The sequence below is a fragment of the Bos indicus genome, chromosome 23 (genome assembly GCF_029378745.1).
Source record: "Bos indicus isolate NIAB-ARS_2022 breed Sahiwal x Tharparkar chromosome 23, NIAB-ARS_B.indTharparkar_mat_pri_1.0, whole genome shotgun sequence".
NCBI classification, from domain to species: domain Eukaryota; kingdom Metazoa; phylum Chordata; class Mammalia; order Artiodactyla; family Bovidae; genus Bos; species Bos indicus.
In genome coordinates, this window is record NC_091782.1 from 16,572,027 (window position 1) to 16,642,328 (window position 70,302).

A 70,302-nucleotide genomic window follows, 5' to 3' on the forward strand; every position below is an offset into this window, starting at 1 on the left:
AATTATTGCTTTATGAAGTTATCTCTTAAATAGGGGTAAGGGGAAGCCATTTTTCTTGAGTAAACACTCCTTGGATTGATGCAAGTCATTGGTTAATTTCCAGAGTTCCAAAAAAGTTGACAGTATTTTTGCCAGTTTTCTTGTTTCTTTTTGAAGGCAAGAATTTTCAGAGTTCTTTAACCATTTTCTTTTAAAATTACTCTCAATGTACTTTTAACTTGTATTTTCCTTAGATGAAGTTAAACATCTTTATTATGTCTATATTTCTTTTTGTATGAGCTGTAGGTATATATCCTGTGACCATATTCTATTAAGTATTTGTTTTCTAATTGATATGTAGGAGTCAGGGAAATGAGCCCTCTGCCTTTTTAGGGAATTGAGCCCTCTGCCTTTATATGGGTTGCAAAATTTTTCCTTATTTTGTCTTTTGACTTTCATTTATGATGTTTTGTCATAGAGGGAAAAGTATCTTAATTTATCTTAATGTGTCAGTTGTAATGTATCTATGAATACTTTTATGGCTTCTGAGTTTTGTATAATACTTTAAAGAGCTTTTCTCTCTAAGATTGTTCCAACTATTCCCCAATGACCTTTCAAATACTTTATAAAATAAATTTTATCAAAATATAATTTATATGCAGTAAGGTACGCCTATTGGATAGGTTTGGACAAATGTATATACTGTGTAACTACCACAATCATGATGGAGAACATTTAATTACACCCAAAAGTTCTTTCAGGCCCCTTTACAGTCATTCCCACTCCTCCACCACTAGCACAAAATATTCTTATTTTTTTGTTATTGTCTTTTTATCTGCGGTTATTTCCCCCTTGTTGTTTATTTCATCCATCTTCTTGAGTAAGTTAGCTAACACTTTATTTCAGTTTACTTCAAAGAATAAACTCTTTTATTTATGTGTTAGTTATGTCATTTTTCTCCTTTAAAATTAATTAGCTGTTTGAGTAAGATGCTTAATTCTTGTTAAAGGTGTTTATTTTTCTCTGAGAGCTTCTTTAACTGAGTTCCAAAGGTTCTAATGTGAAGCAGTCATCTCACCGTGTCATTTGCATTTACTTTGTTTTTATAAAATAAATGAAATTTATTTTAGTATTTTCATTTTAGAAGTTACTTTTATAACTGTGACTCTGTGACTATAATTCATAGACTTGCTATCATAGGCATTGATGGAATTAATATCTTTCCCTTTCCTCCTTCAGTCTTCTCTACCAGTCAACTGATTATCTTAGTATTTTCCTTTGCATTGTTAAATATACTTCTACTTCTGTCACATTCTGAAAAGTTACATTCAGACCAATTATAGTCATTTCTCCCAGAGGGGTGCTTTTTAGACTTTATTCTGCCCTCCCCTCATCTTGCCTTCCCACCAGGAAAGTCCCCAGTCATCTTAGCCAGGGTAAATGAGGGCTTAGTTGATTGGTGGGGAGCTGCTGCCTCCACAAGGGACAGAGTAAATTTAGGTTCTGTCACAGGCTGAGACTCTATCAAAGGAAGCCCAGAACATCCTGCCAGAGCTCCCTGAAAATAGCATTACTAGGCTTACACAGCCCCTGCCTGTCTCTTCACCTCATGTACCTAGACTAAGCTTAGGGCCCTTCCAGATGGTTCAGACCATGAAAATCTCTTTTTGCCCAGTTCTTCATGATTGTAAAAGACTGGATTCCTGAGCACCTCCTCTTCTCCATCTAAGTCTCTCATCTCAATATGGACAAATATTTTCAAACAGTTTGAGAAGAAGTCATGGCAGAAACCTTAAAGGCCTTCCTATACCCAGCCTGGATTAGCTTTCATTTACACTTAACTGTGGCCACACATTTACCATTTATTCCTTATTCCCCCACCTGCATGCCTTTTCTTCACTGGGCTCTTCCCAGGCTCAGAGTTAAGGGAACAGAGCTACCAGAAGACCACACAGTTGAGAAAGAGCCAACTCTGATAAAACTGATGAAGATCTTTTATCTCCTGGTGCTTGAAAACCCTTTGTTCTACCAAGGAATAGGCTTGGTATCTATTTCAGTTTTTGGCCTTACTCCTGTTTCCTTTTAACCCCATCTCTCCTACCCTATCTGTCCTGAGCTCCCTTTGTGCTCTGCTAAGTCACTTCAGTCTTGTCCAACTCTGTGCGACCCCACCAGCCTTCTCTGTCCATGGGATTCTCCAGGCAAGAAGACTAGAGTGGGTTGCCATTTCCTGCTCCTGGGGATCTTCCTGACCCAGGGGTTGAACCCATGTCTCTTACATCTTCTGCATTGGCGGGCGAGTTCTTTACCACTAGCAGCACCTGGCACTGATGAATTGTCCTCCTTCTCCCATCATATGTGTCACATCGTAAGATGTCACTTGTTTACAAGGTATAAAGCAGAAAACAGGAGATTTCTATCTCAAGCAAATGAATCTATACTCTCAAGTGTCATGATAAAGGCAGGAAATGCTTTTGAAGAAATCCCCCTTCACGCCCGTTAAATCAGACTGCATTGTAGGAGTCTGACCAGGGAGGGAAATCACTTCCCCGCTGGCAGGAGAGCATTACAGCACAAACTCTGGACCAGTCTTTTCAGTTCACGAGCAGTCAAACCTGGGCCCTTTCATCCCCTCCCAAGCATCAAGAGCTCATATATTATCATTTAGAGTTTATTTAGTTCTTTGGTGTAATGGCAGAGGAACTAACATGGCTAGTTTCCCAGGACATGGCTTGGCTTCCCAGGACACCTCAGTCATTCCAAGTATCACTTACCAGGTCAGAAAAGTCAAGACATTAGATCCTAAAGATCTGATAGCCTAAGGATCTAGAGCATGGGTTGCATGGATGGCTACACAAAACCCTGGGGCTAATCTGCAGGTATACAGGATGGTGAACAGCTCAGCTGGGTGGAGCCTGACTGTTAGGCGGCTCCTGGGCTGGCTCACAGGAGGCTCCTCCAACTCTTGCCCATTCCAGGGAAGATGACTGTAGCGTATGTCACAGGCTTGGAGCTGATCTCAACCTTAGGAGGCAGAGGGGGCACACAGGGTGGGTCTAGGGGTAGGAGTTTCCCTGACAGGGGATCAGGAGGAAGGCTGGTGTAAGTGGTGTCATCAAAGGAAGGTGGTGAGTCAAGCTTGACATATGGTACATCTGATGGCAGATCAACAGCCAGTCCAGAGTCACTGACGTGCTGGACCACTGAGGAGGGAGCCTATAACAAAAGCAGGCCGGTTAGGCAAAGAGAAAATGCCTCCCTCTACCCCGGTTCCTTGAGGTGGGAAGTCCAGGTTCACACTGGACTGTCTCCAGAATCCTGAGTATGTCTGTGGGCAAGATGGCTTCACTGTGAAGATTTTCAGGCCCCAAGTATCTCCCTAAATCTGGGCAAGTGGATGGCAAAGTGGGAAGGTGGAAGACTATAGTTGGCAAGTTTACTGCATTTAAGAAGTGGCTTTGGACCTCATGTGGGTTCCCAGTCTTTTCTCCACCCGATCATCCCAGGACTTGTCAGTGAGTATGGTAGAGGGAGGGTCTAGGGAATTTGGCTGGGGGCCTGCAGAGGTTTCTTACCGTGTTTGAGATTCCACTGCTCTGAAATTGTCCACCAACAGCAAACCTGTTTCCTGGTAGAACAGAAGCACAGACTGCTCTTTGTGCCGACTCAGTGCCTTCCACACATGCACTCTCCAGAACCCTTGGCAACCTCTGTTCTAGCCCATACTCAAACATCCCCACTCCCACCAGCAAAGTCTTCCCCTTCCATCTGCCCAGCCCCCACCCCCAGCCAGCCCTAACTCCCCCACTTACTGCTTCCACAGCTCCCTTCATCCTGTCTCAACACTCAAGCCATCTCCTGAAATCCCCCACCTCTTCCAGCCACCTGTCCCCAGCGCCACTGTCTCACCCTCTACAATTCCTGTCTCTCCCCAGGCCACCTCCCACGGAATCTCCTCGCTCTCCTCCACCTTTCAGCCATGGGAATTGTAGGGCCTGGGGGCACTTGCCAAAGCCCATCTGTAGGGGGAGCAGACCTAGATTCCCAGCCTCAAATGCAGGAGTGGCTGATACAGGGCCGGAAGACCCCTGCTGGGATACACAGGTGGAGAGCTACCCACCTTTCCTTTTGGCCATCACAGCAAGCAGCATCACCGCCACCATCACCAGCAGGCCCAGCAGGAACACAGCACCCCAAATCCAGGCTCTGCTGAGACACACGAAGAAGGAAGTGAGCTTAGCCCTGAACCTGGTAGGGAGCTGCTTGGCAGGAATCCTGGAGAAGTGGCACAGAGGCACCATTCTTGGTGTGCCATGGTCGGGAGAAAGAGCTTTTTTTTTAATGGAATGAGGCAGGCAGACTCAAGCACGGAAGAAGAGAGACACGTTATCAGGGTATCCTGACTGGAGATCTACTGGAATAAAGGGCTCAGTGCTGAACTGGAATAGAGAGGTATGCCTGTCTGTCTACCTACCTGCCTACCTGTTGAGCAGTTCCCCAGGAGTGAAGAGAATTGTAAGGTTTCCTTTCAATTTAGTCTGGGGCTCTAAACAAGCTGTATCTGCACCATCATCCTTTCCTAGCCACCCACATACAATTCTTGTCATACCTCTTCTTGTCCTGGCTGGTATCCAAAGGGCTGTCGCTGTCTACAGAGTCCAAAGAGGAGCTCTCACCCAGAGTCGCATCCTGATGGATCTCCTCCTCTTTCAGGGCAGGAGCTGAGGCAGAAGGAAGTTGTTACTGAGCACATACCCACCGAGAGCAGGGTTCAAGGGCTTGCTGAGAGCTGAGGGACTGGGGGAGGAGAACCGAGGGAGGCTGGGAGTAAGAAACACAAAGGGGTGCTTTGGATATTCCTTAAGGGGCCTCTAATTCGAGAGGTCTAAGTCTTTATCTGATTGTGAATATGCTCACTTCCCCTCTGCCGCCAGCTCCCAACCTCTCCCTCTGAATTTCTTCTCCTTTACCTGCCCACCCTGTGCCTTATCTCAATCAGGCTGCTCAGACTATGCAGAAACCCCACTGTGTTATCTGTGCCCACTTCCCTACCCCACCCCAGAATAGGCCTCTCTACTCTGACCTCCTTGGAGACCTTGCTCCCAGCTCTCATCACTTGGTCTCTAAAGGGGCTTTGGCCCAGCCTACTAGACCTCTCTGCATACCTGCAGCCTTGTGACCAACCCTGCAGGTTGGCTGAGCCCCATCCCAAGCTCTGGAGGTAAGGAACATAGGGTCAATCCTGAAATGACAGTGCCAACTGACACTTGCTGAGAGCTTTGGCTTAGACCCTGAGATTCAGTTTTGTGACAAGTTTTTTGTCATTCCAACAATGTGCTCAGCTTCTGTCTGTGGGACTCAGGGTTTGTTTCTGTCGGCCTGAGGATCTGCCTTGGGAACCCGGCAGTCCTCCTAGATCCTCTGAGATCTTGTCTTGCCTGGTCCTTAGACATTTACCATTCCCACTTCCCACCCCATGCTAAACCAGGAACTGAGACACCATTGACCCCAGTCTTGTGGCATATGTCCTTATCTGGTTTTTAAAACCACTATATCCTCCCTGGATACTGTGCTCTACCCATTTGCCTGAATATCCATCCTCTACAGCTCTTGGGGTCCCCACACCTCAGATGTCCCACTGAGGGTACCCATCTCCCTGCCACCCTTTCCCAGTGCATTGTCTTGTGACCATTTGCCATTTAGGAAGTTCTAACCTTGAGGTACTAGACCTTAGAGTGTCAAGGAAGCGGGAGGACAAAGGATAACCAGAGCGAACAGGAGTATGTTTATAATATGAGTAATAATTGTGGACACAAGAGAGATTTCTAATGACAGCTTAGTCCATCCTCATAACACATGGAGAAAAACAGAAGGAAAAATGTCTTGATTTCATTATTTTGGGCCTTTGGCACAAATTACTTAAGAAAGGAATACTTGAAAAAGATGTCAACATCCGTAAGAGGAAGGCAGAACAGTCTGCTTCCTCAGGTAGCTGACCATGTTCCCAACAGAACAATTATTTTTTACAATATTGTACTTTTCTGAGGAATATTTAATACTTTTAAATGTTCTTTTAGCAAATATTTAGACATGAGAAAGTTATAGACTGTAAAAATGAATCCTGTGAAGAGTCCTTTCTCAACTGAAATAGGGTCGAGAATATCGACTGTATATTGATGAGACTCTTTCTGTTTTTAAAACTGAATAAGTCAAAGGAATCCAGCCATTGAATGTACCCTGCCTGTTACATGAGACACATACTAGATGCTCAGTGAAGACTTATAAAATAAGGTATAAATTCAGTAGTTTTTAAGCCATTAATCTTAAGCCTGGAACATATACCAAAAAATTAATTCCGGTTGATATGTCTGAATCAAAACTTTGTTTAAAACATTTCTAAGGGGAAAAAAACAGCATAGAGTATGTTGAAAATGCTGGATGAGGAGGCCAAGGCCCTGAATGGGGGAAGAAGGATATGACTTCCTGTGGGGAGACCCACCCATGCAGGAGCGGAAAGGGGACTGCTCTTTGGCTGATTTATCTCGGACTTCTCACCCGGTTTGGCTTCCGTTCCCTGCAGAGCTGTCAAAAGAATATTGGGCATTTGGCCCATATTCCTCACCCACAAGAGCTCCCACCCACCAGGGACCCAAGAGCGGCAGGTTGGGGCAGGAGGGCAGGCCAGGGCTGCTGGCCAGGCTGGGATAGCTCACCTGCAGGAAGCACATCCAGAGTGACCCTGTGCACAGTCTGGGTTCCCGAGAGGCCCTCCACCACACAGGCATACTCGCCAGCATCCTCCTCCCGCAGGGCAAGCATCTCCACCTGGAGCAGGCCGCCCCCCAGGTCTGTGAGAAATATGCGGCTGCTAGCTGGGACCCCGCGATTCACGGTTGATGTTACCAAGGGCTGGCATCCCTCTGGCAGGACCTGGCACCACACCTTTCGTGCCTTGACGTCCTGGAGTCGGTAGTGGCACTGCACCAGGATGGAGCTCCCCACAGACGCCTGCAGCAGCTCCGGGAGGCTGCCGGCCGAGCCCTGGCCTAGGGAAGGAAAGTTGAGGGAATGTCAGGCAGGGCACCTCCCGGTCCACCCACTGCCCAGGGGGTCAGGGGTCTAGAGGTCCACTTCTGGGCCTACACATGTAGTTGTTTCCAGGGCAATGCCAATTATCCCTGGGCATGGAGCAGGGTACATGGGGCCCAGAGTGCAGCTCCTTCTAAACCTTACCTATTAGTCCCAGGAGCAGCAGCAGGAGCAGTTTGGGGCCCATGGCTGGGCAGGGAGATGTCAGCTCTGAGGCTCGTCTGGGCACTGACACAGCATTCCCCTGGGGGCAGGAAATTTGGCCTCAGACACTCACGTGGGGCTCTCAGTGACCATGGGGTTGGGAAGCAGGCACTGGTGGGCCTCGCCATGGGTGGGGAGAAGGAGCTTTTCCAAGCTCTGGTTGGCTCAGTGCTCCAGATAGGAGTGGGCGAGGTAGAATGAGAAGGCCCACGGAAATACAGAAGCCTGGGATCCTGGGCGCCCCTAAGGAGTGAAGTCAGGGAGGAGGATTATGGCAACCAGGGAGCATTAGAGAAAGGGGGAAGATGATCTCCAGGGTATTCCAAATATAGAATCTGATGATGCAGAGCTGTGAAGGAGGGAAGTAAAGTGTCCTCCCCAGGGCCTGAGTCCATCTTAATTTTAAATTCTATGTGAGTGCCCTACCCGAGCTCTCTGGAGATCATCCAGGAAGCCCCCTCTCGATGGTGCACCCTGGTCTACCTGTCTTCACGCCCTGTGCTGAGTGCTCCCTAGACACTTCCGGTGTGGGCCACGTTCTCCACGTCCAGGAAGTGCACTATTGCTTTGATAATTAATTGGATATTGAATCACCTGTACTCATCTCATTTTCATAGCTTTTCTGTCTAGGTTTCTTTCATTTTTTTTTTTTTTTTTGTCCATTGTGTTCTGATTCCTGGAAGATATCCTCATATTTTTTCTTCCATCCCTTCTATCCTTGTCCTTCAAATTTTTATCCCTTAGTGCTTTTACTTTACAGTATTTTTAATTCTCCAAGCATTTCTCATATATTATTTTTATTTCATGAATGCACTGTCCTCTCAGTTCTCTGTGAATATGTTCATGTTTCTGCATGATCGGGGCCTTCCCAGGAAAGGGCACTGAGCGAGCTTTGTTCCAGGGAGACTGAAGAACAAACGTGCCTGGGGAGTTAGAGACAGTGTGTCAGCTCCAGAGAGATTTGCTTCCATCCTTCCCTTCCTCCCTGGAAATGATCAGTTTCTATTCCGAAGTTAAGATGTCTCTCTCTCCCACCAGCGAGGAAGATGGGCCAATGCTCAACGTGCCAGATGCTCTATATCAGCTCCAAGTCTCATAATTTGGGGTTCCTCTCCCATGACACAAACCAACTCCCTGCACAGGGTCCATCTGGTCCCCATTTGCATCACCCTGTGCAGAACTGGGGCTGGGGATCCCGCACAGAATGTGAGGGGTAAGCCTGCTGACACCAGGGATGCGCCAGTGCTCAGACTGGAGCAGGCCAGGTGGGAATGCCTGGGAGGACACACCGCTCTGACCTAGATGCTCACGCCTGGTAAGGGCCCTGGAAAAACCACCCTCCCTCCTCCTGTCCTCCCTGCCCTCCTCCTCCCCATCCCTGCCTCCTCCTGCCTCCAGGAGCAAGGGAGTTGAGAATGGAAAACAGGGACCAGGAGCCTGAGAAAGCCGTGTTTAGCTGAGTCTCATGGACACGGTGATAGGGAGACCAGCTGTTCCTGTTCACCTGGCGTGAGGGTTTTCTGGGGACACAGGACTCTTGGTGCTAACACTGGCAGTCTCCAGCCGACTGGACACCTGGGTCTCCCTTGTGAGTGATATGGAAGGATGTATGTCTGTCCTGCCAAGGCGTATCAGGCTTTCTTTGATTTCCTTACAGAAAATTATTTTTGCTCTAATAAGCCAACCTGGGAGATTTGTGTGAGGAGGAGACCTGTCTTCAATATGTATTGAGTGCGTAAAACAGACACAGTCCCCCACTGGGTGCCTGGGACAGAAGTGGCCAGGATCCAGAGAGGTGTCCTCTCACCAGGCGTTTGAGAATAGAATGAAAGCCAGTGCTTATGCAGGACCTACTATGTGCCAGACAGCTGGCCAGGAACTTAATGTTATTTCTTTCAATCTCATAAAAACCCACCAAAGTAGGGTTGTTGGGGTTTGGTTTGGTGTTGGGATTTTTGTTTGTCTTTGTTCAAGGAGCCTGAGGCTTGGAGCAGTTAAGGAACTTAAGGTTTCTTAAGGAGGCAAGAACTTGACATTGGAAAACACTTTCCATTCAGTGTGCACTCCAGAGAGTGAAAGGCGGGGGATCCCAGGGTGGATGTCTCTGACCTGGCCGAGCAGGAAGGAGCAAAGGCTGAGCTCCCAAGAGCAGGAAAGTTCCCGCAGCGCCCCTCCACCAGGCACACCCCCAGAGCCTCCCCTTCCATCCCGTCACCCCCAGTGCCCAGGCAGCGTGGGCGGGAGGGCGCTGGCATGGGCTCAGTTTGGGCTCCGTCTTGGCTCCTAGACCGTGCCTGTGTCTGCAGGAAGAAGACGACTGCGCCAGGACCCGACGGGGAAGTTTCACTGAAGTGCAGTTGAGTCAGGGAGGCCAGGGAAACACAGACTGGACCAGGGGCCTGGAGCTGGGGGCAGAGGCCAGCGGAGCAGCCTCGGGAGTGGGTGGGGCAGGGCTGTGACGAGGGGAGTGACCTGTTAACATGAGGCTGATACACAGGGCTGCACCGGGGGCTCTTTCCCAGTGATTCAAAACCCCAGGGACCCACACCCAGGTTAGGGAGCAATGCAGCCACATGTGGCTGTGGAGAGGGGCTCCTGGCCTTCATCTCTGAGGCCAGGACAGAGAACCTGTGGATATGGGCAACCCCCTTCCTCCTCAAGGACAGCCCAACTTCAGGGTAGCTTCCATCTAGTTTCCCCCTCATTCTTGGTCCAGGAGGAGTATGTGTGTCGAAGAGAGAGATGAGGTTCCCTGAGCTGCCTTGGTTGTTCCCTGTGTCTCGAACACTCTTCCTGTCTTGCTTCCTTGAGGTGCTTCTCGAGTGGTGCCTCCTGACTACCCTTTAGAATTGCATCATTCCCCAGGCCTTCTGCCCTCCCCATACTCCCAACCAGCTGACTGACCGACATTGTATTTGTCTGTCTGCCTTCTTCCCATTAGAATGAGGCTCTGTGTGGGCAGAAATCTTGGCCTGTCTTGTTCACTGTTGTGTCTCCAATGCCTAGACTGGTACCTGGCACAGAATATCAGTTTTTATTGAATAAGTACATGAATAAATAAGTAGGATTGGGACTTCCCTGGCAGTCCTGTGGTTAGGACTCCACACTTCCACTGCTGGGGCCCAGATTCGGTCCCTGGTTGGGGAGCTAAGATGCTGCAAGCTATGCAGCATGGCTAAAAAAAAGTAGGGGGGAGTTATTTTTAATAAATAAGTAGGGTTGAGCTAGAGGGAAGGGCACCTGGAATGTCAAGTGAAAGTAGGATTTCCAGGCTGCACAGGGCACTCTGGGTAAATCTTTTCCCTTTGAGCCTCAGTTTCCCTTCTATATGATGAAAGGCCTGGGGCTTGGACCAGTAGTCCCTAGCTCTGGTACGCTGCGCCGACAACCCAAGCCCTTGCCATTTCTCTGGAGGGAGCATAACATGATAAAAACAAACCTCTAGGGAGATGAATGGATGAGTCAGCTGGGAACTGGATGGACTTGGGGGGGGTGGGGGCGCGGGCTTGAGACAGGCAGAGGGAGGAAGGGGCCCAGCAATAATCACAGGGAACCAGTGGACAGGAGGCAGGAGGATGAGAGAAGATGGTAGAGAAATTCCACGGAGGGAGGCAGGGCTTGGTAATCAGATCTCTGGGAGGGAGAAAGAAGACTTTAAACGTTTGGCCAGTTTGGAGCCTGTGGAAATGGAGGGACATGGTAGGCTAAGACCGTGGACCCTAAGGAGCCAGACCTGTCTTCTCCTCATCGGTATTCACTATCCTAGCCTTGTAGCAAAAGAGAAGACCTTCATGACACCCTAAACCATCAAATAAACAGGAAGTCTTGGGTTTATTTGTGAGAGTGTTTAATGGCCAATGTCCAGAAGTTGGAGGTATCCTTCCCACCTCCCATGCATGCACATGCATGCGTGCACACACATATGCGCACGCGCTTCCACGGGCCAAAGGAAGAAGGGTAGAGGCAGAGCGGCCTTTTGCCAAAGCAGAGCCAGGAGACTTGGCGGCCAAGGGGCGAGTGTGCAGCAGGCTGGGGTGATCCGTGCAGACCTCTCCTGAACCTCTCCTCCACTGAGGGTCCTCCTCTCTCATACGTCTCTCAGCTCTGCAACAGACAGGGTACTCACTCAGCGCCTCTCTGCCCCACCTCTCCGCCCCTGGCCACCACTGTGCTCTCCAAGCTCACCTGTCAGAGTTTGGAGCTGGTAACCTGGGTTGTGGCCACAGTCCGGTCCACTGGCCTGGGGTGGCCGTTGTTTCTGCCCATGCCAGGCTGCAGCCCAGAGGGCGCTGGCTGCTAGAAGCTTGCTGAGAAAGATGCAGGCCAGGAGGAAGAGGATGGAAGTGGGTGGGAAGGGGCTCTCCTCTTCCGAAAGGCTCCTTGGAGAAACAAAGAGGGCATGTGGGAGGCCATGAGGGGACACACACGCTGGAGTCTGTCCTCAGAGAAGGAATAGGGAGACCCTGGGAGGTCGAGGGGCTGGGGACACCTCCCCCACCCACCACAGCCCTGGATGAGGCTTTATGGGGCTTGAGGGAGCCTGTAGTCAGGAGTTCCAGGCACGGATCTGCCTGCTGAGTGCTTTTAAACAACCACCTCCCTCATTGAGCGGTCTTCTGCTTTCGTGATGATATGATGTGTGGTGTGTTTTTGTGTGTGTGTGCACACACATGTGCACTTCATGGTTATACTAACAGTGTTTAAACACCAGTACCTAGTCAAGAACCAGTCAGAACTGATTCTGGTCCCATCAGGGAAGCAGGAATCTGGGGGTACCAATTTTGTGCTGAAATATTAATCCTAAAACTTTCATTGTTGCTGAACTGTGAGGATTCTGTCTGAGGGCTGCCAGGGGAAGGGGTGAGAGGCCAGTCATTCAAGAGTCTTGGAGCATCAGCTATTTATAAACTGTTAGGGAAGTTTTGCAATATTTTAACAACTGGTACAGTCACACCAACACACACTGGCTGGTTGGAGGGGTGTTTAGACAAGATCATATACAGATACCTTCTTGTTCCAGTTGCCTTGGAATCTGTACTTCTGGCACCCGCCACCCCCCAGCTGCCACCCCATGCCTGGGCTCTGCAGGGTGGAGGTCTACCCAGGGATCTTAGCAAAGACTTGTCACTATACCTGGAGATGCTGTGCTCCACCTGGGCATTCTCGAAGCTCTCGGACCCCTCAGGGATCCAGAGATCTCCAGGGTCCTGGTAATCACGGGGGTCTGTGGGAGACAGAGCCTGTGAGCTGCTAGTCCCCTTCTTGAAGCCACAGTGGAGAGAACCCCTCTGGGTGGGGTGAAGCTCTCTGAGACCTCACCCTGTGTGGATCAAGTTGTTAACGACTCTGAGCCTCAGTTTCCTCACCTGTAGAGTGGAGCAATTAGGAATCCCTTCTTAATAATAGTGTTGCAGGATTCAGCGAGAACATCCTGTGTAGTGCCCATCACTTCATAGGAGCTCAGTGACTGCACCCCCCACCCTCCTGTCACACGGGGTCTTTGGGAAGAGCAAATGAGATGGTGGGTGTTTCTGAAAGTCTGGTGTGGACTGTGAAGCTGTCTATACCAGCTACAGATTATTATTGTTGTTGTTATTCTTATTATTTGTTTCCTGCTGTATCTGTGGGAGTCAGCTGAGCCTTAGACTCTGATAGGATAGCAGTGTTTCCTCGCCACCTACTCCCATGGAGGCAGGGTTTGGAGTCTAAGGCAGATGGTCTCACCTACCCTCCCCATCTTAGACAAGTTTTTGACCTTCATTTCCATGATAAGGGGCCATGTTAGGGGGAAGAGTTGGACAAAGAGTCAGAAAAGGGATCTCTAACCTCAGATTTGTTCTTCTTTGGGACACAGGAGACAGACAGAAGGCTTTCCTGGAGGGCACCCCCTGTGCAAGCTCAGGGGTGAGAAGGACCCCACCACTCCCTATCTCACCTAGTTAAACCAGGAATGACGATCCCAAGCAGTTAGCAGCAGGAGACTGGGGCGAGGGCTGTCACTGACCCCAAGCACTGTAAAACTCTGTCGCTTGTTTCTCACAGGAGCCATACGGGGTCAGTGGCACAGACTCCATCACCACCATTTAAAGATGGGGAAATGGAGGCCCAGAGAGAAGCAGTTGCCCCGGGTCACAGCAGTGTTCCTTTCTGGGCCTGTTTATCTGTACCAAGTTGGTGCTTAATCTACATCGGTAGGTGCATTGGGTGGTTGGGTGAGGGAATGAGTGAATGTCCTCCTACTCCTTAAGGACCACCTCAGTGCTCACATCCCAACGGGATGCCAGATGGATAAAGCTGTTTGGAGGGGAGCAGGGCCACAGCTAGCTCCTAAGTGTGTAAAGGAAGGACTGTACCCTTCCTGCAAGCGATGCAGTCCTCCACCAGGGGGCGTAGCCTGCAGCGGGGCACAGGGCTGGATGGTGACCCTCCTCCTGCAGTCAGCAATCTGCACAACCAGCCACAGTGGCCCTCAGTTGAGCAGGGGGACAAAATCCACACCGTGGGATCTTCCAGGACCCCCAAAAGCCCCAAGGGTGGTCGGTCCTATACTCAGAGCCCCAGCCTCAGATGCGGGATGCAGTCAGCCGCCCACTCACCAGCCAGCACCTCCACCAGGACCTTCCTGAGGGTGTCAGCCTCGCTGCCATGGAGGCTCTGGCACTGGTAGAGACCAGCGTCGTGGGTTTGAAGATTCCGCAGCGTGATGGTGAGTGTGCCCCCCAGGGCGTCGTCCGTGATGGCCGTGCTCCCGTTGCGCCTCTTCAGGAAGGACAGCAGCCACGAGGGGTGGGTGCTGACCACTTGCTGGCACAGGCCTTCTTCACCCAGCTGGCGACACCAGGCTTTGCGTCTCCCCCAGTGCTTCAAGGAGTTGTAGGGGCAGGAGACCCGCAGGGACCGGCCCATCATGCCCTGGAACACTGTGGTGTTGTGCGCCCGGGACAGCTCTGGGGACGAGACGTTCCTTCACTGCACCACGTGTTTATTGAATGCCTACTATGTTCACTGAACAGAAGAGACAGAAATCCTGCCCTTAAGGAACTCAGGTCTACATAAGTTGGGAGAAGGTGGCACAGCCCAAGTACGTGTTTATAGGAAATGAGGAAACCTGGGTCCTGGGTCTGGCTTTATCACCACTGGACTTGTTGGACTTCTTTAGAGAAGTAACTGACCCCCTCTGAGCCTATTTCCAGAGACATTTGGTCTTGAAGTTCCCTCTGGTCCTAGTCCACACGTGTTCTTCCTGTTACATGGAATCATGCCCTCCTCTCTCCCCTTCCATCTCAAGAGAGCAAGGCCAGTGGCCTCTCAGGCCTGGGGCTGGTCCCACGGGGGGCTGAACGCTCCCTCCCCAAGCCCGCCATGCTTGCTAACTCTGCAGCTGCCCACGCCAGTCCCAGCCCCACATTCTCCTCTTTGTGACCTTTAGCTTCCAGCTTCCCTATTTCTGTGGCTTTGTTCCCTTTTCAGGAGGGATGCATCTCAGAGCTATTTTGGGGGAGACATGAGGCTGCTATTTTAGGGACCCTCCTTGGGGTGGGGGAGCGCCAGTCTGGTGCCAGGGCAGGGGCTGAAAGAGAATCACCCAGCACCCTCTGCCTCAGCCTCCCTTCTCTTCAATCACTTTGTCAACCACATGGGTGACAGAAACTTGCCAGGAATAGGGAGCTGGTGGCCTGCCTTTTGGAACCAGAGAGACCTGAGAAGCAATATCCCCCATACCACCCTGTCCATCTGCCTCCAGGCAGACCAACATGCCCCCACTTTCCCTGCTCCACCTCCAGCTAAGAAACTCCAGCTTCACTGGAACATTCTCTCCTCTCACCCACATGTGACTTTTCCTCTGGGGGGAGCAAGAGGCATCCCCCAATGAGAAAAGGCTGTCATGTGCAAAATTCTGGGGTGCTCATCCCTGCAGCTCAATCACAGAATCTTCACCCCCAGGGCTGAGGACAGGAGGACCTTCAGAGCCCAGGAGGGGTACCCCAAAGATGCAGATTCCCAGTGCTGGGTTCTTTTCTCCCTCCCACCCTGCTACTCCTCTGGGACTACTTTTATGCCCAAGTGGTTCAAAATTTTAGGGGCTCTTACCAATGCTCCCCAGACTTCCCCCACCTACTAGCTAGTGCTGAGATGCCACCATCAGAAGTCCTTCCCTTTTTAGGTGTCCAAATCCACCAGCCTCTGATGCCTCCACCAGCATGAAAAGCTGATACTGGGGAGGGAGGGAAAGCGTGGAGAATACGGGGTACAGTGGGAAGCGGGGGTGCAGGACATGCGGAGGATTTCAGTCATCTTTAGAGTGTGGCTCAGTGCTCCCCACCCACCCACTTGCCACATACTCAAGGAAGGGGAGGGAGTGTCGACAGCGGAGGGAGGGACTCCTACCTGTGACAGCGAGCAGGATGAGCAGCACGACAGGCTCCATGTCACCCTTCCCTTGTGGAGGACAGACGCAGGGTGCCTTGTGCAAGAACTCGTCTTTTCACGAGGGTCAGGCTCCCCAGACACTGCCCACAGGAACTGGCTCCTGGAGGTTGAGCAATCGTCAGGACTGGGATCTGGCTTCATGATTCAGGGAGGGGAGCAGAGCGGGGGAGGTGAAGACGGGAGAGGAGGAGCCACCGCTGCAGCCCAGCAGGGGGCGCTGTGGATCCCAGACCTCTGAGAGGGCAGCCCACTGTCCAGCCTGTACCAGCCTTCTCATTGGTTGAGAAGATGATCCTTTCTCCACTCAGTTGCCTTAGTATCTTCATTGAAAGTCATTTGACATGTAGTCTCCATCTTGACTGTCCATTCTGTTCCATTGATCTATGTGTTGATCTTTTACCAATTACACCCCATCCTGACTACTCCCTGGGGCTTTACTTTTTTTTATGGGAGTACAATTGCTTTACGATGTTGTGTTTCAGCTGTACTAACAAAGTGAATCAGCTGTTTGTATACATATATCCCCTCCCTCTTGAGTCTCCCTCCAACCCCTGCCTCCAGTGCCAACCCTCTAGGTCATCACAGAGCGCTGAGCTGAACTCCCTGTGCTATGCGGCAGCTTCCCACTAGCTAGCTATTTTACACATGGTAGTGTGCATATGTCAGTGCTACTTTCCCAACTCATTCCACCCTCTCCTTCTTTCTCTTAGTCCACATCTCTACATTTATATCTCTATTCCTGCCCTGCAAATAGCTTCATCAATACCATTTTTCTAGATTCCATACATATGCGTTAATATGCAATATTTGTTTCTCTCTTTCTGACACTTCACTCCGTATGACAGACTCTAGGTCCATCCACATCACTACAAATGACTCAATTTCATTCCTTTTTATGGCTGAGTAATATTCCATTGTGCACATATACCACTTCTTCTTTATCCATTCATCTGTCAATGGACATTTAGGTTGCTTCCATGTCCTGGCTACTGTAAATAGTGCTGCTGTGAACATTGGAGTACTTTTTAAATTATGTGTCTTTTTGAATTATGGTTTTCTCAGGGTATATGCCCTAGTGGGATGGCTGGGTCATATTCATTGTAACTTTATAACAAGTCTTAAAATCAGATGATGTAATCCAACTACACTGTTCCTTCTCAAAATGGTTTTAACGGCTTTAGTAACTTTGCTTTGGAATGTATATTTTAGAATCTGCCTGTCAATTTCTACTCTCTCCAAAGCCGATCAGGCTTTTGATGGGATTTCATTGACTCTATAGATTAATTTGGGAGGACCTAGACATCTTAATGGACCTCCCTGGTGGCTCAGCAGTAAAGAATCCATCCAACTGCAATGCAGGAGATGCAGGTTCGATCCCTGGGTCAGGAAGATACCCTGGAGAAGGAAATGGCTACCCACTCCAGTATTATTGCCCCCAAAATCCCATGGACAGAGGAGCCTGACAGGCTACAATGCATGGGGTTGCAATAGAGTCAGACATGACTTAGCAACTAAATGACAGACATCATAACACTGCTGAGTCTTTCAATCCATGGACACATTTTAGCTCACCATTTATTTACTTCTATGGCTTCTGTCACCAATGTTTTATGGTTTTCAGCATACAAATCTTTCACATATTTTGTTAAATTTCTCTTGGTCCATGATTTTGGTGCTATTTTAAAAGTGTTTCTAGCTTCCTGTATCTTAGGCCGAAACCAAACTCTGAAATCCCATGAATCTTTACCTTACTTCCAGTTCCATTTATGCTGTATTCTGACCTCTTCTGCCCACATCCTTCCTACCTGAGAAAAGGGTGTGATTTTTGTTCCTCTAAGCCTCATAGCAAAGGACAGGCACCAAGAAATCTCTGCCAATTCATGTATTTGAATTCACAGCATGTGCATATCAAACTCTTTCTTCTCTAAGCTTGTGCTGATTCAATCCCCTGATTCTCATATCTGAGCACAGGAACATTCTACGTGACCCCACTTCCAAGCACAGAATCCTTCCTTTCCATTTGCTAAATCTGCATTCAAAGATACCCAGGACCTCATACCTGGTCACAGATCTCTCCCTCTCTAATACATCATTCACTCTGAATGCCATTATTCTCTGATTATTGTGGTTATTCAATTGCTCAGTCATGTCTGACTCTGACCCCATGGACTGCAGCACTCCAGGCTTCTCTGTCCTTCACGATCTCCCGAAGCTTGCTCAAACTCGTGTTCATTGAGTCACTGATGCCATCCACCATCTCATCCTGTCATCCCCTTCTCCTCCTGCCTTCAGTCTTTCCCAGCATCAGAATCTTTTCTAATGATTCAACTCTTCACATCATGTGGCCAAAGTATTGGAGTTTCAGCTTCAGCATCAGTCCTTCCAATGAACATTCAGGGTTGATTTCCTTTAGAACTGACTGGTTTGATCTCCTTGCAGTCCAAGGGACTCTCAAGAGTGTTCTCCAACATCACAGTGCAAAAGCATCAATTCTTCGATGCTCAGCCTTCTTTATGGTCCAACTCTCACATCCATACGACTACTGGAAAAACCATAGCTTTGACTAGAGGGACTTTTGTTGGCAAAGTGATGTCTCTGCTTTTTAATACACAGTCTAGGTTTGTCATAGCTTTTCTTCCAAGGAGCAAGCGTCTTTTAATTTCATGGCTGCAGTCATCATCTGCAGTGATTTTGGAGCCCAAGAAAATAAAGTCTCTTACTGTTTCCACTGTTTCCCCATCTATTTGCCATGAAGTGATGGGACTGGATGCCATGATCTTGGTTTTTTGATTGTTGAATTTTAAGCCAGCCTTTTTACTCTCCACTTTAACTTTCATCAAGAGGCTCTTCAGTTCCTCTTTGTTTTCTGCCATAAGGGTGTTATCATCTGCATATCTGAGGTTATTAATATTTCTCCTGGCAATCTTAATTCCAGCTTGTACTTCATCCAGCCCGACATTTCACATGATGTACTCTGCATAGAAGTTAAATAAGCAGGATGACAATAGACAGCCTTGACATACTCCTTTCCCAATTTGGAACCAGTCCATTGTTCCATGTCCAGTTCTAACTGTTGCTTCTTGACCTGCATACAGGTTTCGCAGGAGGCAGGTAAGGTGGTCTGTTATTCCCAACTCTAAGAATTTTCCACAGTTTGTTGTGATCCACACAGTCAAAGGCTTTAGCATAGTCAATAAAGCAGAAGTAGATGTTTTTCTGGAATTCCTTTTTTTTTTCTATGATCCAATGGATGTTGGCAATTTGATCTCTGATTCTTCTGCCTTTTCTAAATCCAGCTTGTACATCTTCAAGTTCTCGGTTCACATACTGTTGAAGCCTGGCATCGAGAATTTTGAGCATTACTTTACTAGCATGTGAAATGAGTGCAAGTGTGCAGTCAACATTCTTTGGCATTGCCCTTCTTTGGGATTGGAATGAAAACTGACCTTTTCCAGTCCTGTGGCCACTGCTGAGTTTTCCATATTTGCTGGCATATTGAGTGCAGCACTTTAACAGCATCATCGTTTAGGATTTGACATAGCTCAGCTAGAATTCCATCAGTTCCGCTAGCTTTGTTCGTAGTGTTGCTTCCTAAGGCCCACTTGACTTCCCACTCCAAGATGTCTGGCTCTAGGTGAGTGATCACACCATCGTGGTTATCTGGGTCATGAAGATCTTTTTTGTATAGTTCTTCTGTGTATTCTTGCCACCTCTTCTTAATATCTTCTGGTTCTGTTAGGTCCATACCATTTCTGTCCTTTATTGAGCCCATCTTTGCATGAAATGTTCCCTTGGTATCTAATTTTCTTGAAGAGATCTCTGGTCTTTCCCATTCTATTGTTTCCCTCTATTTCTTTGCATTGTTTACTTAGGAAGGCTTTCTTAACTCTCCATGCTATTCTTTGGAACTCTGCATTCAGATGGGTATATCTTTCCTTTTCTCCCTTGCCTCTGGCTTCTCTTCTTCTGTCAGCTATTTGTAAGCCCTCCTCAGACAACCATTTTGCCTTTTTCTTGAGGATGGTTTTGATCACCACCTCCTGTACAATGTCATGAACCTCTATCCATAGTTCTTCAGGCACTCTATCAGATCTAATCCCTTGACTTTATTTGTTACTTCCACTATGTAATCATAAGAGATTTGATTTAGGTCAATACCTGAATGGCCTAGGGGTTTTCCCTACTTTCTTCAATTTAAGTCTGAATTTTGCAATAAGAAGTTCATGATCTGAGCCATAGTCAGCTCCCGGCCTTGTTTTTGCTGACTGTATAGAGCTTCTCCATCTTCTGCTACAAAAAATATAATCAACATGATTTCAGTATTGACCATCTGGTGATGTCCATGTGTAGAGTCATCACTTGGGTTGTTGGAAAAGGGTATTTGCTATGGCCAGTTCATTCTCTTGGCAAAACTCAGCCTTTGCCCTGCTTCATTTTGTACTCCAATGCCAAACTTGCCTGTTACTTCAGGTATCTCTTGACTTCCTACTTTTGCATTCCAGTCCCCTATGATGAAAAAGACATCTTTTTGGGGTGTTAGTTCTAGAAGGTCTTGTAGGTCTTCATAGAACCAGTCAACCTCAGCTTCTTTGGCATTAGTGGTTGGGGGATAGACTTGAATTACTATGACATTGAATGGTTTGCCTGGGAAATAAACAGAGATCATTCTGTCATTTTTGAGATCTCACCCAAGTACTGCATTTCAGACTGTTGTGTTGACTATGAGGGCTACTCCATTTCTTCTAAGAGATTCTTGCCCATGGTAGTAGATATAATGGTCATGTGAATTAAATTCACCCATTCCCATCCATTTTAGTTCACTGATTCCTAAAATGTCAATGTTTACTCTTGCCATCTCCTGTTTGACCACTTCCAATTTACCTAGATTCATGGGCCTAACATTCCAGGATCCTAGGCCTAGGTTCCAGTTCTTTACAGCCTCAGACTTTACCTTCACCACTGGACACATCCACAATGGGTGTCGTTTCTGCTTTGGCTCAGCCTCTTCATTCTTTCTGGAGCTATTTCTCCACTCTTTTCCAGTAGCCATATTGGGCACCTACCGACCTGGGGAGTTAGTCTTTCAGTGTCCTATATTTTTGCCTTCTCATACTGTTCATGGGGCTCTCAAGGCAAGAATGATGAAATGGTTTGCCATTCCCTTCTCCAGTGGACCATGTTTTGTACGAACTCTCCACCATGACCCGTCTGTCTTGGGTGGCCCTGCACAGCACAGCTCATAGTGTCACTGAGTTAGACAAGGTTGTGATCCATGTTATCAGTTTGCTTAGTTTTCTGTGACTGTGGTTTTCCTTTTGTCTGCCCTCTGAAGGATGAGAATAAGAGGTTTGTGGAAGCTTCCTGGTGGGAGGGACTGGCTGTGGGTAAAACTGGGTCTTGCTCTGGTGGTCAAGGCCATACTCAATACATCTTTAATCCAATTTTCTACTGATGGGTGGAGCTGTGTTGCCTCCCTGTAGTTTGGCCTGAGGTCAAACTATGGTAGGGGTAATGGAGGTAACGGTGACCTCCTTCAAAAGGCCTTATTCGAGCATGCTTCGGCTCCCAGGACTGTTGTAGTCAGTGCCCCTGATTCCGTGCAAGCCACTGTTTGACCTATGCCTCTGCTGGAGACTCCGGAGCCCTCACAGGCAAGTCTAGCTCAGCCTGTTGTGGATCGCTGCTCCTTTCTCCTGGGTCCTCGTGCACACAAGGTTTTGTTTGTGCCTCCAAGAGTCCATTTCACTGGGGGTTCTCAGTCCTTTTGCTGGATCCCCAGGTTGGGAAATCTGTTGTGGCCCTAGGACTTTTGCAACAGTGATTGCATGCATGCATTTATTCACTTGCCATGTATGTGCTGGAGAACTCAGGTCTCTTGAAGCCTCGGGGTTCTTAGATACAATGACAACATAGCTGAGGGAAGCCCTAGAACCAGAAGCATGACTTGGAGGAACTGATGTCTAACTTTGACTGAGACTTCACAGCTGCTGAGCCACGTTTTAAAATGCATGGAGATGGGGGGCAGTCCTAAGATAGTGGAGGAATAGGATGGGAAGACCACTTTCTCCACACAAATTCATTGAAAGAATATTTGAACACTGAGCAAATTCCACAAAACAACTTCTGAAAGCTGGCAGAGGACATCAGGCACCCAGAAAGGGAGCCCATTGTCTTCAAAAGGAGGTAGGACAAAGTATAAAAGATAAAAAGAGAGACAAAAGAGGTAGGGGCAGAGATCCATCCTGGGAAGGGAGTTTTAAAAGAGGAGAAGTTTCCAAACACCAGGAAACATTCTCACCAGAGGATCTGTGGGGAGTTTTGGAATTCGAGAGGGCAACATCAATTCAGTTCAGTCACTCAGTCGTGTCCAACTCTTTGTGACCTCATGAATCGCAGCATGCCAGGCCTCCATGTCCATCACCAACTCCCGGAGTTCACCCAAACTCATGTCCATATGTCGGTGGTGCCATCCAGCCATCTCATCCTCTGTCATCCCCTTCTCCTCCTGCCCCCAATCCCTCCCAGCATCAGAGTCTTTTCCAATGAGTCAACTCTTCGCATGAGGTGGCCAAAGTACTGGAGTTTCAGCTTTAGCATCATTCCTTCCAATGAACACCCAGGACTGATTTCCTTTAGGATGGACTGGTTAGATCTCCTTGCAGTCCAAGGGACTCTCAAGAGTCTTCTCCAACTCTTTTGAACTCTCCAGTTCAAAAGCATCAATTCTTCGGCACTCAGCTTTCTTCACAATCCAATTCTCACATCCATACATGACCACTGGAAAAACCATAGTCTTGACTAGATGGACCTTTCTTTGTTGGCAATATCTCTGCTTTTGAATATGCTATCTAGGTTGGCCATAACTTTCCTTCCAAGGAGTAAGCGTCTTTTAATTTCATGGCTGCAGTCACCATCTGCAGTGATTTTGGAGCCCAAAAAAATTAAGTCTGACACTGTTTCCAATGTTTCTCCATCTATTTCCCATTAAGTGATGGGACCAGATGCCATGATCTTCGTTTTCTGAATGTTGAGCTTTAAGCCAACTTTTTCACTCTCCTCTTTCACTTTCATCCAGAGGCTTTTTAGTTCCTCTTCACTTTCTGCCATAAGGGTGGTGTCATCTGCATATCTGAGGTTATTGATATTTCTCCCAGCAATCTTGATTCCAGCTTGTGCTTCTTCCAGCCCGGCGTTTCTCATGATGTACTGTGCATAGAAGTTAAATAAGCAGGGTGACAATACACAGCCTTGACGTACCCCTTTTCCTATTTGGAACCAGTCTGTTGTTCCATGTCCAATTCTAACTGTTGCTTCCTGACCTGCATATAGGTTTCTCAGGAGGCAGGTCAGGTGGTCTGGTAGTCCCATCTCTTTCAGAATTTTCCACAGTTTATTATGATCCACACAGTCAAAGGCTTTGGCATAGTCAATAAAGCAGAAATGGATGTTTTTCTGGAACTCTCTTGCTTTTTCCATGATCCAGCAGATGTTGCTAATTTGATCTCTGGTTCCTCTGCCTTTTCTAAAACCAGCTCAAACATCTGGAAGTTCACAGTTCTTGTACTGCTGAAGCCTGGCTTGGAGAATTTTTAGCATTACCTTACTAGCATGTGAGATGAGTGCAATTGTGCAGTAGTTTGAGCATTCTTTGACATTGCCTTTCTTTGGGATTGGAATGAAAACTGACCTTTTCCAGTCCTGTGGCCACTGCTGAGTTTTCCATATTTGCTGGTATATTGAGTGCAGCACTTTCACAGCATCATCTTTCAGGATTTGAAATAGCTCAACTGGAATTCCATCACCTCCACTAGCTTTGTTTGTAGTGATGCTTTCTAAGGCCCACTTGACTTCACATTCCAGGATGTCTGGCTCTAGGTGAGTGATCACACCATCGTGATTATCTGGGTCATGAAGATCTTTTTTGTATAGTTCTTCTGTGTATTCCTGCCACCTCTTCTTAATATCTTCTGCTTCTGTTAGATCCATACCATTTCTATCCTTTATTGTGCCCATCTTTGCATGAAATGTTCCCTTGGTATCTCTAATTTTTTTGAAGAGATCTCTAGTTTTTCCCATTCTGTTGTTTTCCTCTATTTCTTTGCACTGATTGCTGAGGAAAGCTTTCTTATCTCTCTTTGCTATTCTTTGAAACTCTGCATTCAGATGCTTATATCTTTCCTTTTCTCCTTTGCTTTTCACTTCTCTTCTTTTCACAAATATTTGTTAGGCCTCCCCAGACAGCCATTTTGCTTTTTTGCATTTCTTTTCCATGGGGATGGTCTTGATCCCTGTCTCCTGTACAGTATCATGAACCTCCATCCATAGTTCATCAGGCACTCTGTCTATCAGATCTAGTCCCTTAAATCTATTTCTCACTTCCACTGTATAATCATAAGGGATTTGATTTAGGTCATACCTGAATGGTCTAGTGGTTTTCCCTACTTTCTTCAATTTAAGTCTGAATTTGGCAATAAGGAGTTCACAATAAGGAGCTGATCTGAGCCACAGTCAGCTCCTGGTCTTGTTTTTGCTGACTATATAGAGCTTCTCCATCTTTGGCTGCAAAGAATATAATCAATCTGATTTCAGTGTTGACCAAAATGGGCATCTGGTGATGTCTATATGTAGAGGCAACATAACCAGGAAAGAAAATAAATAAATAAAACCCACAGATTATGTCCTAACGGCAACTCCCAGGGCTCGCATCCCCCACCAGCAAGCCGGGGCTGAACAGGGAGGCGCGGGCTGCATTGCTTAGGGTAAGGACCAGGCCTGAATGCTCTGAGAGCAATCTGAGGGAACTAACCTGAGATAGCAACCCAAACTGTGGAATAGCCAGAGAGAGAGAGAGAGAGAACTATCCCAGGAAAAGCCCTAACCTAAGGCACTACCAGGCCTGCTCACAGAACAAAGGACTGAGTGAATACCAGAAGAGAGCTAGCCAGCTACAGACCGGCCCATCCCCTGCTGGAGACAGGGAAGCAGGTGGGGGGCAGCCAGAGCTGGAAAGGGGCAACCTCGGCCCCAGAGAGTCATCCTCTACCAAACTGCAAGCAGGCTCCCAGTCGCTAACCAAGACTTCTGGGGATTCTGGACAGTTGACATCCGCTGGGAGGGTCGCAGCCAGAGATCAGCTCCCCAGAAGAGACACACGGCACACCTGAGACGGGTGTGCCCGCTGCCACCCAGGAAACTGAGCGGCTGGGACCGGGGAGGTGATAAGACGCACTCCCTACCTGGGGAGACTGCGCTCACCAAGCACCTGGTCACCTGAGCTACTTGGACCTGGGAAGGGCACAAAATGCAGGCCCAACCAAGACTGCGCTTTTGTGGAGTACCAGAGAACCTGAACCTGAGCAGCTTAGACCTGGGAAATGCACGCAACCCAGGGCCTGCTTCAGAGAGTTGCCTGGCAGAGCAACCTGGAGCCTGAGAAGTGTAGACCAGGAAAGCACACACGCCATGAGCGGGGGCAAAACCAGTGCAGCTGAGACACTGGGAGCACTCCCCACACACACCAGTGATATTTGTTTGCAGTGTTCCTCCCTCCTCACAGCATGACTGAACAAGTGAGCCTAAATAAGTGACCACCTTCTCCCTCTTGTGTCAGGATGGAAATTAGACACTGAAGAGACCAGCAAACAAAAGAAGCTAAAATAAACATAGGGAACCGCTTTGGAAGTGACAGGTGCAATAGATTAAAGTCTTGTAGTTAGCACCGACTACATTGGAAGGGGCCTATAGATCTTGAGAAGTATAAGCTGGATCAAGGAACTATCTGAAACTGAACTGACCCCACACTTCCCACAACAACACCAGAGAAAGTCCTAGATATATTTTTACTATTATAATTAATTTTTTTTAATTTTTAAGTCTATTACTCCTTTAATTTTTGTTTTTATAACCTACTATTACCTTGCAAAAAAAAAAAAGACCCTATTTTTAAAGCAAACTTCATATATATATTTTATAATTTTTGTGACTTTGTTTTATTTTTTTAATATTGTATTTTTGAGAGTCTAACCTCTACTCTAGATATTTAATCTTTGCTTTTTGGTATTTGTTATCAATTTTGTACCTTTAAGAAACCAATTTTCCAAAGTTTATTGTGATCCACACAGTCAAAGGCTTTGGCATAGTCAATAAAGCAGAAATAGATGTTTTTCTGGAACTCTCTTGCTTTTTTCATGATCCAGCAGATGTTGGCAATTTGATCTCTGGTTCCTCAGCCTTTTCTAAAACCAGCTCAAACATCTGGAAGTCCATGGTTCATGTATTGCTGAAGCCTGGCTTGGAAAATTTTGAGCATTACTTTATTAGCATGTGAGATGAGTGCAATTGTGCAGTAGTTTGAGCATTCTTTGGCATTGCCTTTCTTTGGGATTGGAATGAAAACTGACCTTTTCCAGTCCTGTGGCCACTGCTGAGTTTTCCATATTTGCTGGCATATTGAGTGCAGCACTTTCACAGCATCAACTTTCAGGATTTGAAATAGCTCAACTGGAATTCCATCACCTCCACTAGCTTTGTTCATAGTGATGCTTTCTAAGGCCAACTTGACTTCATATTCCAGGATGTCTGGCTCTAGGTGAGTGATCACACCATCGTGATTAATTTGGTCATGAAGATCTTTTTTGTACAGTTTTTCAGTGATTTCTTGCCACCTCTTAATATCTTCTGCTTCTGTTAAGTCAGGAAGCAACAGTTAGAACAGGACATGGAACAACAGACTGGTTCCAAATAGGAAAAGGAGTACGTCAAGGCTGTGTATTGTCACCCTGCTTATTTAACTTCTATGCACAGTACATCATGAGAAATGCCGGGCTGGAAGAAGCACAAGCTGGAATCAAGATTGCTGGGAGAAATATCAATAACCTCAGATATGCAGATGACACCACCCTTAGGGCAGAAAGTGAAGAGGAACTCAAAAGCCTCTTGATGAAAGTGGAAGTGGAGAGTGAAAAACTTGGCTTAAAGCTCAACATTCAGAAAAATAAGATCATGGCATCTGGTCCCATCATTTCATGGCAAATAGATGGCGAAACAGTGGAAACACTGTCAGACTTTATTTTTGGGGGCTCCAAAATCACTGCAGATGGTGATTGCAGCCATGAAATTAAAAGACGCTTACTCCTTGGAAAGAAAGTTATGACCAACCTAGATAGCATATTCAAAAGCAGAGACATTACTTTGCCAACAAAGATCCATCTAGTCAAGGCTATAGTTTTTCCAGTAGTCATGTATGGATGTGAGAGTTGGACGGTGAAGAAAGCTGAGCACTGAAGAATTGATGCTTTTGAACTGTGGTGTTGGAGAAGACTCTTGAGAGTCCCTTGGACTGCAAGGAGATCCAACCAGTCCATCCTAAAGGAGATCAGTCCTGGGTGTTCATTGGAAGGAATGATGCTAAAGCTGAAACTCCAGTACTTTGGCCACCTCATGCGAAGAGTTGACTCATTGGAAAAGACTCTGATGCTGGGAGGGATTGGGGGCAGGAGGAGAAGGGGACGACAGAGGATGAGATGGCTGGATGGCATCACCGACTTGATGGACGTGAGTTTGAGTGAACTCCAGGAGTTGGTGATGGGCAGGGAGGCCTGGCATGCTGCAATTCATGGGGTTGAAAGAGTCAGACACGACTGAATGACTGAACTGAACTGAAGAAACCAATCTTCAGTACCCATTTTTACTTGGGAATGTGATTACTGGCTTGATTGCTTTCTCCCCCTTTTGACTTTCATTTTTCTCCACCAGGTCACCTCTATCTCCTCCCTCCTCTTCTCTACCCAACTCTGTGAACCTCTGTGTGTTCCAGGCTGTGGAGAACACGTAGGGAACTGATTACTGGCTGGATCTGTCTCTCTCCTTTTGATTCCTCCTTTTCTCTTGCTGGTCACCTCTGTCTCCTTCCTCCCTCTTCTTTTCTCTGAGCAACTCCGTGAACCTCTCTGAGGGGTCCAGACTGTGGAGACCACATAGGGAATTGATTACTGGCTAGCTTGCTCTCTCCCCTTTTGATTCCCTCTCTTCTCCTCCTGGTCACCTCTATCTCCCTCCTCCCTCTTCTCTTCTCCATGTAACCCTCAGATGTCCCTCACTGTGGAGAAGCTTTTCATCATTAACCTAGATGTTTTATCATTGATGCTGTATAGATGGAGAAGTCTTGAGGCTACTGTCAGAATAAGACTGAAAACCAGAGTCTTAAGTCCAAAACCTGAGAACACCAAAGAACTCCTGACTCCAGGGAACACTAATCAATAAAAACTCATCCAAAAGCCTCCATACCTACACTGAAACCAAGCAACCCAAGAGCCAACAAGTTCCAGAGCAAGACATACCATGCAAATTCTCCAGCAATGCAGGAACATAGCCCAGAGCTTCAATATACAGGCTGCCCAAAGTCACACCAAACCCACAGACATCTCAAAACTCACTAGTGGACACTTTATTGCACTCCAGAGAGAAGAAATCCAGCTCCACCCACCAGAACACCAATGTAAGCTTCCCTAACCAGGAAACCTTGACAACCCACCCGTCCAACCCCACCCACAGTGAGGAACCTCCACAATAAAAAGGAACCACAAACTGCCAGAATACAGAAAGGCCACCCCAAACACAGCAATTTAAACAAGATGAAAAGGCAGAGAAATACTCAGCAAGTAAAGGAACATGATAAATGCCCACCAAACCAAACAAAAGAGGAGATAGGGAGTCTAACTGAAAAAGAAGTCAGAATAATGATAATAAAAATGATCCAAAAATCTTGAAAACAAAATGGAGTTACAGATAAACAGCCTGGAGAAAAGGATTGAGAAAATGCAAGAAATGTTTAACAAGGACCTAGAAGAAATTTTTAAAAGTCAATCAGTAATGAATAATGCAATAAATGAGATCAAAAACAGTCTAGAGGGAACCAACAGTATAATAATGGAGGCAGAAGATAGGATAAGTGAGTTAGAAGATAGAATGATAGAAATAAATGAAGCAGCAAGGAAAAAAGAATAAATAAAAGAAATGAAGACAACCTCAGAGACCTCTGGGACAATGTTAAATGCCCCAACATTCGAATCATAGGAGTCCCAGAAGAAGAAGAAGACAAAAAGAAAGGCCATGAGAAAATACTTGAGATAATAGATGAAAACTTCCCTAAAATGGGGAAGGAAATAGTCACCCAAGTCCAAGAAACCCAGAGAGTTCCAAACAGGATAAACCCAAGGTGAAACACCCCAAGATACATAGTAATCAAATTAACAAAGATCAAACACAAAGAACAAATATTAAAAGTAGCAAGGTAAAAACAACAAATAACACACAAGAGGATTCCCATAAGGATAACAGCCGATCTTTCAATAGAAACTCTTCAGGCCAGAAGGTAATGGCAGGACATACTTAGTGATGGAAGAGAAAAACCTACAACCCAGATTACTGTACCCAGCAAGGATCTCATTCAAATATGAAGGAGAAATCAAAAGCTTTACAGACAAGCAAAAGCTCAGAGAATTCAGCACCACCAAACCAGCTCTTCAACAAATGCTAAAGGATCTTCTCTAGACAGGAAACACAGAAAGAGTGTATAAACTCAAACCCAAAACAACAAAGTAGATGGCAACAGGATCATACTTATCAATAATTACCTTAAATGTAAACGGGTTGAATGCCCCAGCCAAAAGACAAAGACTGGCTGAATGGATACAAAAACAAGACCCCTATATACATTGTCTACAAGAGACCCACCTCAAAACAAGGGACACATACAGACTGAAAGTGAAGGGCTGGAAAAAGATATTCCATGCAAATAGAGACCAAAAGAAAGCAGGAATAGCAATACTCATATCAGATAAAATAGACTTTAAAATAAAGGCTGTGAAAAGAGACAAAGAAGGACACTACATAATGATCAAAGGATCAATCCAAGAAGAAGATATAACAATTATAAATATATATACACCCAACATAGGAGCACTGCAGTATATAAGGCAAATGCTAACAAGTATGAAAGGGGAAATTAACAATAACACAATAATAGTGGGAGACTTTAATACCCCACTCACACCTATGCATAGATCAACTAAACAGAAAATTAACAAGGAAACACAAACTTTAAATGATACAATGGAGCAGTTAGACCTAATTAATATCTATAGGACATTCACCCCAAAACAATGAATTTCACCTTTTTCTCAGGTGGAAATGGAGCCTTCTCGAGGATGGATCACATCCTGGGCCATAAATCTAGCCTTGGTAAATTCAAAAAAAGTGAAATCATTCCAAGCATTTTTTCTGACCACAATGCAGTAAGATTAGATATCAATTACAGGAGAAAAACTATTAAAAATTCCAACATATGGAGGCTGAACAACACACTTCTAAATAACCAACAAATTACAGAAGAAATCAAAAAAGAAATCAAAATATGCATAGAAACAAATGAAAATGAAAACACAGCAACCCCAAACTTATGGGACACTGTAAAAGCAGTGCTAAGGGGAAGGTTCATAACAGCACAGGCTTACCTCAAGAAACAATAAAAAAGTCAAATAAATAACCTAACTCTACACTTCAAGCAACTAGAAAAGGAAGAAATGAAGAACCCCAGGGTTAGTAGAAGGAAAGAAATCTTTAAAATTAGGGCAGAAATAAATGCAAAATAAACAGAAGAGACCATAGCAAAAATCAACAAAGCTAAAAGCTGGCTCTTTGAGAAGATAAATAAAATTGACAAACCATTAGCCAGACTCATCAAGAAACAAATGGAGAAGAATCAAATCAACAAAATTAGAAATGAAAATGGAGAAATCACAACAGACAACACAGAAATACAAAGGATCATAAGAGACTATTATCAGCAACTGTATGCCAATAAAATGGACAACTTGGAAGAAATGGACAAATTCTTAGAAAAGTATAACTTTCCAAAACTGAACCAGGAATAAACAGAAAATCTTAACAGACCCATCACAAGCATGGAAATTGAAACTATAATCAGAAATCTTCCAGCAAACAAAAATGCAGGATCAGACAGCTTCACAGCTGAATTCTACCAAAAATTTAGAGAAGAGCTAACACCCATCCTACTCAAACTCTTCCAGAAAATTGCAGAGGAAGGTAAACTTCCAAACTCATTCTATGAGGCTACCATCACCCTAATACCAAAACCAGACAAAGATGCCACAAAAAAAGAAAACTACAGGCCAATATCACTGATGAACATAGATGCAAAAATCCTTAATAAAATTCTAGCAAACAGAATCCAACAACATATTAAAAAGATCATACATCATGACCAAGTGGGCTTTATCCCAGGGATGCAAGGATTCTTCAATATCTGCAAATCAATGAATGTAATACACCACATTAACAAATTGAAAGATAAAAACCATATGATTATCTCAATAGATGCAGAGAAAGCCTTTGACAAAATTCAACATCCATTTATGATGAAAAAAAAAAAAAACCCTCCAGAAAGCAAGAATAGAAGGAACATACCTCAACACAATAAAAGCTATATATGACAAACCCACAGCAAACATTATCCTCAATGGTGAAAAATTGAAAGCATTTCCCTTAAAGTCAGGAACAAGACAAGGGTGCCCACTCTCACCATTACTATTCAACATAGTTTTGGAAGTTTTGGCCACAGCAATCGGAGCAGAAAAAGAAATAAAAGGAATCCAGATTGGAAAAGAAGAAGTAAAACTCTCACTGTTGCAGATGACATGATCCTCTACATAGAAAACCCTAAAGATTCCACCAGAAAATTACTAGAGCTAATCAATGAATATAGTAAAGTTGCAGGATATAAAATTAGCACACAGAAATCCCTTGCATTCCTATACACTAACAATGAGAAAACAGAAAGAGAAATTAAGGAAACAATTCCATTCATCATTGCAACAAAAAGAATAAAATACTTAGGAATATATCTACCTAAAGAAACAAAAGACCTATATACAGAAAACTATAAAACACTGGTGAAAGAAATCAAAGAGGACACAAATAGATGGAGAAATATACCATGTTCATGAATTGGAAGAATCAATATAGTGAAAATGAGTATACTACCCAAAGCAATCTATAGATTCAATGCAATCCCCATCAAGCTGCTGCTGCTGCTAAGTCACTTCAGTCATGTCCAACTCTGTGCGACCCCATAGAGGGCAGCCCACCAGGCTCCCCTGTCCCTGGGATTCTCCAGGCAAGACTACTGGAGTGGGTTGCCATTTCCTTCTCCAATGCATGAAAGTGAAAAGTGAAAGTGAAATCGCTCAGTCGTGTCCGACTGTCAGCAACCCCATGGACTGCAGCCCACCAGGCTCCTCCATCCATGGGATTTTCCAGGCAAGAGTACTGGAGTGGGGTGCCATTGCCTTCTCTGCCCCATCAAGCTACCAATGGTATTTTTCACAGAACTAGAATAAATAATTTCAAATTTGTATGGAAATACAAAAAACCTTCAATAGCCAAAGCAATCTTGAGAAAGAAAAATGGAACTGGAGGAGTCAACCTGCCTGACTTCAGGCTATACTACAAAGCTACAGTCATCAAGACAGTATGGTACTGGCACAAAGACAGAAATATAGATCAATGGAACAAAATAGAAAGCCCATAGATAAATCCACACATCTATGGACACCTTATCTTTGACAAAGGAGGCAAGAATATACAATGGAGAAAAGACAATCTCTTTAACAAGTGGTTCGGGAAAACTGGTCAACCACTTGTAAACGAATGAAACTAGAATACTTTCTAACACCATACACAAAAATAAATTCAAAATGGATTAAAGATCTAAACATAAGACCAGAAACTAAAACTCCTAGAGGAAAACATAGGCAAAACACTCTCTGACATAAATCACAGCAGGATCCTCTATGACCCACCTCCCAGAGTAATAAAAATAAAAGCAAAAATAAACAAATGGGACCTAATTAAAGTTAAAAGCTTTTGCACAATGAAGGAAAATATAAGCAAGGTGAAAAGACAACCTTCAGAATAGGAGAAAATAATAGCAAATGAAGCAACTGACAAAGAATTAATCTCCAAAATATACAATCAACTCCTGCAGCTCAATTCCAGAAAAATAAATGACCCAATCAAAAAATAGGCCAAATAACTAAACAGACATTTCTTTAAAGAAGACATACAGATGTCTAACAAACACATAAAAAGATGCTCAACATCACTTATTATCAGAGAACTGCAAATCAAAACCACAATGAGGTACCATCTCACACCAGTCAGAATGGCTGCTATCCAAAAGTCTACAAACAATAAATGCTGGAGAGGGTGTGGAGAAAAGGGAACCCTCTTACACTGTTGGTGGGAATGCAAACTAGTACAGCCACTATGGAGAACAGTGTGGAGATTCCTTTAAAAACTAGCAATAGAAGTGCCATATGACCCAGAAATCCCACTGCTGGGCATACACACCAAAGAAACCAGAACTGAGAGACACGTGTACCTCAGTGTTCATCGCAGCACTGTTTATAATAGCCAGGACATGGAAGCAACTTAGATGTCCATCATCAGACCAATGGATAAGAAAGCTGTGGTACATATACATAATGGAATATTACCCAGCCATTAAAAAGAATATATTTGAATCAGTTCTAATGAGGTGGATGAAACTGGAGCCTATTATACAGAGTGAAATAAGCCAGAAAGAAAAACACCAATACAGTATACTAACGTATATATAAGGCATTTAGAAAGATGGTAACAATAACCCTATATGTGAGACAGTAAAAGAGACACAGATGTATAGAACAGTCATTTGTACTCTGTGGGAGAAGGCGAGGGTGGGATGATTTGAGAGAATAGCACTGAAACATGTATATTATCGTATGTGAAACAAATCTCCAGTCCAGGTTCAATGCATGAGACAGGGTGCTTAGGGCTGGTAAATTGGGATGACCCAGAGGGATGGAATGGGGAGGGAGGTGAGGGAGGGGTTCAGGATGGGGAACACATGTACACCCATGGCTGATTCATGTCAATGTATCGCAAAAACACTACAATATTGTAAAGTAATTAGCCTCCAATTAAAATAAATAAATTAAAAAAAATTTTAAACAAACAAAATACATGAAGATTTCCTAGCAAACTGCTTATAGCAGGTCTCCCAAATCATCAGTGTCTTCAGACACACACTTCAACTCCATCTCTGTCCCTAGGAATAAATCAGGACCATCATGTGTGAACATCCTCACCCTCTTTCAGATTCTCTGTTACCCTCCTGTCACCACTTTCACCAACCTGGGCAGCCAGAGAAGCACCAGAGTCCGGTCAGGACCATGGCCAGCACCCGTCCTGGGCTGGGGAAGGGTGTGGTTGCCAACAGCTGTCAGGGAAACAGGCTTCTCAAACCTGGAACAACTCAAATTCTATCCAGGCATACCAGTAACCCAGCCTGGGAAATCCCCTGCCCAGCCCTGCCTGGGAAGTGAGCTTGAGAAAGCTCTTGATTGGGTCCACCAACCACAGACATTAGAGCCTATAAACATCACTGACTGATAAGCAGCCACTTAACACTTCCTTTTGTGGTCTTGTTCTGCTTTTACTTGATCTTGCCTTTCTGGGTCCACACCCCTTCCTTCCAGCCTCAAACTCACATCTGATCCCTCAGATGTGGCCTGCTCCCATCTGTCTCTTTGTATTAATATTTACATTGTCACTCCCTGCCACTTCTGACTGAGGCAATTCTCCCTTTATTAAGATCTCATATTTCTGAGCTAAGGATCTCAACCTCTGTCCAGGGGCCATAGTGATGCAGGACATCAGGTCAAAGGGAAGATCTAGTCGAGAACACAGGAGCTTAGAGGCAAAGACCCATGCACTGAGCCTGGTGAAGGGCATCTTAGGTGATGGGAGTCTTAATTGCTGCTTGATTGGATCAGAACTGGGCCAGATCTGGCAGGGCTGGAGGAGGATGTCTAGCCTGAATGTGGGCAGAGTGTGGGAACTGGAAACCTGGGTGGGACAGAAACTGAAACTACAGACTGGGGTTAAGCATACAGGGTCTGCTTCTTACAGTGAGCAGGTCCTGCTCTATTATTTACTAGTTATTGGGCAGGTTTTCTAACTCACCAGCAACTTCAGTATCTGGGTATGTAAATGTATATGATCAATTGTGAAGTGCTCAAAAAAGTAGCTGACATTATTTTCCTCCCTCTTCAATATATTTTTCTCTAAATTCTTCCTTTCTTCTCCCTGTCTATGTCCATCCCAGATTTCCATTTCCATTTTACTTTTCCAAGATTACCTTTCCTCCCCCTCTCTCTCTTTGCCCTTGCCAATCCCCAGGAACCTGCTTTATCACCTATGTCCTCTTTCTTCCAGTATCTTCAAGCTCTACCGTCCTCCAACCCCCAGGGCCTTTTCCTCCATGATCACATGGGCACAGTCTCAACTGTCCTGAAAGGCCCTCATTTGTCTCTGCTTCCTCTTCAATCGCTGCCCTTTTATTATCTTGTATATATATTTTATTTTTTGAAAAATTTAGAGACGGCTTTGCTGTTCATGCTTTTCAACTGCTTCTTTGAGTCTGACCCCTACAAGTCACAGCGGCCTTGTCCCAGTCTTCCCCTTCTTGGCTTTTCTGCTGCCTTTGACATCCTTGACCACTGGGCCTGTCATTCTTCCCTCCTGCCCCCTCCACCAACCCATGTTCTTTCTGTTCAGACCTGCTCTGTTCCTAGGAGACTGACCCCTCTGGACTGCATCACCCAGGATTCCAGCCCACCAGCCTACTCCTGGGTTAAGTCAAAGGAAGATATTGGCAGGAGTTTGGAGGTCAAGAGAAGAAATAGGTTAGGGTCTTTACTTTCCCCTATTCCCTCCATGTGTTCTATGGTTTGAAAGGGTCTGCTTTCCTCTGTAGCAACAGCTCCCATTGGTGGTCCCTCTTCTGTGGCTCTGGTGCTCACTCAGTTCCAATAACACAATTTTCTCTCCCTGCTCTTTCAAGTCTGGGGGTGTTAACAGCTCCCTGTCTTTCAGTGCATCATGACCCCTTCCCTTATCCTTGACCACTCCTCTGTAAAGAACATTGTTAAAATGGTTGATGTTGTTTTTGTGGCTTAGTCACTAAGCTGTGTCTGACTCTTTTGTGACCCCTTGGACTGTGGCCCACCAGGCTCCTCTGTCAATGGGATTTTCCAGGCAAGGATACTGGAGTGGGTTGCCATTTCCTTCTCCAGGGGATCTTCCTAATCCAGGAATCGAACCCACATCTCCTGCATTGTAGGTGGATTCTTTACTGCTGAGCCACTGGAGAAGCCCCAGAATGATTGATAATTCAACCATTTTGTGTAAAAGCCATCTGTTCCTGGCAGGGAACTTCGCCTACAAATGCCCTCTCCTTCTTGATGTTCCTGTCCTTCTTATAGAAGGGAACAGGAGAGCCTGGAGCATTCTTCTCAGGGGCACACTCATTTATTCCACAAATATTTTCCAAGCACCTACCATGTGCCAGGGCTTCCCTGGTAGTTCAGTCAGTAAAGAATCTGCCTGCAGTGCAGAAGACCTGGGATTGACCCCTGGGTTGGGAAGATCCCCTGAAGAAGGAAATGGTAACCCACTCCAGTATTCCTGCCTGGAGAATCCTGTGGACAGACGTGCCTGGCGAGCTACAGTTCATGGGGTCGCAAGAATCAGACACAATTTAGTGACTAAACATTACCACCATGTGCCAAGCACCAGGCCAGGTGCTAGCGAGGTGCAGTAAACAAGAGGCAGTGCCTCTTCGTTGCTCGGTGTGGAAGTGGTGTTGATGCTGTAAATCTGTAGATGCCAAATTCTAGACTGTGAACACCTGGGTTTGGGGAGTGAAAGGAGGCCTTCAAATGAGTCATCTGAGAAAGTCTGAGGCATATCTGGCCATCTCATTCAGAAAGGCAACTTTGGACTTCTGGTCTAAGTTCGAGATCCTGAGAAGTCAGGATGCCTGTCAAGGTAGAAATAAGACCAGGCTTTGACCACAGATCTCTGCCAACTGAAGAGTGGCCTTGTCTTAGATGCACAAAGCCTTAAAAATAAAAGAGAATTATTAGAGAATTGCAGCCTTCCTGAAAAGAAAGGAAAGTTCCCCCACAGAGGGGCTGATTCCCACCTCTAGCACCAACCGGACTCCACATGGTGGCACTGTTTCCCTGTAATGTTTTGGCCTGAGCTAGGTCACAAGGCCTTCCCTCCACCCCCAGAGCACACTGGGCAATCAGGGATCAACAAGGAAATAAATATTGACACCAGTGTGCATGTGGAACAGCCCTTTCTAACATTATCCAGCCATGAGATGCTTTTAAATCTACTCTCAATTTTGAGACATCTGCCAGAACCCCGGAGTTAAAGTAGAAAGAGTAGAGCTAGATTAGATTAGATTAGAAAGGGGCTGGATTAGCATAGAAACCAAAACTAGTCCTAAAGACAGATTAGTTGCTACAAAATTTGCTTGTTTCCAAAAAATTTTTTTTAGAATTTAAAAAAATCTCAATTTAGAAAAAATAGATAATTTGTAAAGACCTAGTATTGAAATTGTAAGAATCGAGATTTAACCATGTTTACTAAGTAGATGACATACAACAAATGATATCAACATTTATTTGGAATACTTCTTGTGCAGTTGAAACATCATAACTTCAAACTGCATGCAATTTTCCCCAGTATCAGCTGCCACATTTAGGTGGGGCCCAGCTTTAAAGGGAAGTTGTGCCTATTAACATGAATAGCTATATAAAATGTAGTTAGCATTTGTAAAATCTTTTAAAAGCTACGTTCAAATAATTTTTATGGGGAAAAATATATAAAAGTTTTCTCTAAAAAGGTAAAAGGGGTCCATAATCCCACCACTTAAATCACACTAATATTTATTGAGTGCTTACCATGTGTTAGGCATTGGTCTGAACAATTTATATGTTGCATCATTACCCATCAAGTTGATAATATTATTGTTCCAGATAACTGAGATCCAGAGAAATTAAACAACCTGCATAGGCTCACACAGCTCATATAAGATAGAAGTTAGATTTAGATCAACATAATCTGACCTCCCCGGTAGCTCAGATGGTAAAGAATCCGCCTGCAATGCAGGAGACCTGGGTTCAATTCCTGGGTCGGAAAGATCAGCTGGAGAAGCAAATGGTTACCCCTTCCAGTATTCTTGCCTAGAGAATACCATGGACAGAAGAGCCTGGTGTGCTACAGTCCATAGGGCAGCAAAGAGTTGGACCCAACTGAGCGACAGACACAATACAATCTGTGTTCAGAGTCAATCCTCTTCATTATATTGAGTGGAGTTTTCCTCCCCTCCTCTAACCCCATTCTCCAGGAAGAACTATAGTACTATTTTGGTGTATGCTCACCTCATCTTTTTTCTATGGTCATTCACAGAGACAGAAGTGCCCCCCTCCCAGGGAATGACTCATAACTCTGGAAAATCCAGGCCGTGTGGGCAGAAGGGGGATATCCTGCCACATTCTGGGGAAGATTACTCAGAACTGCAGATTCATCACTTCTCAGGGTCATCGAATCCCACTGCCAACCAGAGCAGAGGCCCCTGGGCAAAATCCCATTGAGTCACGCAGCCTCTTCTGTCATCTCACCTCCTCCTACTCAGTAGCTCATTTGAGAATGTTTTTGTTATGACCTTGCTTGCCCTCAGTCACAAGGAGATGTCCGCCTTGCCCACAGGACCTGAGAGTTAGGCTGTGACACGGCCGGAAATGGAATGGAGAGTTGGAGAGGAGAAGGGAGGGTGGTCTGAGGTCTGGTGGGCAGGTATGTGAGGATAAGGCCTTCCTCCAGGAGGAAGGTGGGGTGATTGCCTGTCACTTGTGCCTCCTCCACCGTCATCAGCCACCTGAGAACCATCAGGCGGGGTAGAGGAGAAATCAGGCCACACATGGTAGTCGCCACAGAGTGTTAGTCCCCTAGACCCTTGCAGCTTGGAATGGCCCCCTGCCTGTACTTATAGAGAAAAGCTGGAGTGGGGAGAAGGAAAAAGAAGGAGCTCTGGTCATGTCCCTGGCACTGAGCCCTTTAAGTCCCTGATCTCATTTTATCCCCACAACAGCCCTGTAAAACGGTGGTTCCCAACTGGGGTGGTTGTGTCCACCAAGGCAAATTTGGTGATTCCCGGAGACATTTTTGGTTGTCATGACTGTGCAGTCTGGAGGGTATTTGTGCTATTGTTATCTAACAGGTAGAGGCCAAGGATGCTGCTAAATATCCTACAACCTACAGTCCAGCCCCTCAAAACAAGGAAATGTTCAGAATAATATCCAAATCTCAGTAGTGCAAAGGGTAAGAAACCTGGATATTAGGTGGGAATGTTATTGGTCCCATTTTGCAGATGAAAAAACTGAGGTACAAAGAGGTGAAATGACCAGAAGCAAACCATCTGACTCCATTTCATCCCCTGAGAGCCAGGTATCCAGGGGAACATGGTACTTGGCGTCAACAGTGGGTGGGAGCAAATGAAGGGCTGCGAGGACCGGGGTGAGGCGACAGTAGCTGTCAGTGACAGGGTGGGAGGCGCCAGTGGTCCTCCTGGTGCTCCTGATGGTGGATGGTGCTGAAACTGGAAGGGTGACTGAGAGGGGAACATCCCTATCTAGCTGCCCCACACTCTAGGACTCCCCACTTCTGGCCCCCAGTCCTGGGCAAGAGGAGCACACACATATGGTCCTGCAGACACATGGAGGTGTTATGCTTCCCTCCTTCCCCCCAACCTGTGTTGTCACCCCCGGATAAATTCCTGCTCATCCAACAGACCCAGGTCGTGTCACCTCCTCTAGGGAGTCCTCCAGAGAGTCTATACCTCTGGCTTTCTCCAACAACCTGGTCCTCCCTTCACTGGACCTCCACCCAACATGCTTCTATGATGTCTACACTGGACCTCCACCCAACATGCTTCTATGATGTCTACACTGGACCTCCACCCAACATGCTTCTATGATGTCTACATGTATGACACGTAACATCATACAGACATGTAAATAATCCTTTATTTACATGTTTGACTTCCTGGTTGGGCTATGGGCTTCTTCAGCTAAGGATGGGGTCTCAAAGTTTTTGATTTCCCTCCCAGAACTTAGCCCCATGCCCTCCATGGATAAAAGTGAGTCAAGGCTTAGACAGTAAATGAGCCAGCAGCTGATCTGGGTCCTCAGGCTTCCAAATGGCTGGACAGGCTCACACAGGGTGGGAGTCTTGGAAGGTACCTTTCAAGCCCTGACCAACCTAAAGAACACAGGGGATGCTTTGCAACTCTGAAATTTTTAGGAGAAGTGTTTGAGGGCCTCTGGCTAGGGATGACCCTAGACTTCCCACTCTGACACATAAGGTTTCTTACTATTAGGGGCAATTTCAGGCTCTCTGAGTTCTTGGCTGTTCATCCCCACCCCCTAGGGCCTCATGCCTGCCTTGCCACCTGACTGTCTCCTTTCTATCCACATTTCTTGACCCCCACCCAGTTACCTGTGACCTATCTTGAGCAGAGCCCTTTAGGAGAAGTTGGGGATCAGGGATGCCTGGTAATGGACCAAGAAGTCAGTCTTGTTCAAGCCTGAGGAAGCTCTGCGAACATCACATGTCGATGGAGGAGTCCTGTGGGTAGCAACATAAATGTTCGAAAAAATGTATGTGATGGGGAAAGCAGAGCCCACAAAAGCCAGCAGGTCTGCGGTCTGGGGCTGGTTCTAGCCCTGACGAGCCAGAGACCTTGAGGAAGGGGCCCCAGTTTTCATCTGTGAAAGAGTGGCCAGAAGTGATTTTTAGACTCCTTTCTGGCTCTAACATCTTGTGATTCAGGAAGTCTGAGAGGCACACAAAAGGAGGAAAGGAACATGCCTGGGACACACCAGACAGATGGTTCTGCGACCAGAGCTCCTGGAAGACTCATGGCTTCCACACCAATAGGATCCCGAGTCCTTTGCCCTGAGATCAGCAAAGTCACGATGAAGGAGCCCAAACTGAGGTCAGCCTGACTGGAAGATCGAGGCTCCCGGGAATTATCTAGAGCCTGGGCCAGTGACTAACACAGTACAACCGTGTGCAGAGATCAAATTGTCCTCATCCGTTGGATCATGGAAAAAGCAAGGGAATTCCAGAAAAACATCTACTTCTGCTTCACTGACCACACTCAAGCCTTTGACTGTGTGGATCACAGTAAATTGTGGAAAATTATTTAAGAGTTGGAAATACCAGACCACCTTATCTGCCTCCTAAGAAATCTATATGCAGATCAAGAAGCAACAGTTAGAACCAGACATGGAACAATGGACTGGTTCAAAATTGGGAAAGGAGTATGTCAAAGCTCTGTATTGTCACCCTGGTTTATTTAACTTTTATGCAGAGTACATCATGTGAAATGCCAGACTGGATGAAGCATAAGCTGGAGTCAAGATTGCCAGGAGAAATATCAATAACACCAGATATGCAGATGACACCACCCTCATGCCGGAAACTGAAGAGGAACTAAAGAGTCTCTTGATGAAGGTCAAAGAGGAGTGAAAAGCTGACTCAAAACTCAACATTCAAAAAATGCACCTCATGGCATCTGGTCCCATCACTTCAAGGCAAATAGGTGGGGATACAATGGAAATGTGAGAGAGTTTATTTTCTTGGGCTCCAAAATCACTGCAAACAGTGACTGCAGTCGTGAAATTAAAAGATGCTTGCTCCTTAGAAGAAAAGCTATGACCAACCTAGACAGTGTATTAAAAAGCAAAGACATCACTTTGCCAACAAAGGTCCATCTAGTCAAAGCTATGGTTTTTCCAGTAAGATGTGAGAGTTGGACCATAAACAAGGCTGAACACTGATGCTCAGTGCTCAGAACTGATGCTTTTGAAATGTGATGCTGGAGAAGACTCTTCAGAGTCTGTTGGACTACAAGGAGATCAAACCAGTCAATCCTAAAGGAAATCAACCCTGAATATTCATTGTAATGACTGATGTTGAGGCAGAAGGACTGATGTTGTAGCTGAAGCTCCAATACTTTGGCCATCTGATGCGAAGAGTTGACTCTTTGGCAAAGACCCTGAAGCTGGGAAAGACTGAGGGCAAAAGGAGAAGGGGGCGATAGAGAATGAGATGGTTGGATGGCATCATCAGCTCCATGGACGTGAGTCTGAGCAAACTCTGGGAGATAGTGAAGGACAGGGAAGCCTGACGTGCTGAAGTCCATGGGATCACAGAGTTGGACACGATTGAGCAGCTGAACAACCACCACAATAATATGTGGATGCTTCCCTGCACGGGTTTTCAGCTTTAAGCCTTGCTGGGGTGGGTATCAGCATCTCACAGAGACTGTCTCATCCTGCGGTTTATGCGGCAACTCTGGCTTCTGTTCCCGGCAGCCTGAGAATAAACCCTCCAGTCAGGAAGCCCCCCAGCCACCAATGCAGGGCTGTGAGATGAGGGCCTCCCCCTACAGGAGCCACCCTCTTCGTGCTTACACAGAATGAGCCCCAGAGCTGCCCCCCGCCGCAGCGCCACTGTCCCCTGCCCCTCCTCCTCACAGCCTCCTCCACGTCCGTTTCCCTCTCCTCCTGTCCTGTTCCCTCTGCCCTCCCTCCTTGCCCCTCACCTGAGCCCAGAGCACCAGCAGGACAGGCGCAGCTGGTATCTGGCTTCCCAGGCCATGGGCCCTCTTCCTGACTTCAGGCGAGGGGAAGGAAGTGAGACAGCACCAAGCCCCTGAGAGGAGAGAGCCAGAGTCCAGGGGGATTCAGCTCAGCCACCAAAGCCGGCCTGGGAAGTGGCAGCCTGGAGAGGAAGGGGAGGCCTCAGCCTATAGGCAGGACCCTCAGCTGCAGGTGCTACATCTGAGCCTTGCTTGAGGCTCCGGGGAACTCTGACTCTCTCTGCCCAGCCTTTTCCCCATCAGCCTGTCTCCCTGCCTTTCCATATGGGATCAGTTCAGTTCAGTTCAATTCAGTCACTCAGTCATGGCCAACTCTTTGCGACCCCATGAATTGCAGCATGCCAGGCCTCCCTGTCCATCACCAACTCTCAGACTTCACCCAGACTCACGTCCATCGAGTCAGTGATGCCATCCAGCCATCTCATCCTCTGTCGTCCCCTTCTCCTCCTGCTCCAAATCCCTCCCAGCATCAGTCTTTTCCAATGAGTCAACTCTTCGCATGAGGTGGACAAAGTACTGGAGTTTCAGCTTTAGCATCATTCCTTCCAAAGAAATCCCAGGGCTGATCTCCTTCAGAATGGACTGGTTGGATCTCCTTGCAGTCCAAGGGACTCTCAAGAGTCTTCTCCAACACCACAGTTCAAAAGCATCAATTCTTCGGCGCTCAGCCTTCTTCACAGTCCAACTCTCACATCCATACATGACCACAGGAAAAACCATAGCCTTGACTAGACGGACCTTTGTTGGCAATGTCTCTGCTTTTGAATATGCTATCTAGGTTGGCCATAACTTTCCTTCCAAGGAGTAAGCGTCTTTTAATTTCATGGCTGCAGTCACCATCTGCAGTGATTTTGGAGCCCCCAAAAATAAAGTCTGACACTGTTTCCGGGTTTCTTTTATTTTAACCTTCTTTTTTTTTTTTTTTTGGCTGAACCACGCATCATGCAGGATCTGAGTTCCTTCCCCCTATGATGGAAGTGTAGATTCTTAACCACTGGACCACCAGGGATTGCTTTTGCTTCTGGTTGAGAATGTTGTTTATAGCCTGAAAGACACATAATAGCCCATTTTGGGCTCTGAACTTTAAAGGTACAATGCCTTTCCATTCATGCAGAGATAAAAAGTTGCAGAATGGAGAATAACATTTGTCTTATTGGAAGTTTACAGGAACTACCAAAACAAAGCATTTTCACCTCCCCTCCAGCGTCTGGCTGACACCAAGAAGTCTGCAGTACCCAGACTTTTAGTATAAAAAGTCTGCAATACTCAGACTTTTAGTATAAAACAAGCCTGAATTCTGACTCGGGTAAGACATTTCTTTGAGCCCGTTCTGCTGGCTTTCCAAATGAAGTTGCTCTTCCATGTCCCATTTATTTTCCTGTCATGCGGCAAGCAGTACAAACTTGGACTTGTTAACAAATTAAGAACCTATTTTTCCTCCTCCTTTCTCCCTTCTCGATCCGACCTCTTCCTCCCAAGCCTCAACTTTCTCCTCTCCACTGAAAAAAAGCAAGGGGCCGAAGGTGAGTGAGAGAGTTCGGCAACACTTCTGAGGTCCCCAGAGGTCAGAGACTTCCCATCCAGGCTTGCTTGGGGATTGGCACATTCCATGGGGACTGAAGAAGGGGGTAGGGGGAGATGGAGAGTCATTTCCAGGAATGGAGGTGCAGGGAGGGTCCCTGGTAAGGGTAGGAGAGAGCAAAGTTGAGGGTGTGATCACCAGAGGGGACGGGTGGGGAGAGGGAGATGGGTGCAAAAGAATGGGGAGGGAGAGAGAAGGGGAAAGGATCTCCGCCCCACAGGTCCTGCCTGTACCCCAGCCCCCAGCTGGCCATTGTCAGTCCATAGTGGTTGTTGAAAGTCCACACTAATCAAACACATTAAAAAAATAATGGTCAGTAGATGAGCTACAGAAAAACAATTGTCACAGGCTGTTCATGGTTAATAAACAACAAAGAAGAGAGAAGTCCGTAAACAAGCCGCGAAGCAGATCGGGCTTATAGGGAGCAGCAACTGGCAGGGAGGTTTATACGCTCAGGGACGAGGCTGGGGAAGCAAAAGGTGGGAAACAGAATGGGCAGATGTCAGACCTCCCTGGGCCACTTGAGGAGCAGTTCTGGAGACAGGCCACCCTTCAGGATCGCCAAGAAGGCAGGGGTTGCCAGGGCTTCAGACTCCCTGTGTCAGTGGATGGAGGGGAACGGGTTGCCCTGAGAGGGGTCTGCTCCAGACAGACTCGAGGCCACCTTCTGCCCTCACAACTCCCAGCCCCGGGGCAGGAAGCCCCGAAGCCTGAAGAAGGAGCCCGGCCACACAGCACAGCTGTGTCCAGGCTGATGCAGAGTGAGAAGCCCATTTGCAGCCACGGGGGACTGTGAACCCCAGGCTCGCCTGCTGGCCCCACAGCAAGAACACGTGTGTCCCCTGGGCTCAGATCAGGGCTCACAGAGCAAACATCCCGTGGGTGCTGGGCTTTCTTTATTTGCTCCTTCCCTTAGCCATGACAGGAAACCCTTCACAGGTGTGTCCTGTCGCCTCACCCACTGCTCAGAAAGTCCCTCATCTCGTCCACCAAAGGCAGCAGTAGCCCTGGCCTGCCTGATACCTGCCCTGCCCTGCACTGGCCCGCCCTGGATCTGCTGAGGATGTGGGTCTTCCTGGAGCTCCAGGGAGAAGGGCCAACAGGTAGCAGGAAGTGAGAGGCCAGGGTTTCAAGGAAAATGTCCTGGAGGCCTAGAGGTCCAAAAACACCACCCAGGCCCCTAAGGGCTGGGGAGCTGGGGACATGGTCTGCACCTCCCCAGCGCTGTGTGTCTGTCCTTAGCTCGAGTCCATGTGAGAGCTGGCTCCAGGGGTGGGCAGCTCAGGCAGGTCCACCTGGTTCCAGGAGCCGCTCATCCTGGGCAAACAGGGATGGTTGGTCCCCCTAACAACTCCCCTATATAACATCAGGGCACAGAGGCCTCTGCCTGCACCCAGCCCCACCTCCTGGGACCAGACCATGTGGCCCTCTTCCCTCTCTACCCCTTTGCAGTCGAGGACAAAACAGAGACTTGGGGTCCGACGGTCTTAAAGGTAGAATGTGACAAGCATCAGACCTGGAAAAGAACTGGAGGACCAAGCATTAGTCTTTCTGTCAGTTGTGTGAGGTTCGTGTGTTATTCCGTTTTATCCTGAATACAGTCTTGAGAGGTAGGAATTAGTGTCCCCTTTCACAAGACAGGAAACGTGAGGCCCGATAGGGTCAGTGACTTGCCCAGGGTCCCATGTGACAGGTGCACTCCTGGGTCCCGGTCCTGAGCCCCTGCAGTACTCTCCCTGACATCCTGCTCTCAACTGGGGCAGGGCCATAGGTGTGCACTTTTCGGGGGGAAAATTAACCCCCTCTTGGTTATACACCAGGTGTGGGCCACACCCTCCTGATAAGGAGGCTGGTTATCAGTGCGCACGCGTGTGCGTCCCTCACCAGGCCTGTCAGTTCCTCAGTCCGAGTCTCCCCTCTAGTGTGTTCTCCTGGACACAGGGCAGAGGGGCTGCCTCCCTACTGTCCCCCCCGCCGGGATTGCCCCCTGCCCCTTCCTCTCTCCCCGTCTCCACCCTAGAGTGGTGACCCTGGGCTGGCTGCCCACCAAGGCCCCTCTGTGCCACTCCCCTGACTCTGAGGTTTGCTGTCCTACCAAGGAGGGCTATGACCCAGGGCTGAGAGCAGAGAGGCTACATCCACCCCAAGGCTCTCATCCAGTGGCCCCAGGCTGGTGGACACCCCTCCCTAGGGGAGGAATCCAGCCCCTATTCTTTAGCCTTTGCTGCTGAAGAGGCTGAATCTGAGCCATGAGCTGGAGGGCGGGCTGCGGGGGGTGAAGGGGGGCAGGAGAGACTCCTCTGGCCACTGCGCCCCTGACCCAGGCTCCTTGGCTCCATCCCCCCTCCCTGCCCCTTCCCAGCTCAGGGAATTCCTCCAGGCTGCGGGCAGCTCTGAGTTGTCTTTGCTGTGTCACCGTTGGGTCCTCTTTTCCCAGGGAACAATGAGTCCCTGGAGGGAAGTGATCCTTCCTTTCTCTGAGCTAAGACTTCCCCTCCAGTGGACCCCAGGCCTCCCCTGCATCCCTTCCAGGAGTACAGACCCAGAGCTAGGGTGTGGGAACTGGGGGAAAGAGCCTTGGTCAGCCTCTGCATGCAGGTCTAGGGACAGGCTTGCCCTGCAGGCAAGGGCTCTCAGAGCAGGCAGCAGTGGGGGCGTGGGCTCCACTGGCACCCGGGACCTGAGGGACAAGCAGCTGTGGTCAGGCCAGGGGGCACACGGAGGCCCGGTAGAGGATGCTCGGCCCAGGGGGTTGGGAGGCTTAGATAGCTCTGGGGTCCCCAGGGCCTCTATCGACCCCCACCTCTTAGTCACTGTTTCTCCTCTGGGGTGGGACCCTTGTGACATAAGCTGCTTCTGGGACTCTTTCTTCCCCCAGGAGCATAGGGACGCTTGAGGGGAGCAGAGGGAAACTGAGGACAGGGCCCTGGGTCGGGAGAGAGTGGCCCCAGCTGTCCACCCCTCCCCCCTCAGCTCTGTAGTAAGAGGTTCCGAGGCTGAATGTAGCAGAGGTTCTCTGTCTGCAAACAGCACCCTCGGGGCTTGTCTGCCACCTAGCTGGGGCCCCTGGGATCTGTGGCTCCCAGGAGAACCATCTCAGTGGCGCCCCAAACCCTCAGAGACTTCCTGCCTAGCGCCACGTGCTCTGACTCCCACCCCCGCCAGGTTCCCAGCAGCCCAGGGGAACCAAGTAGATGCGGCACAGCCTCCGGTTCCAGGAAGACCTGAGTCCAGGTTGCACAGTCCTCACCCCCAGCCCGGCTCCAACCCAGACACGTCCCCGTCTTCACTCCTCCTCTGAGGAGTCTTCTGGGGGTCTCCCGGGGCCCCTCTGGGAGAAGCTCCTCCCCACCCCACAGTTGAGTGGCTTCAGACCAAGCGGACCTCCAGGGAGGTTCCGGTCTTGCAGGCGAGTCCTTGCAGGATCTGGGAGGGTCACGGCACACGTTGTAGCCTGCGAGGATGGGGAGAGATGCAAAGGGCAGTCCTGCTCAGCCCCCGAAGCTCCCAGGCCAGCCGCTCTGCCTCTGCCTCCGCTTCCAAGTGGCTGGGCCCCAGAAGGTTCCACTGAGCGGTCACTGCCTGCCCACCCTCCCCCTCTCCTGGGTGTCGAATGGTCCTCCTGAGTGGACGCAGGTGAGGACCGACCGCCTGGAGACTGGGGGCAGTCGGGCTTTGGAAAGGGTGTCAGACTCCCCAGCGCTCTGTCCTTGGGGGGCTGCGAGGGTTGGGTTCTACTCACTTCCCATGTGTCTCTTCTTCCAGAAGCCGTAGACCACGATCAGCATCACAAGCATGGGGAGCAGTGCCAGCACCCCGACGAGCACCATGGGATAAAATTCAAGGTATCTGGGGAGACAGGACAGGGCCAGGAGAAGATGAGTACTGGGCACCCCACCCGGGCCCACATCTTCCCACATCCCACGCAAGAAGAGTGGGACCCGCCAGTCCCCACGGGGAGAGACGGCCTCTCTTCCTTGGGGACCGAGCTGCGGGAGAAGGAAGTGAGGTGCTCAAAGGTCAGGGGGACGAAGCCCCCAGCCCCCAGCAAAGGCATGCGTCTCTCCAGTATGGGGGGGAGTCCTCTCTGCTGAGGGCGGGGGCTCTAAGAGACACCCATTTGTGACAGAAGAGGCCAAGAGTCTTACTCTCCCCAGGGTGACCGAGGATGGCACTTCCCACCTCTGTCCTCCAGAACACATGCTGTGGTTACCTGCCTGTATCCCCCTTTCCCTGCCTGTATCCCTCTTTGCTACGTCACTTCCATCTACACCAGTCATCAGCACCTCCGTTAAAAAAACTTTTGGTCTGACGGCTTTCTCTTGTCGCTGGTGCCCTCCATGCCATGCATAGTAGGCAGCCCCCCATCGACCACCAACAGTGGGACATAAAGGCCCCGGCCTCCTCGCCCTCCACACGGCTGCCTGACACTGGATTCCGGACTCTCCCCAGTGGGGCTGAGCCCTTGCTGCCCACGGTGATGACCAGCCTGTGCAAGTGCTCCGTCTGCTGCCTTCCCTTCCCTGACTCACTTCCCCTTGCTCTGTCCCGTGTTCCAAGTACAACATGTATCCTGGTCTCCAAGTCCACTCCTGGGGGAACCCACATTAAAGTGTCCCCATTTCCTACTCTCCGAGATGCTCCCCTTGTGCAGTCCTGACCCTCTCCTCTTCATCCTCAGACTCCGCGCTGACCCAGCCCCACCCTCATTTCCCGCCACCATCCTTTCTGTCCCTTGTCCGTCCCAGCTTCCCATCACCCATTCAGCAGCAGCCCAGACTGGATTCCCAGTAGGGTGGTGAGTGCGACAGGGGCTGCTCTGCTGTGACATTTGCACCTTGCGGTCTGCTCAGGCGGTCTGTTCCCATGTCTGGGAAAACGGCATTTGATGCCAGCCCCCGCGCCAGGTACCTGCTGGGGAATAAGTGGTTGAGGAGAGTTCTGCTGGTGGGGCACATTCCCATGGTGGGGGCTCCCACGGTGCAGAGGTGCGCGGCCTTAGTGGAGGTGTAGCCTAGGGCTGCAGCGGAGGCTCGGGTGTTGCTGGGAGACACAGTCGCAGTCTGGGACCCGGTGGCCCTCCCAGGCCCCGTGGTGGACAGGCTAGTGCTGGAGAAACTGGAGCCCATCACAGAAGTCAGTCTGGTGCTCCTTGAGGTGGGAGAAGGCAGAGGTCTGGCCAAGGTGAGGAGTCCAGCTGTGAACACTGTCCCTCGGCTGATGAAAGGGCTCCCAGGGCCTGAGGTGGGCGCTGGGCCTGTGGCAACGACTGTTTCACTCTGGAAGATGTTGGGCAGCTTCGTGAGAGGAGTGTTTCCCTTGGTTATGGAGGCTGAGGGACCAGAAAGGGAGGAAGGTGAGACTGGGTTGGGGTCTTGGTTCTGGAAGCAGCTGACGGCAGCCCACACGCTTGTCTGGGAACTGGGTGGTGGGGAGGCTGTCCCTTGGACCTAGGACCCTGCTTTGCTGAGGGACCATGTGTGTGTGTGTCCAGAGGGTGAGGTCAAGGAGGAGGAAGTAGGCACAGCAAAGAAGGAAGAGTATTTCCCAAGTTTCTCAGTGTCCCCTGTCTGGCCACGGGGACGAGAAGACACTTCCCTCCCTACCCCCACCTCTCTTGTCACTCTCTGGACCTTCCTCATTCCTGTAAGTCAGAGATTTCTCTGCTCTGACGTTGAATGTGACCTTTCCCAGTTGCTCCACAGTTGGCAACTGGGATCCGGAGATGAGGACGAGGACGCATCAAAGACCTCGATTCCCAAGTACACTATGAGCAGTGAGGTCAAATGACTTCCTTGGGGGCTTATTAAGAGACACCCGAACTGGTCCCGCCACCCCATGCATCAGGGCAGGCCTTCACCATCCCCTTTTCTAGAAGGCTGGAGTTTGGTTGGTGGAAGGGGAGCAGGCAGGAGCTGTGAGGGCTCAGTCTAGGGAGCAGTGTTGAGCCGATCTCATCAGGAAACAGGAGAACAGAGAGAAAGGGGTGCTGTGGTGGGGAGAGGGCTGTGGCTGCATCCCACTGCCGTGCATGCACGGACGCTCTCTGAGGGCCTCCCCAAGGAAGGTGCCCATTTTTCTAGGTGAGGGAACCGGAACAAGCAGAATTGGTGAGGTAGGGATAGGGGAAAAGGCCAACCTGGAGCCAGATCTCCCAAATCATCCTAGTGAGCAGTGTGAAGACCCCCAAAGGACCCGTTCAAAGAACACACACAGCTGCCCTGGGAGAGCCAGCACTTGGCCACAGAGGATCTAACAGTAGGGCAGAAAAGGAGTAACGTCCACAGAGAGAGAGACCTCCTGAAGGGTCAGTGAGGTCACGCAACCGTTTCCCTCACCTTCATCCCTACCTCAGTACGCCAACGGGTCGGGAGGTGCAGGACCAGGAGAAGATGATGGAGAGGAACCCTCCTCCCCTACCTCCTGTGATGAAGGAGGGAGGTTGGACAGCAGCTGTCCCCCTTTCCCACCTCAGGTGCCTGGGGCCAGAAAGCTCAGTTTTCAAGATGCAGTGGAAGAGTAGAAGTTTTGCAGATTTTTCATTTCCTAGTAAGGTATGCAAAGTTGGAATCTCCCCAAAGTGTGGTCCAGAGATGGAAAGTAAGACCCAACAGTGCAGCGGGAAGATACACTAAGGGGAAAGCCATTTCACATTTACTGTCCATTCAGTCGCTCAGTCGTGTCCAACTCTTTGTGACCCCATGAACTGCAGCATGCCAGGTTTCCCTGTCCATCACCAGCTCCTGGAGTCTACTCAAACTCATGTCCATTGAGTCAGTGATGCCATCCAACCATCTCATCCTCTGTCGTCCCCTTCTCCTCCCACCCTCAATTTCATGTTTGTGTCCCTACAAATGAAGACTTCAGTAAACTGGTTTTGACTACTTCCCTGGGGCTAAAGCAGAACTGGAGAAGGAAAGCATGAGATTTGCTCTGCATCTTAGAGATGGCAGTTGCCCAAGTTCAGACCCAACAGAAGATGGGGATGCAGTTGGGTTAGAGGAACCGGGAAGGGTGGAAAGTAATTTTCACAGTCACTGGCAGCTTTCTGCAGGCTCTCTGTCTGGCTCCTCACCCTTTCCTATCTTGTAAATGTAGAAAGAGTGCAGGCTTCGTTCTTGGACCTCCTCTCTTTTCCATACTAAAGAGAGAGCTTTGATCATCTTAAGGTCAAGGCACAATATCACCCTCTAAAACTCTCCAATAGCTTCCTCTTGTACCTAGAATAAAACTCAGACCCCCATATCATGGGCATCAGGGCTGCTGTTTGCCTCTCCAACCTCATCTTCTATTGCTCTGCCCAATACTCAATACGCACCAGCTTCTTCTCACCTCAGGGCCTTTGCATATGTAGTTCTCCCCACCTGGAAAGCCCTTTGAACCACCCACTTTCAACAGGACTAGAAAACTCTCATCCCACACAGGTTCTGCATGATGTCATCTGCTCAGGGAAGTCTTCTTTGACTCCCCACTAACTCAGTCGCTCCCCCCACCACAGAACTTCCTAGTACATCCCATTGTTTTATTTGCTTAAGAACATTCACTGCTATCTGCAACTGTTTGTCGGATGATGTGTTATTGCCTATCACCTCCCATAGGACAGGAATGTGTCTGGTTTTACTCACCACTGTGTCCTCAGAGCCTAGAATCGTGCCTGGCAGAGAATCGGGGCACAGTGAATAAATACTGAACAAATGATTGACTAAAACAAAATACAAAGAGTCCTGAGTTCGAATCTCATCCCGTCCACTTGCTAGCTCTGTGATCCTGAACAAGGTCAGAACCACAAAGGACTTTTTACATCTAATTTTCTTCATCTGTAAAATGCCCATGAAGGTGTCTGTGAGAGAACTGTGAAAATCCCACTGTCCATCATGCCCACTGATGGATTATTATCATCCTTGTTATCTTTGATGTCAGTGGACTACAGGGCGGGAAGACACCCCCCAGCATCCCAGCGCCCCAGCAGGCCTGCTCACCTGGAGACACTTCCAGCAGGAAGCCCATCAGAGGGTAGAGGATGCCGGAGCTGTTGCGCATGCACCAGTACCGGCCCGAGTCCTGGAGCCTGAGGGCCGCCATGGTGATGTTGACCACCTTGGCCTGGGTATCATCCTGCAGCAAGTAGCGTGGCCCCTGCACCCCCACACGGGTGAACCCAGTCTCACACTTCCTCCTCCTGATTTTGCACCAAACCTTACCCTCCAGGTGGTTTTTGCGGCTCTTGTAGGAGCACTGCACAGACAGAGTCTCCCCTTCGAAGTGCTGCAATTTTGAGTACACATGCTCCATGGGGGCACCTGGGGAGACACGACTGGTTGAGGAAGGAGGAAGGAAGCATCTCGAAACTCGAAACTTGTGGTGTAGAGGCAGGTGGCTATTGCTCTGCTCTCATGGAACTCAAAGGAGAAATACAGCCCAACTCTGATGGAGGGGGACATAGGCCCCCTCCCCCAGGGAGCTCTCGGTCTGTTGGAGGAGACACTAGCCCTGCCCACTAGGAGTTCCCAGACTGATGGGGAAGAGAGTAGTCCTGTGCCCTTGGAGAAATCCTAAAATGATGAGGAAGATACAGGGCTAGCTAGATACACACAGGGGAACTCCCAGTATAATGGTGGAGACACAGGCATAGCCCACAGGGAGCCCCTAGTTTAACAAAGGAAGCTTAGCCCTTACATTTAGGGAACTTTAGCAGACACAGCCCTTTTCTTTGTGGCATTTTCTAGTCCCTTGAGAGAGTGATAAGCCCCGTCTTCAGGGTTTTATCCCGCCCTCAATGAGATATAGACACAAACTCAAGCCATCATTCTGAAATTCCAGAGCCCAGTGAACTTAGGTAGGTAAGAAAATTCAGGCTTGGAGAATATTAACAGCAGTTATTTGTTTCACAAACAGTTTCATTCTAGTCATCTTTTAGATAACAAGTTGTCTGAGTTCACTCTAGCTGATGTTTAATTTTAAAATATTCTAGTTTCCTAAAACCCATAGATTCAGTATGTCCAAACATGTGTATCAACTCCCGTTTGTGTTTAAACCAAAGAACTCTACAGTTCTTCACTGCTTATAAGTTGCCCTCTTATGCCCACATCTAGGAAGCAGATGCGGTACATGAGCTTCATAATCCACAGTCTGATGAGGTAGAACTAGGGAGAGGATGGCGAGCCAGGGGACAGGAAGAAGGAGAAGGCTGCAGTGGGGGCCCTCCGCCCCTCTACCCACCTTCCGCTCAGCAGTTACTCCTCTAACACCCTCAGAGTCTTCTGCAAACACACACACAGAGTAGAGAACAGACGTTTTGGAGTCTAAATAAACATAGGGTAAAACTCGATTCCATCACTGACTGTGTGAGCAGACCGTGTAAGGTCTTCTCATCTGTCTCTGGTTGGCTGTGAGGACTGCCCCTGGACAGCGCCTTAGACGTGGTGCGTGTGCAATCCACGCCTCCTTTTCCCCAATGCAGGTTGCTCCAGGCTTTCCCAACGGAGCCCAGAGCTGTGATGGCCAAGAAAGAGCCCAGGATCCAAGACGTCCACCTTAGTTTCCAACCCAGCTGCCGCTAGAGTTGAGGCTTGGAGTAAGATAACGCCTTCTCTCGTATCACTTTGTACCATGCAAATTAAACAGAATAATCCCACTCAATTATTTGGCAGGTGACAGGTTTGGGGGACCCAAGGAGACACTCTTCTGCCCTGGCAGGGGGGGCCTTTCTGGGAGAGGTGTGCAGATGGGACAACCTTGCAAAGGATCTCCAGGGCACTGTGATCGTGTGTGCCCACCTTTCAGCCCTTTCACAGGCGGTGCCCAGAACTGAACAGGAAATGGTAACTTGGTTGCCATGGCAGCAAGGGAGGCAGAACTGGGTGAGGTCCCCTCAAAGAGCATTTAGTAGCTGTTGGGTGGGAGAGAAGGCTTCAAGGATTGCTTCCCTCCCTGCCAAGGACAGAGGGTAGGGATGGGTGTTGTGGCCCCAATGTTCCAAGAAAAAGCAAGTTCAGCACTCACATCCATAAGGTAATGCCTCTTATAAAGAACCAACAGGGCTTTCCTGACAGAGGCCCAAGGGAGGAGGGCTTGTTGTGTGAGGAAAGGGAGTGGCCCTGGCCAGAGGTCCTGAGGAAGCCAGGCAGATAAAGGGGCCCGTGCAGAGAGGGTCCAGGGCTTTATCTTAGTTGGTGAGGCCTGGGTTAGCTTTCCCCAGGGCCAGCTATTCGGCTGGAAACTTCTCACTGGTCTCTGGTAAGGGGCGACTAGATCTGCCAAACCTTCTCCTCCTCCTCCAACCCCACAAGATCACTGGGCAAAAGAAGCAGGAAGGGGGTCCAGGGACAGACCATTCCCTCCCTGCTAACCACCCACCCACCCTCTCACCTGAGACAGGGCCCTGGAGCCACAGCAGCAGCAGCAACAGCAGCAGGAAGGCGGGAGGCATGGCTCCATGCAGTGGGGATGGGCACAGCCCAGTGCGGGGCAGGGATCCAAGGTTAGGGGCCCAGGCCTATCCTGGCCGGGCCATTTGGGTCTGCCAGGGAAGACCTGGGGTTCTAAATGTGAAGTTGCCCATTTAGGGAAGTGAGGAAGTTGTGAGACCCACTGTGACCAGCAGCCCGCGGGAGCCCGCAGAGCCTACGAGAGGGCGGTGCCCAGGCAGTTTCCGCCCCCTCTTCCTCGAAACCTCAGGCAGGTGTGGCTGCTCCACCCAGTCTGGGGCCTCCCCGCCCAGGGAGGGCTCTCAGGGTCAGAAGACTCCTCACCCTCTTCAGGTTCCCTCCCAGAATCTGGTGCAATAAGAGTGCTGTCCTCTGAAGCCCGTTATTCACCTAGAGGGATAGTGTGATGTTTCTAGAACCTCAGGTACAGACTTCTCTGGAATCCTCTGGCTCAGAGACCATGGGTATAGGCTACGGGGCTTCAGCAGGGCATCTCAGACCCATTTTTCACACACCCACATTCACATGGAGCTTCCTGTAAACTCCCATTCATTGTTTCATTCACTCATTCCTAAATGCACGCGTTCATTCTGGCACTGCCTTTCTCTCTCCCAGGCTCCTGGCTAGTCCGAGCAGTCACTCATGCTCACACTTGCAGGTAACCCTTTACATGCCCAGATGTAGCCTTATTTTTGTCACTGTTAGAGTGTGGCAACCCACTCCAGTATTCTTGCCTGGAAAATCTCTGTGGACCGAGGGGCCTGGTGGGCTACAGTCCATGGGGTTGCAGAGTCGGACACGACTGAGTGACTAAGCACACAGCACAGTGACAAGAAAAAAGAAGATGCAAATTGTAAGACTTGGAGTATAAAGTTTGGGTTCAGGGAGGAGCACCTGTGCTCTCACATGTGGGCACACATACACACACACTCACACACTCTCACATACACTAACACATTCTCATACATACACACACTCATACACACTCACATACACTAACACACTCTCGTACACACTCACACACATATACACACGTCCTGGTGCCTATTGGGTATGTGATATAACTGCAGTATCTCTTTGGAGAAGGGGAAAACTCACATATACTAACACACTCTCATACATATCTACACATACACTCTCATTCACACACTCAAACACTCATACACACACACTCACATACACTAACTCTCATACATACACACACTCACACACTCTCATACTCCCATATACACTCACATGCTGTTACACTATGTACACACTAACACTCTCACACTCACATACACACTCACATAGACACACACACAGAAGCTGCCTCTCCTTTTCCATACTCACATGTCTCCTTATCTTTATCCCTCTCTCTGCCTCTCCTACCATCATCTCTAATCACCCACCAGCTCCGTCCAGACTCCTGCTCCCTGCTGCAGCCTTCCTAAAGCACCCCAGTGTTTCCCTTCCCCCATCTCCACCCCAGAAACCACACCCTCCAGGCCCCCTTCCCCTGCTCTGGCCCCCAGCCAGCACACAGGCATGCTTCCTCAACTTCCTCTCAGCCCACCCTATCTCTGCTATACAGCTGTCTGGCTCCAGCTAAAATGACCCAGCATCTGGCTCAAGACTCCACCCTTCACTTAGTCCTCAGGGCTGAGAATGAGAAGGGACTTCTGACACCCAGGAGCTGCGTCATAGGCTCCTGGGCGTGTAGGGACCCAGGTGGACCCCTATGACTATGCGTCCTCCCCTCCTCACCTATGCCAACTTTCTCCTTAGATGGGACTCAGAGTAAAACATCCTCAAGTCTGCATGGCCACAGCCTTAAAATGAGCTTGAACCCCCAAATCCCAAAGCAAGGAAGTTTTATTTTTGTTAATCGCAAATTTCAGTCTCAACATCCATTCATTCATTTATTGGTTATTTCAGTCTTATGTGCACACGTGGCACTAGGCACTTGAGGTAGAAATGAGGTGTGGTTGTCACTTTAGACCTCTCAATGTGCTTTCCTCATTCACCCTTTTTCATTTTCTCCCCCGGTTTAACGCTGCTCCCCAGACCCCTGAGTTCAGAGACTGTCTCTCCTCCCAACACAAAAGGTATCTTCCTTTCTTTCCTGCGTCCAAACAGTAAATGGCTTCGGGACTCAGGGCATCTCATTTCTCTCTTGTGGCGACCACATGTGCTTAGAGTCTATGCTTCTATTAACCCCCTCTGTGCCCCTAGCCCTGAGTGAGGCCTTGTGAAAAATGCATTCACTGTGACAGCTGCATTGACAAGAAAATTAAAACCCACATGCTCTCATTCCACTCAGCAGAGGAAGTATAAATTGGATTCAATGTTTCTGAGGAAAATTTGGAAAGATTTATTTGTATTTATGTGTAAAAATGTGTACACATTAATTAGACTCATGTACAAAATAATTTAACACAGCAAGATATTTTTGTGTCTTTCTATTTTGGATTAAAAAATTAAGATCTAATTTACATAGGTAAAATTCACCCTTTTCAGTAGAAAGTTCTGGGAGTCTGCTAAACCCGTGGGGACTTGTACAGAAGTGTTTCATTACCCCCCAAAGGTTCCTAGTGTCTTTCTGTAGACTTCCCCTCACCCCACCCTCAGTTCCTAGCAAACTGATCTGGTGTTTTTCCCTCTATAGTTCTGCCCTTTCCGGAATGTTATAAAATGGAATGGTTCAGCGTCTAGCATATTTTTTTATTGAAGTTAATTTCTGCTATAGAGCAAAGTGATTTGGTTATACGTACATACATTCTTTTTTACATTCTTTCCCATTATGGTTTATCACAGGATACTGAATATAGTTTCCTGTGCTATACACGAAGGCCTTGTGGTTCATCCACTCAATACATATTAGTTTGCTTCGTGCTCCGTCGTGTCCAACTCTCTGTGACCCCACGGACCATAGCCCACTGGGCTCCTCTGTCCATAGAATTTTCCAGGCAAGAATACTGGAGTGGGTTGCCATTTCCTACTCTAAGGGATCTTCCCAACTCAGAGATCAAATCTGTGTCCTCTGCATCTCCTGCATTGGCAGGTGGCTTCTTTATCACTGCACCACCCAGGAAGCCAACAGTTAGCATCAGCTAATCCCAAACTCCAAATCCCTTCCCTCCCCCAGCCTCTCTCCCTTGGCAACCACAAGTCTATTCTCCATGTCTGTGAATCTGTTTCTATTTTGTTGATAAGTTAATTTCTGTCATATTGTAGATTCCACATACAAATGATATCGCATGGTATTCATCTTTCTCTTTCTGATTGATTTCACTTAGCATAATAATCTCTGGTTCCATCCGTGTTCCTGAAAATGGCGTTATTTCATTCTTTTTAAATTGAGTAGTATTCTATTTATATATGTATCTCATCTCCTTTATCCATTCATCTGGTAATTGACATTTAGGTTGCTTCCATGTCTTGGCTATTGTGAATAGGGATGCTCATGAACATAGGAGTGCGTGTATCTTTTTGAATTACAGCTTTGTCCACATATATGCCTAGGAGTGGCATTGCTGGATCATATAACAACTCTATATTTAGTTTTCTGAGGAACTTCCATACCATTTTCCATTGTGGCTGCACCAACTTACATTCCCACCAACAGAGTTGGAGGGTTTCTTTTCCTCCAATGTGTAGCCTATTAGTTGGCTTCTTTCACTTCGTATAAGGCACTTGAGACGTTGTGTGTTGTTGAACATATCAATACTTTGTTTCTTTTTATTGCAAAGCAGGATCCTACTGTATGCATGTATCATAATTGTTTATGCATATCCCTCCCAGTTCAGGGATAATAAGATTTGGTTTCCAGTTTGGGATTATTCCAAATAAAACTACTACAAATATTTACACACAGGGTTTTGTGAAATAGGGCTTATGTTTCAATTGGGCAAATACCTAGAGCAGGATTCCTGGGTTCTATTGTAAGATTGTATTTAATTTTTAAAAAAACTAATTGTTTCCCAATGTGGCTGCACCATTCTGCATTTCTACCGGTGATCTTCCAGTTGCTCCCCTATCCTTCATAGCATTATGATATAATCAAGTGTTGTTCTCCCCGCACCCCATTCTAATAGCATGTAGTAGTATTTGTTGTGGTTTTATTTTGCATTTCTCTAATAACTAATGATACTGAGTATCTTTTGTTGTACCTATTTGCCATCAATATATCTGCTTTGAGATAGAGTCTGTTCAAATCTTCATTTTTTATTTGTTTGTTTTCTTCTTATTGAGTTTGAGGACTCTTCATATAGCCTGATAGGTCTTGTATCAAACATGTGTTTTGCAAATATTTTTCCCAATCTGTGGTTCTTATTTTCTTAATAGTGTCTTTCAAGAGCAAGGGTTGTAAATTTTTATGGAGTCTCCAATATATCACTTTTTATGTATCATACCTTGGTGTTATATCTAAGAAATCTTTGCTTAACCCAAGGTCACAAAGATTTTTTAACAGTCTTATTGAGATATAATTCACACAGTATAAAATTGACACACTTAGAGTGTGCACTCCAGTGGTTTTAGGGATATTCACTGAGTTGTGCAACCATCACCACAATCCAGTTTCAGAACATTTCATCACCCATGGCCATGAGCAGTCACACCCTGAATAAGTTTCCTATTACTCCTATTACTGCAAATGTGGTGACTTAAAACAGTAGACTTGTATTCTCTCGCAGTCCTGGAGGCCAGGAGTCTGAAGTCAGTATCACTGAACCAAGATCAAGGTATTAGCAGGGCTACAGCATCTTCAGAGACGATAGGAAAGAAGCTGGTCCATGCCTCCTTCAGCTTCTGGTGGTGCCAACATCCTGCAGCTAGTGACTGTGTCACTCAAGTCTTCAAAGTCAGCATCTTTAATAAAAAGGAACGAAATTGTCATTTGTAGAGGTGTGGATGGACCTAGAGGCTGTCATACAGAGGCAAAGTAAATCAGAAAGAGAAAAACAAATATATATTAACGCATATATGTGAAATCTGAGAAAATTGGTATAGACAATTTTATTTACAAAGCAGAAATAAAGGCATAGACACAGAGAACAAATGTATGGATACCAAAGGGGAAAAGGTAAGACGAATTGGGAGATTAGGATTGACATGCCTGCTAAGTCGCTTCAGTCATGTCTCTTTGCAACCCTTATGAACTATAGCCGTTCAGGCTCCTCTGTTCATGAGATTCTCCAGGCAAGAATGCTTTGAGTGGGTTACCACGCCCTCCTCCAGGGGATCTTCCTGACCCAGAGATCTAACCCATGTCTCTTATGTCTCCTGCATTGGCAGGCAGGTTCTTTTCCATTAGCACCACCTGGGAAGCCCTTGGAATTGACATATATACCCTATTGACACTATGCATAAAATAGATAACTAATGAGAACGACTGCATAGCACAGGAACTCTTACATAGTGCTCCGTGGTGACCTAAATGGAAAGGAAATCCAAAGAGGACATATGCATACATATAGCAGAGAAGGCAATGGCACCCCACTCCAGTGTTCTTGCCTGGAGAATCCCAGGGACGGGAAAGCCTGGTGGGCTGCCGTCTATGGGGTCGCACAGAGTCAGACACGACTGAAGCGACTTAGCAGCAGCAGCAGCATAGCTGATTCACTTTGCTGTATGGTAGAAACCAACGCAACATTGTAAAGCAACTATACTCCATAAAAATTAAAAAACAAAAGGATCTTCAGATTTCCCTTTTTAAAAAAGTACAAAAACAAAGTCAGCACCTTCAAATCTCTGCTTCATCTTCTCACCACCTTCTCGGAACATTTTCTGTGTGTGTGCAAATCTCCTTCACCTCCCTGTTAGAAGGATATACATGATTGCATTTAGTACTAACCACCTGCTGCTGCTGCTAAGTCGCTTCAGTTGTGTCCGACTCTGTGCGACCCCATAGACCGGCAGCCCAACAGGCTCCACTGTCCCTGGGATTCTCCAGGCAAGAACACTGGAGTGGGTTGCCATTTCCTTCTCCAATGCATGAAAGTGAAAAGTGAAAGTGAAGTCGCTCAGTCGTGTCCGACTCTTAGCGACCCCATAGACTGCAGCCTACCAGGCTCCTCCATCCATGGGATTTTCCAGGCAAGAGTACTAGAGTGGGGTGCCATTGACTAACCACCTAGTCCATAATAATCTCCCCATCTCAAAATCCATAACTACATCTGAAAGAACTCCTCCTTTTTTTAATCATATAAGTATCATTCACAGGTTCCAGGGATTAGCACATGGAGATCTTTTGGGAGACCATTTTCCTACTTATTATTCTCCCTGTTCCTGCCTGTCTCAGCACTGCAGCCCCAGGCCACCGCTAATCTACTTTCTTCCTTTATAAATTTCTCTATTCTGGAAATTTCAGGAAAACAAAATTATACAATACGTGCTGCTTTGTGACTGGCTCCTTTAGCATAGTGTTTTTGAGATTCGTCCATGTTGTAGCAGTACTTTCTGCAATAAGTTGTATCGGTACTTCATTCCTTTAAATAGCTGAACAGCATTCCACTGTAGGGATATACATTTTGTTTATTCACTCACCAGTCAATGGACATTTTATCTATTGAAACTGACTAGATGGTCCTAAAACTTATATGGAGATTCAGAGGTCATAGAATAGCCAAAACAATCTTGAAAAACAAAGTTGAAGTACTTACATTATCTGATAGATATGTTTGCTGTGAAGGTACAGTAAATAAGACAGTGTGAAATTAGTGTAAAGACAAATAGATCAATAGAATAAACTAGAGGATCCAGAAATAGGCCCACATACACAGTACATCAATTTTTGCTAACGGGGACAAAGTGGGGAGGGTCTGTATCGACTTTGTCCATGACTCTGTGACCTCACCACTGATCTCATGCGAGTGCTCAGCTGTGCCATGTTAACTGGACTCCTCGGCTCAGTTAGAGGCCTGGGCCTGCATTAAGACCCCCAGATCTCTAGCCCCCTGTGTCTACTCCCCTTGTGGGCCCACTCCATGCTGGTCCTGCCTCAGGCTGTCCTGGAGCTTGCCCACTTCTCCAGCCCCTGCAATGCCTCCAAGGGCTGCTCCCCACTCACCTCACTCACCAGAGGGCCACAAGGGGCCCCTCTCGCAAGACGCCGGTGCAGAGAACTACAGGCTGCTGCCGCCACCCCACCCTGCCCTGAGCACGTAGCATCTGGCCACACATCCTGGCTGATTCTGTGCTGTGTTCTGTCACCATCCTGCAGTGGACATGCTTCCATCCTCTCTAGATGGCCTGCGAGTCCGCCAAGGCCCAAGCAGCCTCTCACTTACTTCTGTGAGGCCGGCTTTGCTCAACCCTGCATCACTATTCTCACAAGTGCCTTGTTCACATGAGGAGGGGACTGCAGAGCGGGTCTCAAGCCTCCTGCCTTTTTCCTTGCAGAGGCTGTGCAGCACAGCAGGCCAGTGACTTGCCCACATTTCACAGACTTCACAGAGAGATGCCTGAGTTGGGCATTTGAACCCTGCCCTCCAACCCTGCACCCCCTCACCACAACTCTTTGCTCACCGCCGAGCAGCCCCCATGCACCCCAGTCTCCAGCGTAGCCTCATTATCTACCCAGATGGGCTGCACTTGCACTCGCGTTGAGCTAGCACAAGATGGCTTTGGAGTAGACTTGAGGGGAATAGGGCAAAAGGATTGAGGCACCACAATAGCACACAAACCCTTTCTTTGAGGAAGGAAAATTAAAATTCAGAAGTTTGATTCTCTAAGGGGAAAAAAATCTGCTTTAGTGAAATGGAAACACTTAATCAAACTGCCTGGTTATGGAAATACAGTGTACAGTCTGCTATAAAAAGTTGTAATGTGTATTAATAAGATGCTAAATTTATAACAAGAAACCGAAAGCTTTCTCAGCCAGTCAGTTTTGTTGAAACAGAAATAGAGAAAACCGTGCTGTCCAAGAAAGTTCCCCACAGCGATGTGTTCCATGCCTTCCCAGCCAACACAGTAGCCACTCCCACGTGTGGCTGTTCGGCTCTGACATGTGACACGTGTGACTGAGGAACTGACTCTTATTTTTCATTTAATTTTAATTCATTTAAATGCACACAGGCACATGTGATTAATGGCTAGAGTATTAGCACAGCTCTAGATGGTAGAGATGAACATTCACGAGATCCTGCCCCCCTTCCTCCTAAGGGACAGATTGCTTTGTTGTGTCCTGTTTGTGTCAAAACTGTAAAGCTAACAAAGTCAATGTATGAGAATATCTTCAAGCATGGTGTAAAAGACAATATTCAGGATATTACAGTGCTTCAGGTTGAGAAGGACATCTTGGATAAGATCCCAGAACCTAAGTCATAAGGGAGAAATGGGTGGGTTTAATTACATTATCAAAATGCTGGCTTCTTGAATATCACCGACACAATCTCTTGGAAAGAGAAAGATGAGTTTATTGTTCACAGAAGTCAAGGAGAACTCAGCCTCAGCAGGGCTGTGCGAGCATCTTACATAAGGCAAGGTCAGAATGCAGTGGGAAGTTCGGTTCAAGGCAAGTCTTTCAAAGAAAGGGTGGGATTAAGCCTGGGGAAGGATCACAGTACAGCAGCCCAGGATTGGTAGAAAGAGCAGCCCCTATCCCAGAAGACCTGCCCTTGGTTCCTAAAGTAATCATTTCTGATTTTATGATGTTCTGAAAACTCTCAACTTACAAGGAACAGCTTTTACTTATGTGGCTGCCAAGGAAGCTGAATTTTCCAGATGTCACTGTGCAATGAATGATCATGTCAGTATCCCAGGAACAGAAGAGACTGACGAGAAACAGTCATTTTTAAAACACACTGAAGTTTCCAAGAAAAGTACCACAAGTTTTGGAATTTATTTTCTGGGTCTATGTCTTGTTATGGCTTCAGGGTGATATATAGCACATAATAATATCCAAAATATTGTTTGGGGGAAATAGGGAGTTGCTATTATAACATGACTTTATGATAGATAAGAGAAAGTATTTGCCATAACATAACAAAGAGGGGATGTTTGTTTTCTACTCAGTTTATCTTTCATTGACAGCAAGGGGGGAAAAGTCTTTAAAATTTGAACTATTTTCATCTCAGTTTTGGCTGAGATTGTTTGGGCAGATGCTGTGGAATTGGCTTCCATTCCCACCTCCCTCTCTTGGGCCTCATGTAATGAAAGGTCTGCAAAATCACTTCTCAGGCTTTCTGGCAGCCATGGCTCCAGAGATCATTTGGGCTCCACCAATCAAAAGCATCTGTATGAAACTTAAATTTGGAACTGAGTTGAGTAGGAAGAAAGGCATCCATTTTGCTGGTATAGAGTGTGGCTGACATGCGGTAAGTATGGGACCAGAAACAATGCTGTAGCTTCCTGATTTGGAAAGTTTACTGATTCCTCAGAGTCCTGACTGTGGGACAAGCAGTGGCCCCTTAATCACCCCACCATGTATGTGGCTTTGACAGTCATTCCAAGAAACTCAGGACTATAAATTAAAAGATGCTTGCTCCTTGGAAGAAAAGCTAGCTTTGAAAAACCTAGATGATGCATTAAAAGGCAGAGACATCACTTTGCTGACAAAGGTCTGTATAGTCAAAGCTCTGGTTTTTCTAGTAGTCATGTGTGGATGTGAGAGTTGGACCATATAGAAGGCTGAGTGCTGAAGAATTGATGCTTTCCAACTGTGGTGCTAGACAAGACTCTTGAGAGTCCTTTGGACAGCAAGGAGATCAAACCAGTCAATCCTAAAGGAAATCAACCCTGAATATTCATTGGAAGGACTGATGCTGACGCTGAAGCTCCAATACTTTGGCCATCTGATCTGAAAAGCCAACTCACTGGAAAAGGCCCTGTTGCTGGGAAAGATTGAGGGTAAGAGGAGAAGGGGGTGACAGAGGATAAGATGGTTGGATGGCCTCACTGACTCAATGAACATGAGTTTGACCAAACTCTAGGAGATAGTGAAGAACAGGGAAGCCTGGCGTGCTGCAGTTCATGGGGTAACAAAGAATCAGACATGACTTAGCAACAACAACTTAATATTCTATTTTTCAAGAGTGCATTTCTATTGTACTTAAAATAGATACATTGGATTTTGTTGTCTGCAACTGAACCTCGACTAATATAAGTTCAAAGGAAAGATCCCACATTGTGAGTGAGCTGGGAGACCAGTATAATACATGCAGAAAGCTATCCAAACCTTACCCACATCGAGGATATAAAGTTGTGGGGATTGTGAAGATTAGGAGAGGATGTGGCGAGACAGTTTTGGTGTCCTATGACCCTAAGGGCAGAAGGGAGTGGATGCCTGCCCCTTACCTCAAGTCTAAGGACAGGGGCTTCAAGGTCACAACTTGGAGAGCTTGTCAAGTGTCCCCTGGAGTTTGGAGGACACAGGAGACTGGTGTTTGACTCAAACTTGAGAACTACAACAGGCAAAGACTGCTGATGGCTCCCTGTCTCCATGGCAGAGTGAAGGAAAGATGACTGTAAAGGGATCCACCAGAGCTCCAGTTTGCTGGAAGCTCCAGTTTGCTGGAATGAGTAAAGTGGGTATGTCCCATTGACCAGATGTGAGCTTCACACATGTGAAACTTTCAGCAAAAGTTTAATAGGTCTGGTCCCAAATAGCTGCCTGGAGCTGGGGAGACCTCAGGGGAGGAAGGAAGTTAGAGGTCGATAGGTATAAGGGAGGAAAAATCATTTTCCTTCTACCCTTCTGAGTTCTTGGCTGCTGCTGCTGCTGCTGCTGCTAAGTCGCTTCAGTCGTGTCCGACTCTGTGCGACCCCACAGACAGCAGCCCACCAGGCTCCCCCGTCCCTGGGATTCTCCAGGCAAGAACATGGGAGTGGGTTGCCATTTCCTTCTCCAGTGCATGAAAGTGAAAAGTAAAAGTGAAGTCACTCAGTAATGTCCAACTCCTAGCGACCCCATGGACTGCAGCCTACCAGGCTCCTCCGCCCATGGGATTTTCCAGGCAAGAGTACTGGAGTGGGGTGCCATTGCCTTCTCTGGAGTTCTTGGCTGAGACCCCTATCATAAAAGAAGATTAAAGACTTTTCTGGTGATCCAGGGGTTAAGAATCTGCCTTCCTATACCCGGGACATGGGTTTCATCTCTGGTCCAGGAAGAGCCCACATGCCATGGGTCAACTAAGCCCACGTGCCACGACAAAGACCCAGCAGAGCCAAAATAAAATAATAGTAAAAATAGATAAATAAAAATAACTAGCTTAGGTTTTTTTTAAAGAAGATTAATAAGAGAAAAACAAACAAGCTTTTAAACATGCATACCTCATGTAAAGGTGGGAGATGCCCAGGGTAAAATGAGGAACTCTACAAGGTGGTTTAGAACTCTGGCTTAAATACCATCTTCAGTTACAAACAAAAGAAAGACATGGGGAGTCTATGTGAACAGATCCAGCTGGTACTAACCTTTCTCTTCTCAACCCTAAATACCAGTGATGACCCTACACCTGGTTACATCACCACCATCCACCATAACTTTTACCTAGCACCTACCATGCCATAAACCCTGAGCCAAGAATTTACGTCAGTCTGCTTTTATTTGTGTATTAATAATTATAGCTGTGCTGGGTCTTCATTGCTGTGCTTGGGCTTCTCTTTATTTGAGGCAAGTGAGGGCTACTCCCCACTTGCAGCGCCTGGACTTCTTATTGCAGTGGCTTCTCTTATTGAAGAGCAATGGAGTCTGGGGCACACAGGCCTCAGTAGTTGGGCTACACAGGCTTAGTTGCCCTGAGGTAGGTGGAGTCCCCAACCCGGGATCGAATCCATATCTCCTGCACAGATAGGCAGATTCTTAACCACTGGACCACCAGGGACGTCCATCTGTCTGCTTTTAAACTCTTGGAACAACCTTCTGAAGTAGGTACCATTTACAAATGAATACTTCTGAGTAGGGACTCAAATGAGGAAAAAGAGGCTCAGGGAGGATAGAAGACTTCCTAAGGTCACATATTTAGAAAGTGGCAGAGATAGGATTTGAACACAGCTCTGTCTGATTCTAGAGCCCTTACCTTCTTTCCACCCCCTCTCTGTGCCTTGCTAAGGGGACTTCCACTGTAATTTTGCCTCCATGTTGCTTCTTGGCCCTTTTGTTGTTATTTTCCCTTTCCTCTATTAATGTTCCTCTATCTTAGTACCTGATTCCTTTAGAGGGGGACTGCCCTCTACATATCAGTAGATCAAGGAGAGATCATTTGGTTGACTTCACATAGTTTTCTCAACCTCAAGGTGCAGGAGAAGAACCTCCAGCTTCTATTTCATCATCTAGTCCCTGCTGGGACAGGTTCAAGCAGGACAGTATGGATTCATGATCTTCCTTTCCTGCTTCTCCATCTCTAACACACAGGTGCCCTGATCCCACTTCAATCCCTCCCTAAGAAATGAGAGAAAACCCCTCTTCTTAGTAGGTACCTCCCCTTAGCCACCTACATCCCTCTCCCTGCCTCTCCTTACCTGAGACCCAGAGCAGCAGCATCAGTTGCCATGGCCACCCCCAGAGCCCTTCCCCTCCACTTCATCCCCCTCCCTGGATCCACTGTGCATCGGTCACTTCAACATCTTTATTGGTCGCTTCAGCATCTTTTCCATTTACTGGAGGATGTTGCCTCACTTGGGTGTTTGCCATCTTCCCTGAGGAGGCTTGGTTGTCAGTTTGCAATTGAGAAACCCTGAGGAAAATGTGACAAGACAGGGCAGCTCAGGAAAATGCAGAAGGAAGAGAAAAGAGAGGTCACTGCCCTTGTGACATCTTCCTTCCTGCTTTCATCATGTCACAACCCAATGGGGCAACACTCAGCAGCTCCCCATTCTCCACCAGAGCAAGTCTAGACCCATCCATCTGATGTCCCACCTCTGTGCCACCGAGACTGCCTCCAGCCACCAAGATCTTCTTATCACTGGCCACTGACCACTACATCCCACAACCCCTCCTACCAATCTCCCCACCTGCCTGACACTGTGTACCCAGCTTTGACTTGCCTTTTGAGGCCTGAGTCAAGCCTTCCCGATGACCACCTTCTTCCATCTTACTCCACACCGTGATTCCCAAGGATGGGCATGTATGTGGCTGAGTCACTTGGGAAGCTTGGTGAACATACACCTGTCTGGGCTTCACCCCAGACACACTGATTTGATAAGTCCGGGGAGAGCCTAGGAACTTGCATTTTAACAAGCAAACCAGGTAATTCTGAAGCAAGTGGTCCAAATAGAGGAAGAATCAGAGTTCATCCACATCCAAAAGTCCTGTATGAGTCAGGTAGCCCCTGAAGCGTTCCTCAGGTGCTCTGCCTGAATCTAAGGTATGTGCTTCCCTGAGCTCCAGTCCAGACGGGAGCATAGAAATCACAGTTTTAATGGAGTGACTCCAAGGATTGAAGTCCTGCTGTGTGCCAGATGTTTTACTCAGGTTGTCTCATTTAATTCTACCAGCTTTGGAATTGTGTAATAGATATTCATCGTCTTTTGGCTCTCCAGCACCCAATACCCTTTCCGTTTGGGGATATGCCCCAAGGTGTGGGTCTCACGGGGCACAGAACTCCACTTCCCCTTCTATTGAGCATGGAGAAAGATATTTCTCCTGCCCCTTCTCCCTGGCATCTATGGTACAGACATGTGACTTGACCTAAGTGGCCAAATGCATGATTCTCAGAGGGGTCAGTCCCCAGGTTGGTGAGGAAGTCCTCACAGGATGGCAGGGGGCTCAGGGAGGGGAGGACTGTATCTTAGCTCTCAGAGTACCTGTTTCAGAAAGGGAGGGGAAGGGCATCCTGATGGTAAGAATATGGATCGTGGGTGGTAGAGTATGTTTGCTCTTAGGGAATTTAAGACAACTTTGGCCTTGGCCATTCCTGAATGGGAATGGAAGAACTCATCATCTCTTCACCACTAGTGGGGTTCCTTCCCCTTTAGAGTCAGAAGAGTAGAAAATCCGAAAGTACTGATTTAAATCTGTTGGTGGGCTTGGATACCTATTTCATGGATGAGCTTGAGAGTGAAGGGGGAGCTGTAGGGGCAGAGAGAGAGGCAGAGGAAGGCAGGGGGTGGTGCCAGCAGGGCATGTGGGAGACAACCTCTAGGAGCCTAACTGGTGAGAGCTGGTCACCACCACCCCTGCCCCTCATGTGATACAAGGAAGAGGCACTTAGATAGAGCGGGCTCCCTGTTGTTCTGGTCTATATGGCTTTGAGGCGCTTGGTCTTCAGTAAAGGAGCTCTAGTTTTCGTCCCTTCCAGTAAGTGGTGATGCACTTCTCATGTGGTCTCATTTCAGGCATGGATCTCTGGCTTTGTGGGGTTGTTCTGAGGATCCAGATGCATCCCAGCTGATGCCCACAATAAATGCACACCGTAGACAAATGATATTGCTTTACCAGTCCTAAGCCATGAATCCTATCTCATCCTCCCAGTATTGTCCCAGGATACATCCTTCTGGTGAGCTCAGTTCCCCTCTCCCAAATATGGAATTCTTACCATGACATCTCATCTTCTCTTTGCTCCATGGTTTTCAATAATCTTCAGGAAGTATTGGAAAAGGCCATAAATGAAGGGGAGAAACTGAAACATCTGATTCTAGAGGAGAGGACAGCCCTGGCAGCTGAGAGAACAAGATGCTTCTGTACTTGGAACTCTGTCCAGTTTAAGCCAAAATGTTGTAGTCCAGGGTGAGGACCAGGGCAGAATTAGCAACCGTAGCCTCTGTGCCTCACGAATTCCACAGACCTTGACAGTGAAAAGCATCAGGCAGTGTCTTCATTTTTTAATATTTACTTATTTATTTATTTGGCTGTGCCAGGTCTTAGTTGCAGCACATGGGATCTTTGACCTTCGTTGCAGCAAGCAGGATCTAGTTCCCTGACAGGGATGGAACCCAGGGGACCCCCTGCATTGGGAACTCGGACTTAGCCACTGGGCCACCAGGGAAGTCCCAGGAAGTGTCTGTATTTAATGCAAACCCTGAGCCGCCAGTGGAATGAGCAGGTGTGGGGCTGTATCTTCTCTTGTGAGGGGACAAAGCACATCCAAGATTGTCAGTTAAATAAAGGGAGTTAGCAGGGCCAAGAAGGTGGGATCCTGAGCCTTAGAAGTCACCTGAGTTACAGATCAGCTCATATCACTGACCCCCGCCTCTTCCCCTTACACCCCTCTTCAGGCACAACTGCTGGGTGGACACGGGTGGAGGTTGGAGGTCATTCTTGTGGATTCCTGTGGCTAAGATGCAAATGACCTATGCGTGACAGCAAACAGACCGATGAAGACCAGGGTCTTACTCAGGAGTCCACATGCTGCAGGAATGATGATGCTGATCCCAGGAGCCCTGGGGGAGACAGAAGAGTGGGCGCTGCTATGAACATGGATGCTCCCACACACGTGTGTGTTTGTCACGGGCTTTCAAACCCCTTGGCTCATCTGCTCCCAATCCCTCCTTTCCCCATATTGACTGGCTCTGTCATGTGCATCTAGTTTGTCCCATCACCTAAAACTACTGATTAGAAATATACTTAGTAGACAGCACAGAGTCCACGTTCAGAAGAGGCATCAGGGAGAAAGGACAGGCGGACAAGGCTCCCTCCTACCTTGATGCGGTAGAGAAAGCAAGGGCTCCCAGAGCAAGGAATCCTGGCTTCCATTCTCAGCATCAGGACCTATCCTGGGAGAGTCACCTCACCTCTCTGGCCTCATTTATAAACTGAGGTTCCAGTCCTCATCAAAATCCCATCATGAATTTTCATAGACCTCAGCAACATGATTCTAAAAGTCCTGGGTAAACATCAGTAGATACTATAAGAAAAGGACACGAATGAATGGAGGAACTTGGCTTGTATAGACTCAGCAGATGTGGAAATAGGTTGTGTGTGTGTTCAGTTGCTTCAGTTGTGTCTGACTCTTTGCAACACTATAGATTGTAGCCCTCCAGGCTCCTCTGTCCATGGGATTCTCCAGGCAAGAATCCTGGAGTGGGTT

General features: G+C 47.5%; 4 protein-coding genes across 10 annotated transcripts in view; all 4 read right to left on the reverse strand.

The window, feature by feature from the left end:
* Positions 1-2,634: 2,634 nt before the first annotated feature.
* On the reverse strand, positions 2,635-7,387 carry TREML1 (triggering receptor expressed on myeloid cells like 1). Its single transcript, XM_070777685.1, is given in 7 exon segments — positions 2,635-2,939; positions 2,941-3,195; positions 3,555-3,607; positions 4,100-4,188; positions 4,589-4,700; positions 6,693-7,025; positions 7,213-7,387. Coding segments are annotated over 7 exon segments (945 nt in total). The 5' UTR covers positions 7,256-7,387; the 3' UTR covers positions 2,635-2,879.
* Positions 7,388-11,102: 3,715 nt separating this feature from the next.
* Positions 11,103-34,106, reverse strand: TREM2 (triggering receptor expressed on myeloid cells 2). The gene is made up of 6 exons (XM_019985396.2): positions 33,958-34,106; positions 15,661-15,802; positions 13,869-14,219; positions 12,406-12,496; positions 11,458-11,651; positions 11,103-11,376 (listed from the first exon to the last, which is right to left on the reverse strand). Exons 2-6 carry the CDS (start codon positions 15,698-15,700, stop codon positions 11,360-11,362), a joined length of 693 nt encoding a protein of 230 aa, XP_019840955.1. The 5' UTR covers positions 15,701-15,802; positions 33,958-34,106; the 3' UTR covers positions 11,103-11,359.
* Positions 34,107-42,208: 8,102 nt separating this feature from the next.
* Positions 42,209-55,785, reverse strand: TREML2 (triggering receptor expressed on myeloid cells like 2). Of its 7 annotated transcripts, XM_070777951.1 has the most exons (7): positions 55,688-55,765; positions 54,680-54,745; positions 54,297-54,469; positions 51,908-52,228; positions 48,840-49,260; positions 47,671-47,777; positions 42,975-43,391 (listed from the first exon to the last, which is right to left on the reverse strand). In XM_070777951.1, exons 3-7 carry the CDS (start codon positions 54,355-54,357, stop codon positions 43,243-43,245), a joined length of 1,059 nt encoding a protein of 352 aa, XP_070634052.1. In that variant the 5' UTR covers positions 54,358-54,469; positions 54,680-54,745; positions 55,688-55,765; the 3' UTR covers positions 42,975-43,242. The 7 variants fall into 7 exon arrangements, 6 of the variants coding, with proteins under 6 accessions (XP_070634055.1, XP_070634053.1, XP_070634052.1 ...); XM_070777952.1 differs by lacking the exons at positions 54,680-54,745; positions 55,688-55,765 and adding an exon at positions 53,148-53,528 and having other exon boundaries at positions 42,967-43,391; positions 54,297-54,565; XM_070777950.1 differs by lacking the exon at positions 54,680-54,745 and having other exon boundaries at positions 55,688-55,785.
* Positions 55,786-69,093: 13,308 nt separating this feature from the next.
* Positions 69,094-70,302, reverse strand: part of TREM1 (triggering receptor expressed on myeloid cells 1) — a 15,854-nt gene continuing 14,645 nt past the window's right edge. Inside the window, exon 4 of the mRNA XM_019985417.2 lies at positions 69,094-69,655. Coding sequence (XP_019840976.2) covers positions 69,550-69,655 — 106 coding nt within the window. The 3' untranslated portion in view covers positions 69,094-69,549. The remainder of the gene's footprint in view (positions 69,656-70,302) is intronic.

What these genes read in the sequence shown, in the direction of transcription:
- TREM2 (XM_019985396.2), bottom strand. Translation starts at nt 15,700, where the DNA reads ATGGAGCCTGTCGTGCTGCTCATCCTGCTCGCTGTCACAG. An exon ending in CATCCTGCTCGCTGTCACAG is followed by an intron (nt 14,220 to 15,660) that starts GTAGGAGTCCCT and finishes TCTCGTCCCCAG; the next exon opens with AGCTGTCCCGGGCGCACAAC. An exon ending in CCTGGTGGAGGTGCTGGCTG is followed by an intron (nt 12,497 to 13,868) that starts GTGAGTGGGCGG and finishes TGTCTCCCACAG; the next exon opens with ACCCCCGTGATTACCAGGAC.
- TREML2 (XM_070777950.1), bottom strand. Translation starts at nt 54,357, where the DNA reads ATGCCTCCCGCCTTCCTGCTGCTGTTGCTGCTGCTGCTGTGGCTCCAG. An exon ending in GCTCCAGGGCCCTGTCTCAG is followed by an intron (nt 52,229 to 54,296) that starts GTGAGAGGGTGG and finishes GTGTCTCCCCAG; the next exon opens with GTGCCCCCATGGAGCATGTG. An exon ending in GAAGAAGAGACACATGGGAA is followed by an intron (nt 43,392 to 47,670) that starts GTGAGTAGAACC and finishes TGTGTCTTTCAG; the next exon opens with GCTATAAACAACATTCTCAA.